Here is a 72,089-nt window from a genome sequence, read left to right on the forward strand (position 1 = left end):
TACTTTACAAGTAGGGCAAGGTATTTTTTGATATGTAGACGACAAGATTACACTCAATGTTTGTCCTTATAAAAATCATTGATTTTATATTCTGAAAATATGTCCCAATAACTTTGTCAACATTAAATAGTTGGAATGTGCTGCATTATGATAAAAACAATATCAATTGGAGTTAAGTGATCGCGTTAAAATCTAAAGGTGCTGGCTTTATCCCAGCAAGATTAAATTTGGGCTTATGTCAATTTTCATCGAGCAATCAATAATGCTACAAGTATTTTATTTTTTGAGTCCATCATTGATAATGAAAATACTTGGGATTTTAATGTTCTCTAATAAAATTAAAACCTTCAAATTAAAAACCGGCATTTTAACATTATTGGTAAATGTTTCAACGAATTCACAATATTTAGTATATAATTCAAATGTATAAACTATTTTATGATTATTTTACTCCGAAATATAATGCATACTACACTTATGTTAACTATGCTAGTATAACATAAATATAGTACATCGTATAACCCAACATAACACCTGGCACATTCATTACAGAGAGATAGAGCGCATAAATAAGAGCTGGTGAATAAGTAACTCATACAAACAACTAGATAGTTCTGATTTACAACCCACCCAACGTTCATCTGGCGAGCCACAAATTAACACGTTAGTGTTGCGAAGCAAGTTAAATTACAGCTGTAGTTATGACAATTATTTAAGTGTTGCTGTTTTGTTTGTTTTTCTTAATACAATTTAAGTAATTAAGTAAATTCTTATTAATTTTATTTGTCTATCCTTTTTTGCAACTAATTTTTACAAGATCTTTTTTTTACAACTTATTGCTTTTACAATGCTTACTGTAAGGAAAACATACTCCATATGCGTGTTTAAATTATTAAGTAGCTTTTTAAAGCCATACACTTTCCGTTCAATTAGTTATAAAAAAATATTCATAACTAATTGTTCAATAAATGAATATTTATCTATCCACTATCCACTCCTACGTTTTGTTCAGCATCCCTTAAATGAAGATTAGTTACGGTATCGTTATCAATAAATAAACATAGCTATACGGTTAGAATTAAATCATTTAAAGGACAACGGGTTTTAGTGTACTGATTAACTCACGTCAAACTCAAACAGGTTGAATTTAGAAAATTCCCTTTTTTAATAATTAAATGATCTTCGGAATATGTTAGGAACAAAAGTCAAATTATTGCTATTCCATTATCTTAAGTCACGCAAATCTTTTTTTTATTATTATAAATTTATTAAATGATTTATCTGTTTTTGTTTCACTTAAGATTGTTGAAGATAACACTACCTACATCTTCAACACTTCAAGAAAGTGACTAGTGTTTGTGCTTTCTTTACAAACCGCTATTGACGAAGTGGTTGTCTGATAGTGGCATCCGTACAAAGATGTTCCCTCCCCCAGTCTGATGTGTCTGTGAGGGATTTTTGAGTGACTTGTGCGACGGATTTCCTCTATCCCCTGGCAGTCTGAATCATATCCTTCCCTCGCAGTCGCTAACACTGCACACGTAATTCTCCTTGGCGCAGATTGTGGGTGTCCTTGGATTAACTTTATCAACTCTATGTAACTGATAAGTTGAGTAGGCCTAACCTCAAAATCGTTTTACTGTTGCTATTTAATTGCCAGTATGTATATGTCATCACAAATAAAAGGTCTCTATTATGTTACTCACTTAAACGCTTTTCGTGATGCAGGAATCTTTTACTCGAAACTATTGTTCATCATAAGGTAAAATTTGTACAATAAGTGTGTTTGTTATCATTGAAATTAGTCAATTATTGTCTCCTTAGGCTACAATAAAGCAACAAATCCCACATTTCCTTCAATCAGTATAATATGTACGGAAACGTTTCTTGGTAGTTTTAATTTATACATGAGTAACATACTTGCTTGTGAAAAAGGTAAATGGGCCATGCAAAGAACTATATTATGTGATGTGACAATCATTTTTGAGCGTATTACTTGGCCATTTAGAGGTATTGTTGTGGACTTTATAAATCCCCGTAGTTACCGTCTCGAACTTTAGTGCGGTGTCGATCCTCAGAGCTCCTATATTCTCCTGCCATTTAACATGATTGACTGTAAAACTAATCCTTGATCCAGCAAAAACTATTTATGACATGTGTTTGAACTGAAAAAGTTTTGAAGAGCTTTGTTGCTTTCAGTTAAAGCTTCTAATGTTTAAAATCAAATAATATTGTTATTTTGATTTCAGTTTTGACAGTTTCTTTGTAGTAGTTAACAAGTCACAAAACTTATGCTTAGCCATCAATCTTTAGTTGAAACTGTAATCTCTTACAGTTTAACGGGATGGGTGACTGATTGTCAAACTAAATCCTCGTTCCAGCAAAAGTTTTTATGTCATGAGTTTTAATCACAAATATTAAAAAAAAAAAATTTGCCTAGAATTACTTATATTAGTTTCAGTATTGAAAGTTTCTTTTGAGCAGTGATAAAACTTACGCTTAACCATAAACCTTTGGTTAAAACTGTAATCTATAGCCATTTAAAGTGATGGTATTGTCAAAATAAATTCTCGATTCAGCAAAAATGTTTTATGTCATGATTTTACCAAGCTCTACAGACTACGGCTTCCCATAGCGTCCCCTGCACCTCTTGCGTTGCTGGCTGTCCCACGTCGCTGGTTGTTGTTTGTTGTAGGTTGATGGGAAGACCCGAAGAACAGCTCCAGTGCACAGTAGCCAATGTAGCAAACACTTATCACTACAATCACACCTCCTATCAGCCTGTCGTCGAAGTCTGGCGAAGCCATTATGGGTCAAGTAATGAACCCATCATAAAAACTGGTAATTTCCTTGAGCGTGGTGTTGTACTTCTTGTTACCGAGGAAACCGTTATTCTAAATTTGACTTTTTATTCACCAAATCGGCTTAAAGATTCGGATATTATTTTATAGGTAAAATCGTAAGCGACAAGGTTATGAAATAAACGTTTCTATTCGAATGTTTCATGTTATGAGGTGTGATTGTAGAGCTTATATCACATAGAGAATAAATTTTAAAAACTGTATGGAGGAATGCTACTTCAACCGTCAATATCCAAACTATATGCATGTATTTTATTCTAATTCCAATTATGTTCAAGTCCACTGTTTAAATCAAGTATATTCTAACCTGAATAAACTTCACAGGGAAGTATTATTTTTTTAGCAAATGAAAAATATATTTAACTCAAATCCCGTAACTACTCTTAAGTTGTAAGTAAAAATATTGTATTTTGAGATAAAGATATTGAGATTAGTTTATGTGTATTTGAATTGTTTGACAATTCACAACTTGCATGACAATTTTTAGTTATCGTTCATGGGAATTAACTTGTCAATTAATATAGTGAGTAATTATTTAAATTAGCTTAAGCTCTGTCCCAATATTATTCTGCTATGATCGTTCTGAATGAAAATCATTCACAACTATGTGTGTGTAACTATGTAGTATATTGAAGTAGATCGACTGAGATGGTTCAATGTATGATGTTTGGACAGACCAACCAATAAATCTTTGCATTTGTAGGATGAAGGTTGTTTTCCTCCTATTTCAGATTTAACACCAGATTGGCACTATATTTTACTGTGTATAGTAACAAATCATTTGAATCACTTAAAAGTCCCAACACAGACTATTCTGAGGTTTACAAATGTGCATGGGACGTTAATAAGCCTTATCAAGAGTGTCGCACTGACCACTGGGCCACAACCCACAAGCTCCTCTTGCTTTATGTGGCTTATCTGGCCTCTGTATGACTACTTTACGAAACGTTCCCACTATTCATTTAAATCATATTTTCAAACGTGATAGCTTTAAATATAAAAGATGTGTAACTAATTAATTTCGCTGGTTAACTTTTTCTTTTTATGGCTCAAAAATAGTTTTTTTTATGATTTAACCAAAATTAAAGAATTGTGTAAGATGTAAACATTAGAAATCGTCACTTCGTTTTTCATATTTGTTTGAAAAACACAATTTGGGGTTGGTTACTGTGTCAAACTGTACTTATTGTAGACATAGGTATGTATATATATAAAATCCAATGTATGTTTGTTTGTATGTATGTATATTTGTTTGTCCTTTATGGACTCCGAAACCGCTCGACAGATTGTAATGAAACTTTCAGGCATTATTAAACATTATTCAAGGATGGTTTGTGTGAAGTTTGGTGCAGATCCGACATAAGGGCTCCGCCCCAGTGGCTCTGGAGTTTCCCATGTTAACCTTATGAGGACTGAATGCAAAAATAGTTATTCATCAGTTGCCAAAAAAAAAAAAAATTAAGTGATTTATATAATGATAGTGATAGTTTAGGAAAGTCAACTTGTGTTGGTATCATAAAATAATTATGCTTAATACTCACATGCAAACATTATTAGCTGTCATTGCTAGGCAATAAAGTTATTAAATCCTACTAATATTATTACCAATATTTGTTTATACTTTATGTTGTTTTGACTTTGTCATCTGTGATAGAATAACGTCAAAGTAAAAAAATCCTAATACAACCGTATTCAATTATTTACTCGTTTGTACATTTATTTTATATCTGGTTAGTAATTTTAATACTTTAATACTTTTCAATGAAATGGCAACCATACAAAGTAGGTATTTTAAGCCAAGTAAGAATGAAGATGAGTGTACGATGAGTGGCGCGATCTTGTAGTCTTGTTAGTGACTAAGGCCGACTTATTCCTTAGGCACAGCTTTTAATGGCAACCTACAGTTTATAGTGGAATCTGAACCACATTTTTGCCTTGGTATATACTAATTGGTCTAATTTTCAGGATAGTACTGCGGACAGTCGTAGTACTCACTCGTGCGGACGTTAATCCACACCAGGGAGTATCGCATCCACAGTGCATGCCTATAAATATCCACTATTCGTAACCTCCTAGTAGCTGGAATACAGGACGACGCCACCCGTTCCAGTATGTTGGTTAAATGTTAAAATCATGAGTAACTTAAAATTAGATTAATCCGTTATGAGGGCTTGATAAAGATACAAAGTAAAATTAAATATATACTTTGGTGCATAGCTATGTATTTTATTATTATTAAAACAAATCATGGATTAGAGGTGAATTAAAAAAGAAATCCATTATACTTTTTATTTGCGGAAAATAAAGATAAATAATCACAAAATCCTTTTAAGCTACGTTAGTCTCAGTTCGCTATTGCGGAAGGCCGAGTCATAAAGACCCTACGAATGACCTAAAGCTTCCTTTCTTTTGTTGGTAACTTTTATCTCCAAAATGGATAAGTTCTGAGATGTTATATTTTTGAAAGCAGCGGAGTTTATTGATTTAAAAGTATTTTTGTCTAAATGCTGAAAAACATTTCAAAATAATGAAGATGTAGGCCTATTATAATATCTTCAGATTAATGTAAAAAATATCAATTTATGATTCACAGTGACCTTTTCAAAACACATAAAACTACTGTATTTAAATTCGGATTCCGAACACATAACCATATGGCAATATTTTGATTACGAACAAAATGTGCATGTATGGTTAAATCTTATTCATATTTTAATTGGAAAACAATATAAAGTTATAGCAATAAAAAATTCATAATTTGATCCTTCAAACCATCAAAAATTACATGTTTTATTGATTAAATATAAGTACTATAGTAAAATTATTTTATAGTAAAAACCTAGTTATTTTATTTATTTTATTTTAGTTAAGTTAATTACTCAGCAACTTAATGAATATTGCGTCTAACTGTTTAATTATTGGACTGTTTATTTAATGTAACTGTTTAACTGTTTAATGGGGGAGCGAGCTGGTCTAGTGGTTAGAGCGCGGGACTCCTGCTCCAGGGGTCCTGGGTTCAAATCCTGCCAAATCGCCAATGGATTTTATCCAAGTGATAAAGCCGTAACCCCTAGGTCTAGCCTAAAGTAATGTGAAAAACAATTCCGGGCTCGTGCCTATCGTCCTGGGACAAAAAACTGTTTTTGTTTGTTACCCTGAGTTCTTGTATTGTATAGCACATTGTAAATAGCAATTCTAAAACTATGTTTGCATTTCGATGTTAAATCATTGACAACCGTTGGAGGAATAGTGTTTTGTTGTTCACGACAAGGTGCTCCAAGTTAAACGAAACACAAAAGTGTCTAGTAGATTGAAGATCCTGCTCCTATAAACAAAGCAACTTGCAGCCGCCTTTCCTATTCACATCCGACAGTCTCCATTGTCTCTGACACGGCCCATCACGTGACATGTGAGCAGCCAATGACAAATCGCCCTGAAGATACTTATAGACCGGGGACATGCAGCGTTAGGTAAATAACAGATAAATAACTTACCTACCCACCATCCACTTAGATGTGGTTGTTTGATATATTTGGTCTCATTTTAACTCAAATTCAGCATACTGATCTCTTGAACTTAAATTTAGGCTGAATTCCTTTTTACAGCTAGTTCAACAACATCAACAACAATATGTAGTAATTTAGTTAGTTGCCACATAGAAATCTTGAATTTTCCTGTAAGAAATTAGTATCTGAGTCTTGACCCCATAGCAAAACATTGATCAATTTGTTTCTCAATTGAATTTGTTTTTTTATTGACTCGTTTTCCTGTATTCAATCATTTTGCATGAAATTTATCGTGTCATTTATTTTTGCTACTAGATTTTATCCTGTTGCTGTTATGTTCTTGTTGCCCATAGTCAATTGTATTGTTATTTTCTGCTAGTTGTTTGGAGAAAATAATTATGTTGAGGTTATTGTTATTATGTCTTGATCTTGTTACTCTTGTTGTCTCCTTTTTTTTACTACTAATGTACTAAATTAGTTATTTGTGACATAGAAATCTTGTATTATCCTATAAAAATTGTATATCCATTTATTCCCATAAACTGCATAAGATGCACGGTATAGTATATTTACATGCAACCGAGTAACAATTTAGGATATTCTGGATCACTCAGTATCAACACAGATATATATTTATTGTTACAAAATCATGGACTCGCATAGTATATAGTATTGTTGTATCCTCTTAGTAATGAAATATTGAATTCTGCCTTCTATAAGTCTCACTATAACAATTATTTAAATAGTAATAATAAAACTACCAAGTTTATAATTTGGAACCACAATACAGCATTGCAATTACTTGTCAAATCACACAGCTAACTGTACTATATTTGTAATGCTTTTATTCATGAACTTTAGGAAACTGGATGTAATAATTATTTTGAAATAAAATTACCGTGGACCCAATTATATAATCTAGACAGATGGTTAGAAAAGCAAATATGAAACTATTTTCTGATGACAAATAATTGTGATTTTTCTCAATATTGTCGAGGGCCTTGCCCCCATTACTTGCAGGGGTGGCTGTCGATGACGGAAATGATTCAGCGAAGGGAAGGAAGCAGGAAATACGGGAGACAGAAGCTAATAAATTGCTTAAGGAGAAGATTCACCTCGGGGGAAAGTGCTAGGAGGTCTTCTTTGTACTTAACCGTGTCTTTAGTGGTTTTCATCAGCTTTCCTTAAAATATACACACTATTTGTAAACCGTTTTTAATTAACGACACACGATTATTTTATGTGTAATATTATGCTAAACACTTGTGTATTCGCCGTTTTCTTGGCTGTTTTGTAAATAAATATTATGATTCATTTCCTGTTCCTTATAGTTTTATAACGTCTGTATTATTTAAAAAAGATAAAGAGTACTGCACAAAGGGTAATCATAATATTATTATCAAAATAACCAACGACTGAGTAGTATTTTAATATGTTAATGACACTAACAATTTTAACACAAAATACACAAACACGCTTTTTGTTTTTTTAAGAAACTTCATTTTGAAACAAAAATAACGATTTATCAAATTCAATTTAATCATGTAATTAGTTTTGGAGTTTCTCTATAGGGATACTATAAACGGCCAGACAAACAACTCTACAAAATCTTCGAACACTTTTAACACTGATAATAACTATATTTTATGAGAATAATTTTGTTCAATTTTTCAAGTTTTATCATCATCTGAACTTATATAAGGAAAATCTACCTGTTCAAGGCAAGACAACATCAATTTTAATTATTAATACACCCATAAAATGGAGGAGAAAATCTACAAATATTTAATAACTGAGAGGCTGAATCTTTGCCGATAAGTTTTTATAAAGAAGGTTCTTATGTCATGAGAATCTTATGTCATGAAGCACTCAAAGCGTAGTCATTTTAATTTGTTTCAAGTACTACTATAATTCTGTTTGGATAACTTTGATAATTTTTTCCCAGTGTTTTTAAATTAGTAAATGGTGTAAACTACCTTTCTAAATATGCCTCCCCTATAACAGGTGGAAATTTGGAATAATCCTATTCCAAGGAATCATTCAAATTAAATCTAAGGTAATACAGTACCACATAAAAATCACTAGTACTGTACTAATTTTAGATTCCGCGTATTCCTGATGACTTCCAAAACTCTTTCAACATTCGTCTTTCCACATCCCTGTAAACTTCGTCCTCTTGGGCTTTCTTATAATGGCTTTCACATGGACAATCTGAATAGGGTATTTCTTCTTCCGTTATTGTAAACTTCTTTTTTACCCCTTCATTGTTTTCTTCCTCTTTTCGTGCCTTCACAGCTCTTTCTCGTTCCCTCTTATCTCTTAAAACTTCATCGTTTTCGTCTTCCTCTTGTTGGATCTGCAAGAGTACACTTCCAACAAAGTCATCCTTCGTAGTTTCCACGGGAAGCACTGGAATTCCCTTCCTCATGTGATATGAAGTAGGAACCTTTTCAATTAAAACTTCTTTGACCCCGCGATAAATTATTTCGTGAAACCTTTGCATCATGATGTCCGGTATGGGATTTTCTAAAACAAAACATAATATAAACAGAATCAGGTATATTCATTGTATTAGAAATTGTCATACTGCCTAACGAAAAGCTGTATAAAGAAATACTACTATTGTTTAAGTAAGCTTATGTTCAAATGTGATGAGGTACTAACAAATCTTTCGATGAAAATCTTATCATTTCAATTCACAATGAAGGCAGACAGGCTAATACTTTTGCCTTCTGAGATATATTTTAATTAGGTTAAATAGAGAAAAATCTCAATAAACTGGCGTTCTTTGAGATGCTTGATCTGAAGGGACTCATGTATTATATTCTGGACTATGCTGGTTATGTATTGGATTCTGTTTATAGGACGCCTATAATGTCTTAGCTTACAATATACGTCATGCTGTCATGCTACACTATGATGTGACTTAACATGCACGCAACTTCCAATAAAGATCCATTTGACATGTAAAGGTTTATGAGCTCTAGAAAGTATTCAACATCAATGAATCAAGAATCGCTAGCCTTTACTACTTCAGTTTATCCTCATGTGCATATCCTTTACTGTTTAGTCTTTTAATACATATAACTAATTAAAGGGTGTACCCTACCGAAATATTCACCGATGAACGCAATGTCCAGTCTCTTCCTCCACACCTGAGTAGCGTTGCTGAGGGACCTAGACGCACTCACTTGCCACCCTCGCCCTTCATACACCCTCCCGTCACCTCCTATAAGGAAACTGCAAATTGTAAATGTCTTCGTGTAAAACTGCGTAGTGAGAAAAGGTTTTATTAGGAACTCACCAAACACAACAAGTCGCTAAAAAATGGAGAAATTTGTCATTTGGAAGAAAATCTAAACATTCTAAATAATACATGAGTTGTTTAGAGTAAAATTGTAAAAAGAAAGTGTTAGCTAAAGTTACAAAGGATTCACAACAGACAAATAACTTTCCTCCCCCCCCCCCCAAATTTAGCAGTTCTTATTAGGTTGCTATTTCCATAATTTTTGTGAAAGTTTAACCAGCTAGACATCAAACTGTAGTTGGAGCTACGGTTTAATACTTTTTAAATCTTTATGACTGTACCTATACATGTTTTCATGGTACATTTTTATTTTATTTTAACTTTAAATGTCAAACCACCATAACGTCAAACTAATTTAATTTATAGCACAAAACAACCATTGTAAATTTATGGTGATTGTTTTAAATTACGTGCTATAAATACAATTCATAATACAGTATAATATCACGGGTAATATACCAGAAACTGTATGGATGGTAACGTTATTTTGTTTATGTTTATGTTCCATATAGGTTTCTGTTCTAATGTTGGCGAGTCTTATTAGCCAATATAATCTATTTTAAAGTGTTTTATAAAATTTAATGTGTTCGATGTATTAATTTTGATGTATTAATCAATGTATCATTTCGATGTTTGTGTCAAAATACTCACTTGAACCTGATGTCGTTGTAGCCTTTGGTCATGTCCTTTTCCTGTATCGTCTGCACAGTTCTCATACAGTCCTCGGCTGTGCTGCAAGGCTCGTTTTCGGTGAAGTGGTCGAACACTAGTTTATAAGGCAGCTTTGGAACATTTAACTTCTCGTCATACACCCGTTCCTTTGCCTGCCATTCTTCCCTTGTGACTAGCTGGAAGTTGTAACTCTGAAATCCTTGTGAAATCTCTCCCTTTGGAGATCCCATGAGTAGCCTTAAACACTGAGAAATTCGTCAACACCGTGATTTAAATAGTTCAATAACACTTGGTTCAACAGACGTTTGTGCTACAAATCAGTGTACATCATTAGATAAAATGCTAACACCAGATAGAAATAACCTACTATCACAAGTATCATGGTTGATATGGTTAGCATCATTTTTTAACGTTGTTTCATTGCGGGTCGAGATATACCATGTTAAGACCTGTTTGAGTGTACCGGAAATGAAAGTTATCCATAGTAAAGGGTGGGGATGTAAAATAATCATATCTGGAATGCAATGAAAAAGTGGCATTTAAGTTTGTGTTGTTTTAACTTTATTTACGATCTGAAAAAAAAATTTACCAAGATAGTTCTTCCTAACAGTCAACTGTCATTTTTGCAAACTGTTTACTTCTCTTCGTTTCAAATATATTTCATAGGTTTATATAACTTCTTTTAACATATTACCAAAAAACTATTCTAATAGTGCTTTTCAATAAATACAGTTGTTCATACTGATCATTACATAACTGTTAACCATTAACAACTAAGTATAAAACTCTTGAAGCTGCCTAAAAAAGTGTAAACATTTGGCAAGAAACACTTGAAAACTGTTTAACTCAAATTGGTTAATTTACGTCATTTTCATACGTTACTATTGCCAAAAATAACCTACTACAATTACAACTGAGAGAACATTAAATTTATAAAAAAGAAAAGGATTAAAGTTGAAGTCATGATTCCAATCAAGTTTTATATAGAACAAAGATTTTCGTCAAATCATCAATTTCCTACATAGTGTGTTGGTTGTAATTGTTCTTATTACAGGAAAAATCTTAAATGCATAAAAATTGTTGTGAACATATTTAGTTTATTTGACAAAACGACCAACAAAAGTGTGATTTATACAAATAGTTTACAATAATGTAAAAACAGATAAATATAGATCCACATAGAGTGGATTTTGATAAAATAATCTTATATCATAGTCAGTCGAATACCTTTATACATATGCTATGTCTAAATTAAGTAGAAAAAGCTTCGGTTTTAAATTCTGAACAGATCTAGGAGAAGCTAAACAGTTCTATGGGCTCTCCACGAATCTTACTTTCCTTATCTACTTTATCAGCTATTTTCCTAAGCTCTTTCTGAGGATCATACTTTTCTTCGTACTCGTTGTCATTATCACCTGATTCTTCCGGTGCCGTAGTTTCTGAAGAATATATTTCTGACTTGGTTACACCTATATCATCAGATGCACTTGAAGAGTCGGATTCACGTTTGGAATCAGATTTACCCGTAGATTCTGATGTTTTCGTAGAATCTGATGTTTCCGTAGAATCAGATGACTCGTACGTTGATGTGAACGGAAGTTCTTCTCTATCCGATGTATCCGGGGAATCTGCAGTGTCTGTATTGAGATCAGTGTTGGAGTGAAATGAAAGATCCGAGGATTCTTTAGGCTTCTTTTTCTTTTTCTTACGAGGTCTCTCTGATCGAGGTGGCTTCTTTCTGGTTGTTCTTCTCACTTCGCATTCAAGAGGAACGTAGTCCATGATATTTTTCCCCACATGCAGTCTGTTGCAAAATATTCTGATCATGTTAAAGTGAACCCCGTACGTAATTATATGTTCGTATCGAGTTTGCATTATGTCAGGTATTTTCTTTTCTGAAACATTTTGCGTTCTATGTACAGAAATAAGGTTGTCTTTAATAATAGCGTAATGTGTACATAAAAATAGCCTAGATATAAAATAGCTATAAAGTAAACAAAACTCTTTACTAGTATAAACCTAGGATGTCTCTTCGTATATTAAACCAGAAATATCAAGAAGATATGCAAAAATTATATTCTTATGCTATACAATACACAAAAGGAACATCTGATCGATTTCTTCTTAAGCGTCTTAATCTGCCTTTTACATTGCTGTTCACATTCAGTATAACATTCAGTACTTCTAGTTCTGCCTTTTCGGGCAGTCTAAATAATTGTACTGGGCTTCCAGCAAGAATCATCTAAAAAAAACTTGTTAATAACTATTTCATATGTGTTTCACTTACCTGTATAGTCGCCGATAAATGCAATGTCCAGCCGCCTTCTCCATAGTTTGACAAAGGTCCGCAGAGCTCTCGACGAGCATTTCCCCCACCCTCGTCCCTCATATACGTTACCATCCCCTCCTATCAGGAAGCTGAAAATTTAACAAAGATTGAAGCTTTTTCAACTATTCTAATTAATTATAAATATTCAGTTACAAAAAGGGACAAAGTTAAAAGTGAATACTTCGAACCGACCGGAAATCTTTTGTATTACCTTGTACACCAATATATGTCTAGGTAAGTGAGGGGTTATGCTTCTTCAATCGCCGTTGTTCAAAGGCAAACTATGGCCCTATCTTTTTATCTACCTAGCTCACATCCCCCAATATGGTAGGAAAGTCAGCCGGTCTATAGGTAGAGCGCAGGACTTCAGGCTTTGAGGATCGGGTTCAAATCCCACCAATGAATTTTATCCATGTGATCCATGTGATATTGAAATCCCTAGGCCTAAAGTAATTTGAAAACAATCCCTGTCTAGTGCATATCTTCCTAGGACAAAACTTAATATACATACTGGTATTTAATATCACTGAACCCCTCATCCATATGTTGTCGCTGCATCTGCTGTACCTCTCGCATACACTGTTGGTAGCTGTAGCAAGGCTCGGTGTACGTGTAGTGGTCCAGTACCAACTTGAAGGGATGCCGAGGTCTGTGTAAGCCCCGAGGTGGCAAGGCTCGCCACTCTTCACGTGTTACATTGTGAAGAATCATGTCGACGTCTCCTGGACCCAACTCACTCTCGTCCAACCACATGGTGAGGACTTCCGGAGAACTGTTGATTCTGAAGAACTTCTGAAACGATAATTGATTGAATTCGATTTATTCTGGATTTACAATGGATGCAGAAGAGAATAGTGTGGTGATTAAACCCCATTTTAGAGAATATGTACATCTATTTATCACTCACATAAAGGGGTTGGAGGGAGACACATGTGAAAATAAGAATTATTTACATGAAAAAGATGTTTACTCGATATTTGAAACGGAGTGACGATACTCCAGAGAATGTTGTTTAGTGTTTCAACCCTGTTTTGGGGAATCTAGAGAGATATTCTCACCCACCTATGATTAGTTACAGGAACATACCTTATTATTATCCTTTTTCGTCCAAATCGATCATCTGTGTGGAAGGGTAATAACTTTATAGATATCTTAGCCAAAGAGACGTGAATGCATACATTTATAAAAAAAAACTTGTTCCAAATAAACAAAAACCGTCACCCAGCATTAATGAGACTTCAGGGAGTCGAAGCCGTTAGCTAGTTGGACTAAAAGAATCACCCGGCATTAGAGTTATGTAATCTACATTTATTGTTTTGACTACAAGTTATTTTGAGGATAAGAGCATGAAGTTTATTCTTTTTATGAACAAATCAAAATATATTTATTCCTGAATAAACATTTTTACATAAATACAAAGTGTGTATACAGGAAAAATAATTACCAAGTGGACTATTAGTCTGTATAACAATCTTTAAATCCAATAATTTAAACGAATGTATCTTCTAGATAATGTTAACAACAACGAATGTTTACAAGATACGAATTGCCGTTTCTCGTAACGTGTAAGAAAGTTAATCAATATAGGCTATACCTCAAGATTACAATGTGTCCTTGTTATGTTTACTTTTTGTATTGTTCAGTTACCATTTGCAAAGCTAGATAAAATAAGCTTACCGTTCACCCTTGTTACCCAATGTTTACAAACTGAAACTGTAATAATATTACTACTGTACTCTGATAAGATAAACTCAATAAGGAAAAGATAGTTATCACAATTTATTCAGTCTTGTATTAATCCGAACTCGGTAAAAAACATTACTTTTCGAAACCCTGTATAGGAATATTCACTTTGATAGGCAATTTGAAATAAAATAACGTATCATTCCGATGACAATTATAATTATAATATTTTTTCTGACCATTTATTGAACCTTGTAACCTGGTCAATTAACCATGTCACATGTTGAACACCTTTGATATATTTTGAGAATCATCATTTTAAAAACTACTTTCTCTTTATATTTAAAATCCGCTGTGTGGAATGGGACATTTGAAAAAGAATCTATAAACGTTAGACAGTATAGCTTGTAAAGGGTTTAGGTTTCTGTTTAACTTTTGCTGTCACAGCAGTGAATACGTGTATATCCATCGGTTAGGCTATAAGTTGCATCTGGGTGTTAATATCGTAGATGGTTTCATTTTTGCTAAGTAGGATGTAAAATCAAAACAGCGAACCTACAACCTAAGTAGATGCTAAGAAGGTTTTCTTCAATCTTTATACACACATTATTAAGTTGACAGTAAATTGTTACGTATTCTGATATAAATAACATGGTTCTTAGTGGGTATACACGTTTTCTAATACAACTAACACTGAAAAAAGTTATTTGTGTACATGTAAGTAACACATATGAGTAAAACAATATGATTAACCGTTTGTAAAAAAAACATCAAAATCTTTGTTAGTATGTAAGGAGGGTTAAGTATTAGTTATACGTTCACATAGATACTGTTTTCGAGATTATAAAAATACAACTTACTTTTAGAATTTGGGTACGGTCTTAAAATAATACCACTGTTTCTATTTGTGGGAAATAATTTTATCTCATTACGATAGTCTGTTCAAAACATTTTGTTGATTTTATGGAAATAAATCCATTTCCTCCACTAGATCCTACCCATAAAACAATACAGCTGAGATTGCCAAAACGTCAATCAGCGGAAACATACACAAGCCGAGAAAAGTAGTGGGAGAACTTCCCCTCAGACTGCCTAAACCTTGTGAGCGGATTAATAGGTCAGCTTTAGTTTACACACATAGGAAAATAAATTGTGTTCAGCGGAGACAATAATGCTCTTTAACTTTATTAACATGTTCTTTTGAAGTTCAATATTTTACAAAGTTTGTTTTGAAGTACAATGAACCAAAATAAATTACCTAACTTACTGGAATAACCATGGGAAATCCCAAACACTGATTTAGATACAGTTTTACCTAGAAAGTTGTAGCAACACACGCCATCTACTATAGTAAAAATCTTAATTTCAAGTTCCTTTCCACGACTTCTTCACCTGCAGGATAGGTGGCAGTTGGAACTCGTCTGGGGGATGGTACTTCTGGTAGAGCCATTCTTCTGCTGTAGGGAACTCCCCAATGCGGCCCTCTCTGACGCGGTTTCTCCAGGTATAAATACGTACAATCTCGTGTCCGTCCAGGAGGTAATTCTCTTCAATACCCAGTCTCTGTATGTTCTGTGAGCCTTCCAACATGTCTAGCGGTGGGTTGTATACAGCTGGGGGATAAATTTGTATCATTTTATATTACGTGTATGTTTATTTGTAGTTTTAAAGTTCGGAAGGATTTTATTAACGAGTTCGTAGGTATTTTAACATAACAACTTATTTTTAGTTTTGTGTACATGCATAAATTAGTTAAGTTTTTCACGATTTTTGCATTGGTATTTTGTTACTATGTAACACACTGGCCAGTTTTAGTGACTCGGTGGCTCAGTCGGTAGCGTCGCGGACTTCGGGCCCAAGGCAGCTATGTCGTGGGTTCGGATCCTGGTCACTGCCACTAAAATTTATCAGTACGGTTCACCTTTGTACTGTACTGGCTCACTCCTTGCTTTGCTGTAAACGATCCACGCACGGGCGCTTAGTCTATGTGGATGGGCAAAATGCAAGGTTAAAGAGGCCGCCAACCTCTCAAAAAAAAGTTATACAGCTTGTAATCATAAATGTATAATAACATATATAGTAGGAAGAGTTTTGAAATACAAGCCCATGATTAAATAGCAATGAGAAGAGCAAAAAGATTAAGTTTAATTTAAGAATATTGCTGTAGTGTATAGCGTTTTAAAACTTGGTAAATATCTAAGGTTAGCAATCTTTGGAACGATTCTTTAATGTTAGGAAATCGTAAGCTGTAAACGTAGTTAGCATGCCAAAGCACTCCCTAGTTAATATTATGACTTTAGAACTTAACAAGTATTTCTTATTATTTGAAGTATTCTAATGTGTTTTTTAACCAACCAAGTTTTTAATTTATCGAAAAAATAATTCGTAAGCATTAACGTGTTTAGCGCAATGAATAGCTAATTTGATCACAATAAAGAACTAATAGATTCTTTTGTATGACTGATTTTATTTTTTAAGTACTATTTAATATTTGCCTTTCAATGTTGATGCTCACGCTAACTGAAGTTCTATGGATTTGTGCCTGAGCCAAAGTTCCAGTGATTTTATTTTGTAATATTCGTTCATAATTTTCTGCCGTATTGTATAGGTCAATCAAGGCATTCAATTGTCAGTATATACATTCATTATGTTCAAACATGTATATTTTCCAAACCTGCTGTGCATTTTCATGTTACTATAAAAATGCAAACTTAACATAGGAAAAATTGATTTCTTTTAAAGAACCTGATGCCACATGAACCATATGTGTCAGACTAATATCATAATCCACATATACTTACATATATTAATAACAACTATACTTACTGTCATAGTCCCCGATGAAGGCAATATCTAGTCTTCGTCCGTATAATGCAGGGTTAAACTTGAGAGACTTTGATGACTTGGTGCTCCATCCTCGACCTTCATACACAGTTCCGTCTCTCCCAACCAGGAAACTATTAAAGCAAATAGTTTAAAAAATTATTTCTCGTGTAGCTATGATGTCCTAAAATTAATTTAAAACGGTAAATAGCCGTGAAAATCTGTAACAGGGTTTTTATTATAGTTCGATATAAATGTTACATTTAGTTGAATCTACAATTTATTTTATACTGTTTAACATGTTTCTTTGAAGTTCAATACTCCACAATGTTAATTTTAAATTACAATGAACCGAAATAATTTACTTTTTTGCATGTGTTAAAGGTAGCTAGTGACATCATCTCAGTCATCAGTGCCAGAGAGATGGGTTCGATTCCCACAACTTCCCCTAAAATGTTTTGGCTTTTCCTTTACTACCGTTTGTGAGCCATGTGAAAATATTATTGGCGTGGTTACTAAAACCGGCAATTAACTCTTTTTGTTGGATAATTCTTTTAACAAAAAACCGCGTTTACATGTTTCTTATTACTATTAAATATCAATAAAAATTTGTTTGATTTGGCCGACGTATGAAAATGTCAATATGTAATAGGATTCGATACAATTTCATAAACATGCGAAATTCTAAATTCAAAGACACATCTTTCTCCAATCTTAAAAAATGTTAAACATTCTTGCTGCTTTGGGCTAATATACAAATTTGAAGCTAAAGTATTTCCACAATAATCATAATAACTTATTACTTACCGGTGTAAGAACATGTGCAATACCTGCGAAAAATTAAGATGCTTTAAAGCCATATTAACAAATCATCATTGTGCATAAACTTCAAACACTTTAGGTGATGATTCTTTTATTGAAACTGAAACAAAAATCATAGAGTTATACAAAATTTAAATCGTTAATTTTTTTTGAAATATTTAAATTATAAAAGTTTTTGCATCTAGAAAATTTCATGCACTGAAAATCGGTTTACACTATAACAATAAAGTTTTCACTATTATAAACAAAATCTTATGTTGAAGCTCCTAGAAAAATCGTTCCTAGAAAATATTGCGTTCTTTATAATCGATCTGATCTTCAAGGCCGTCAAACATGAAAATTCTCACCACATAATGCTCTAAATTTAAAGACTTTCCGTAAATGTGTGTATCCCTACAATGAAACACCCAGACTAGCATCATTGTATTCCCGTTCAAACCATCGGACAACTTTCTGTTTAATATATACTTTTTATATCTGTATCGCTTGTTTACAGTATTGCTTCATAAGGACAACGATTAAGCCCAACCGCCAACCCCATCTAGCGTTAACTTTAGATGTAGACTTTAAAAGTTGCTCTGTTCTATTCAGGTATGTTCTAAGTTCTTTTGGCGTGTTTGAAAACACTTTTAAAATTATAATGGATATGACAATTTGAAAAAGCCTTTTTGTCTATTAGGCCAGATTATGGCAGATTTCACTTCCAAAAATGCATTATTGTCCTGTGGGTACTATTATTAAAGACATTAACCTATAGTTTAAACGTGGAATCCACTTTGGATGCAACAATACTATGAATATGGGTTTAAGAAAATCTTTCATGTTCCCAAAGTTAACTTTAAATGCATAGTTAACCTATACGAGAGCTTTTGAAGGATATGAATCATATGTGTCCTGTTGTACCTTACTTGTAAGCGATGTCTGACATTCCCTCGTTCATGTGTTTCTTCTGTAGTCTTTGCAACACTCCGATACAGTCGGCTCTAGCCAAGCACGTATGTCGCCTCGTGCTCATGGTGTACACCACGTACTTCAGTGGGAACTTGTCATTAGGGATTGGGTCCTTCGGAGGCAGAGCACCCCATTCCTCGCGGGAAACGAAATGGAGAGGTTCCTGATAGTCTCCCTCTGCAAAAAATGAGAATGATTTAGTAAATTATAATATGCAACACAGCATATGTTAAAGGTTTTAATTGTATTCTTTAATTAGTTTTTTTAATGTCCCACCTTCATATCCTAGAACGATAGACTCTACTCCGAAACTGTGTTTACACATTACTCCAGGCAGAGGGTCGTGGTATTATCACATGGATGAAATTAATTGGGGATTGGTGGGATTTGAGCCCGTGACCTCTGAGTCGTAGTCCCGCACCATACCTCCAGACTAGCTCACTCTCCTTATAATATAATAGCAACAACATTTTCTAGTAAACATTTCATTTATATAAGTCACATGTTTACTCCAAAAAATTGAACAACACGAATTAACGACCTACGACCAGGAGCCAGGAGTGTAAATTACAACATAATTACGTTGAATCTAAATAGTAAATGGTGAATATGCTTTATAGAAAAATATATAGGTTAATAATTGTGAATTTGGAGAAGCCAAGATAATAAAAAGAATAAGACAGCGTTCCGTCTCAACAAATATGCTGACTTTGTACATAACTTTAATAAACCATCACCTGGTCCTATTTCTGGCATCTCCTGGAATGGCTGTTCTACATCCTCTGCCTCCTCAATATCCGAGTCAATCTTCTTACGACCCTTGAAAATCATCTCAACATGGGGCATGAACCCATCCTCATCAGGCGAAACAGTTGCATCGGACTCTGACTCCATCCTTGGTGATAAACAACGCGTCAAGCCGGGAACTCACGAGTTGCCATCGAAACCGAAACTAAAGCTCAACCATCAATCAGTTTTGAACTCTGATCATTTATCGAGAAATTACCAGTACTGAGTTGTTGATAACAAAATTAGTGATAAGGCTTAATCGTTTCTTTTACATCTCATATGGTTGCGTTTATTTGAGATGTGTGACTTAAATTATTTTGTAAGTTAGGTCTGAAGCTAAAGTCTGTAGAATTGAATTTAATCAGGGCTTGAAAGTGGTGCCTCAACAAGTAAAAACAGTGTAAACAATAACAAACTTTTTTGAACATATCCTATAATTTAATAGGCAAGCGTGTTTCTTGAAAACTTTTATCCTCCGCTCTTGTGCATCGCTGGGAAATTCCACGAATACTGTTGGAAAGATATTTTCCTATAAATGTGCAGAATCCCTTAATAAATTAAAATAGGCTAAAAAATAATCACAAGATTGAATTTAATTATTAATTTTATTTATTATCTTGGGCCTTATGCGTTGCTATGCTGGTGACGAAATAACGAAACATAAACATAAAATCAAAATAATTGGAAGAAATTTCAATTACATGGTTTATTTACAGCGTGGGGTGAAAGCAGAGTAGTTTGTACGTTAAATATTATTGGTCGAGTTTTCCATCACTGGACGACCTATAGTTATGAATAATAACATCGATAAAACTTACTCGCCCATTAGATTTCTCATCCTTATGGAAAAAACCATGAAATGAATCCTAAAATAATATAGGCCTACACTAAATCTCGTCGACACTAGTGATCAGTGTTACCAGACATGAACTATTTATTTCCAAATACATTGAAATGCACTCAATAAAATAAAACCTTACACACAACTTATTTATTTATGTTCATATTGATCAACAATACAATTTACTACTGAAACTGCAAGTTAGTTACTTTAGATACGTTTTGTTTTTCAAAGGCCCCAGTTACGTTCCATCGCCGTTAAGCCAGGTGTAATCTTCAAACAGCTCGTGCAGTAAGTACGTTCTTTCACCCTCCGCCAACAAAGCGTCCATATTATATACCATGAGGGGTGGAGGGTATGCATCTGAAACAAGTGCAATCAGTCAAATTTGTCCGCCGGACAGGGTGGGTTGTCTTGGTTCGCCCAATCAGGTATTTTCTCCGTCAGCCAAGCGTCCCAATCTCCTTTCCAAGTGTCCCAGTCCGCCTTCCCTTCTCCTTTTAGCACCAAGAGGTCTCTGTCTATCCGGACGGTCTTCAAGAACTCACCGTAGGATACTAGGTCTACCGCCTGCTCCACGTATCTCCACGGGGGGTGAGGAACATCTGGAACAGGTATGGCATGTCAATTATAGTCTGTATGATGGAACTTGTCTAGTGACCCTGTCTAGCTGAAACTGGTACAGGCCTTAATTATGGATAGTCCCCAAATAGACGAACTGTCAGGAGACAGGTTTTCTCATACAGACTATAGGAGGATGTTTGGAGAGTATTGCTCCAAGCAATCCTCAGGGATGATCACTATACGCTAGTGGTATTATTAAACCAACGACAACTAATTGTTCACTAGTGAATTCCGTGGAAATCTACGGTTTCTCTTGAGGCTTTCCGCAAATTCAGCTAACTACTATACAAATATGGTTGTATAATTCGTTGAATACAATGTTTCCGGATCTTTCATTGGCAACTGGTCACCCAAAAGGTATTTGCTGAATCTTACATTTTTTCTTGTTCTAAGCATTGTTCATGAGCCTCTTTCACCATGAGGTAAAAGGCGATGACATGAAATTATTGGAATAATCAATCCTTCATAAAGTACACTGCACCTTAGCGGCTGCAGTATTTAAAAACTGGTTGCTGTACTATGCTCTACGTGTTGTAATGTTAAACTGGGGTGAATTCTCATTAATTCCGTTTAAAAGAATATAGTCCCTCAATTTTGTCGATTTTAACCCTAACCACCTGTAATTTAGTTCACTAAACTTACAAGCTAAACCCTCCTCATATTCCTTCTATGATAAATATCATTTGTGTGGATATTAAACACTTACTTCTGTAGTCTCCAATGAAAGCTATGTCCAGTCTCTCGAGGTAGTGGTGAGGGTTCATCTCCAGGACTTTAGAAGACTTGTTGTACCATCCTCTCCCCTCATATATCGTGGCCTCCTTGTCGCCTCCGATGAGAAAACTGTAACCACAGACTGGATTAACTAATATGTTTGAATATTGGAAACACAATCGGTAGCTACAGTATATTGGCTGCAAAATTCTTAACTCCCTCCCACTACACATGAAAAATTTATCAAGAAAAAACTAAAGAAGAGAACTTTGGAACTGGCTCGTAAATCAATAAGTGAACTTAGTCAAGGATTTTTTTACATAAGCAGATAATTTAAAATTGTAAAGCAAGAAAAATGTTTTATTATTAGTGGATTACATAGTGTATAACCATTTCTGTAAATTACGGTAATGTATTTCTTGAAGAAATTACTTATAAAGATGCTCTTCTTGTCCAAACACCACCATAAAGTTGAAATAGTAGGCGTTGAATCTTACATATGGGGATGTTAACAAATGTAACATATGTATTCAATCAATTTAAAACATTTTTTCATAATGAAAATTTATTGAAGGGTTTCCCATAGTACATTAATTATATCCTTAATTGTGGGGAAAACGATAACAGCATCTCTACGGCAAGGTAAAGTAGCTCACCTCCAATTCGTAATGACCTCTCAAACCTCTAAATTGCAATCATCGACCTAACCATGTGTTTGAATTTCGCACCTTTCATCTTCATAACACATGTTTTAAAAGATACTTACTTCCATTTGATATCCGACAGCCCAAACTCATCCATGTGACGCCGCTGTAGCTCCCTCATGGTTCTCTCGCACTCCTCAGGTGAGGTACAGGGTGGAGTGTCCGTCCAGAGTGTCAGGAACACCCTACGAAGGGGTAGCTTGGTCGGGACCGTCTGCTTGGCTGGGAGTGCTCCCCATTGAGAGCGTGGAACTATCACAGGCTTTGTTCTTTTGACGACCTCTACATACAAGAAATAAGTATTACAATATTTAAAACAGTGACGGTTCCAAGGGGGGCTATAGGTGCTTCACCTTAAAAATTTTTTTAAAATAGTGAATTTTCCGGGAAAGGACTCCGACATCCTCCTGATTTGGAACACTCCCAGTAGGCCCCCTTGACAAGATCCTAGAACATGTTGTTTTAGAGTCATTTAACCTATTGCCTATTACAACTATGCAACCAATTTCGAAGTTTTTCATTTAATTGACACATAACTATTATAGTTCAAATACATCTTGTGCTTGTTGTAGATACATTTAATTTATTGGTTACCTATTCAATTTATACGATAAAGTGTGAATTTTAACAAATGCAACTTAAGTATTTTAGTTTTTCTCCGTGATTGCTATGTGATATTCAATTGTTATGTTGTATTTGAGCGGCTGCAGGAAACGGTGGATATAATTACAGGGTTGAAATATTAAAAAAATAGTAAATTTATTAAAATTTTGCATTGTTGAACATTTTCGACAAGGTAAAGGCTTACAAAATGCGATGGTACTTAAATATGATGATTGGTCTAAAAATCGCTGCTGCATAAGAACAATTTATTTGATGGTGTCTGTTCGTTATACTTAACTAAGTGGTTCACCAATATCAAATCATACTGATGAGAACAATATTAAAGATTTTCTAAATAATCCTAAAACTTTTAGATTTTAATACTACTTTTCAACTTGTAATTGTAAGATAATATTCATTCTCATAAGCTTTGATTATTTGACAATTTAGTTTCAACTGCAACACTAGTTTAATTGGCAAGACGAGTAACTAAGGTGATTAAACTTACCTTGTTCAAAAGGCTTTAAGTCCAATGATGGATCAAACTCAATTTCATCATGTGGGTATGCAGGTTTATAGGTCATATTGAATATGAATAATCAAATAATAGTTTATGAACACAATTCTCAATTTACACAAATTCCCACCAAGTTACATGGTTACATGATGACTAAAAATACGCATTCTCGTGGTTAGAGATTAGCAAATATAACGTTTCAATGTGTATGATAAGGATTAATGCATTAGACATTCGTTTACTTTACATTCGTTTACGTTTACTTATCCATATTCATTAGATATTCGTTTACATTGTTAAACTGGGTACGCTAATTCAATGTTAATTTATTAATGTTGAATTTTCCTTTATACTGTATATAGTAGCCCTATTATTCTATTTTCATATTGTTCATGTGAATATGTTTATATTTCCCCAATTCTTAGTATTATGGTAGGATCAGATGCACAGGTTTTTTTCTTGAAGGCTGTCTTCTTTTCCTAAGAACACACACGTTATTTTACTTCTATAATTGAAGGATAAGAAACGCATTCTGATGAATAATAATATAATTAAACCTTTTCTTTGTATGTTTTTTACAAATTCGCACTAATCCAAATCAGGTTGAATCGCTCTACTGCAAACTATACCTCGAATATATAAAACTATTTCTTCCTTGGTTGGATTCATACATCCATGTGGGATTGCAGAGACAGTAATGCTTAGCACATGTTCCGTGGCTATTCATATTCAAAGGTGTTGAATGCTAAAGAGGGTCAGCTAGGCTTTAAACATGCAGAAAGCCCAGAACATTTATATGTAAACCAATGGTCTGGTCAACCTAGCGTTGCATTTCTAATGGTACTTTTTGCATTTACATAGCTTATTTTTTAGGTATCGACATAGGTTCTATGAACAAAGCATGTAGGTGGCTAAAAATAAATATTTTTTTGGTTGACTTCTTTGGATATCTTAAAAATATATTTTTTTATGTCTATGTTCTTTGTATTATTTGCTTTTTATATCGTCCCTTTTTTACTCTGTATAATGTATATGGCATGCCAGGAGTAAATTATCACAGTTGAAAATACAAACAAATTACATAAAAGTGCGTGTATTGTCAGGATACAAAAGTAGGACAACTAGTCTGTAGTAATAATAATTTGTGAATCAGCTGTAAATGCACTAGCCATGTCAAGACACATAGCTACACAGCCATCTCACAATATTCTACATTCATCCCTCACTCATTTGTGGGTGAAAATGCGCACTTAAGGTGGCGTAACCATCTCATTGATTGATAATTAATATTGCATTATTGATTGACTTGAAAGTTTAAGAATGTATATTAGTTTTTGAAACCATAATTTTCAGAAGGATTCTCAAACATATGAATCATCAAACATTGTTGAAAATGTTCATGGTTTTTTGAAACTACGTCTAAATTTTACTTGTAAACTAGCTTGCAAATACAATGGCTATTACATCTATACAGTGTGATCACATTTATACATGAGGTATATTTTAAAACTATAGTTAGCTCAAATAACGAATGTGGTGGGGAAAGGGGTCAATGAATGCAAAACTTATCATTGGCCGAAGGTACAATCCCCGACCATCTTCGTTATTTGAACTGACTATAGACACGTATTTCAATAGCCAAAATATATCTGAATACTACCATCACACTAACTAAACCTAATTTGTAATCCTATTAACCCATTATTTCCAGTAGTCAAATCAATAACTACTATGCTTTTACAACGATAGTATTATCTCTATTGAAATTATTTTCTCATCAAGTCAAACTGTTATCGGTGTAATCAGAGCCTTCTTGATTAGAGCCGAACAAGATGCAATCAGCTGTGGCACGTGTCGACGTGCATAACTAGCGCTGCACGTGGCGACTAATTGTACCACCAGGGGCGCAAAGTCTATGACTTCACTATTGTCCCTTTCATCCCCGCTGTCATTTTTGATCGCTGATAGTTGAAGTTGACCTCTAAAGGGTTACTGGTACCCGTATGAGAGATTTTTATACATAAAGGGGTTATCCTGGGGGAGATTTTATAGTTTGGGAACTAAATTTTGAATATTTCGTTACCGTGAGAAAAGAGGTTTGGAATTGATCATGGAGTTTATTTGATTTGAAGAAGAATTTAAATTTGTTGGATTTTTCAATTGCCTACCATTAAACCTCTGTACAAATTTAGTTATAAGTTAGTTATAGGTTCTTTCATTTAGTTATGGTTTAAGATTTCGCAAAATCCCCTTTCTGATTGTTTATTTTCTCAAAAGGTCCTAAATGAGGGTGTAAGTAAAATCCGGGAGTGGATTTATGAGCTCGCACTCTTCTCAATAAACATGAGCCTGTTAAAATTGCATAACCTGTTTGTTCATCGATTTTTCTAAATTTTTTATTTTTTATTTAATAACTTTTTAACCCTACCTGACTCCGATATTGGCACACATGGTTATAGCATAAACATCTATGCTGACAATTCAATTGGAGGGAAGAGAGGTAATGATTTGCCCTAGGTTACGCTGCCGGTAATGTAAAAAATAAAAATTAAAAATAAATATCTAGTTTACTTTGTTACCCAATGGATATCTTAAACAAATACATCAAAGTTTCGCTTTAAAGCGAGATTATACTCTTTATGGGGAATTTTTAATAACTATTTCAATGTAGGAAATTGTATTAGATCATTCATTTTATCGCATTACTAATTATAGCTGTTCAAAAACGAAACGTTGCTTTGTGCCATGCTTCTATACCCAATGACTGTTACATATTATTCACCATACAGAAATCTGCTCACATTAGTTATTTAGTTTTTAAGGATACTCGCCAAATACTAGCAACATTTCCACCTGGAGTAAAATAATGGTTGCTTTATGTAAACCGTTAAACGTTTAAGGCGGAAATTTGACACCTAGCACGAATATTAGAACAGAAATGGTGTGGATCATGAACATAAACAAATTACGTCACTGGCTCGAATGTTATAGTAATAACCGAAACATCTGGTTTCTAAGTTAACATGTTTGCTTTCGGGCCTATGACGTCATTTCATCCATATCGTTTCTATTCTAATATTCTTGGCAAGAGAAGGTGTCCGCACTAGTGAGTACTATGACTATCCTCAGTACTATCCTGAAAATTGCACCAATTCGTTAATACCAAGGCAAGAATGTGGTTCGGATTCCACTATAAACTGTAGGTCCCTTAGTTGCCATTAGCTGTTTGGGCTATTAATTAACAGTTGTGTCTAAGGAATGTAGCCTTAGTCACTAACAAGACTACAAGATCGCGCCACTCATCATACATTCATCCTTCACTCATATTTGGGTTAAAATACGTCCCCATCTTAAATAATTGATTGAATTGATATAATTGATGTATCAAAACCGAACAATCCACTATAAAATCAATTAGTAACTATCCAACTAGCGTGTTATGTTTGCCTCCAAGCCCCTATAAAACACTGATTCATATGTACGACCCCAATATGTGTTCCAAACCTCGACTAGACCAACTTCTGACTAACGAGGCCGTATGTCGAGTGCAGTGACGTATCATTGACTTCATTATTTGCCACCAGGGGCGTGGCCGAGTCTAGGATAAAGAGCCCCAACGGTGACACGCGCTAAACCATCACTAATAGCGCTACCCCGGGGCTAGAGCAAGTGCAAGGGGCTACAAGCACCTCCGGGCTTCGACGACTGAAAGAAGCAGAACAGCCCACTGTGGCCAAATTGGAGTTAAATCGTTTAGAACCTAAAGCGTCGCGGGTTTTCTCCCTAATTGACTCATTCGATTGAGCTGCAATTGTACGTTTACTGATTGAAATTATGAGTCATCGCTCGTTGGCGAGTCACTGACGTCATATTTTAATCGAGGTACAGCACTTGCTGGTTCCAAATATGTATGAAAGACGGCTACAAGATATAATTTGAAAAGTTTTTACATAATCCTACTAATACTAGTTTTCATAAACACCTACCTTTCGCATTTCAACCAAAAATAGCAATCAAGCCCGAGAGAGCGATATAAAAAAAATGTCTGAAAAAGTATAAAATTTAATTGTGGCAATAAAATCAATTCAGGCTTGGATCCAAATATATTCAACCCCAAAAGGTTCGCCTCCTCTACAAACGGCCTTTTAAGCTCATATTAGCGAAACAATAAATTCTTTAAGTCCTTAATCTATTCAGAACCATGGATGTTAGGTCGTTCACACTATGTATATTATTAGGTATACTCTTCGACTTCAGTGTAGGCATATAGTTGAAGGAGTTGTAAGGCCTACTAAATCTATTTCTAGTTTTTATCAAAGAATATTCAATAACGAAATGGAATTCCCTCTTATCAGTGGAAGAAAAATTTCATTTCTGTTACAATGAACTGTAATTTTATTCTAAATTTATGGTATGTATTCCACATTTCCACGTTCTGCTCATACAGAAAAATAATATTAATCTGCCTAATTTAATTAGTTGGATAATAAAATCGAAATCCATATTTCACGAGTATAATGCTGGGCGTGTTAAGCTTTAATTAAACTATTCCATCAATCACGGACAAAACCGATCCGACTGTTATCAATGATGTAAAGTTAATTAAGTATGAGTTTATTTTAAACAGTAATACCTCTTGATTCATTTTAATTTGATTAAAACCAGGATCTAACGGTTTTGCCTATATTTGTTCACCTCGGTTAGAACCCCATTATTATTAGTTTAGAGTTTACTTACCTGTTTCATTATAATTTAGGGTTTCCCGTATATCTACTTAATAAGATATCAGTAGGATCTTTTGAATAAGCTCCCGTACTTCAGCATTGATGTTGAGTTACCAAAAACAAAATCACACAGGATGCTTGATTATGCTCGAATGAAAGAAGTGTCAATATTACTGTACATAAGAATATTGAATATCAGTCAGCTTTGAAGATAAACCCAGTGTTCACAAAAGTGTGTATACTTCCCTGTAATATTGATATTGAAAATGAGCTATATTTCCTTAGTCTATTAGAAGCATTGAATATCCAGGTAGTGATCATTATCTTGTCCAGCTTTGACTTTGCCGAAGTTCAAGGATCAGAACCAATGTAAACGACGATCAAGACTAAGCTTGATTATGCCTTCAAGTAATGCTTGGATATTCGTGTTTCTGTTTGAGCTACATAGCTTTGTTGGTATAGTGAATGGTGTTTACATCTTCCCTGTAAACCATTGTTACTTGTAAAAAATACTGGATTCTAGCTATTTGTATGTATTATAATTTTGGTCACTTTACAGAATAAAAATTAAAACGGTTATATGTTTTAGAATAAATAAAAAACAATGAGCAACAACAAATTGTGTGTCTGAGATGTAACTTATTTTATTGCTTTTCCTAAATCATAATAATATATTACCTTTAACTCCTGTATTTTATAGCCTGTTATTTATAGCCTTTATTTATAGCCTTTCATTGCCTGTTATTGATTGTTTTTTGTCTGCATTGACTGTTATTATTGTATGTTGTTTTTCCTTGAATAACATACTTACCCAAAGTTTTTCAAGTTCAGTTTTGTTTGATTATTAATTGCATAAGTAATGTAATGTCGTTGTAAATTATGCCATCTTGTAATTGATTATGCTAACTACTATTGTATAAATGGTGTTACCATGAATAAATAAATAAACTCTCTATTGCCTTCCAACTGTTTAATTTAGGATTAAGTTTATTTGAAATATTTCGTAAATATTCTGAGATTATACATCCGTACTCCTTCTCATAAATAAGCAATTAATTGAAACACTAGAGTAGACCTATTATAAGCTAACAAATTGTAACTTAACTAATAGTAACATTATTTGTATGACATTGTGACGTGTTTTTTATGGGATCGAACTTCTTTCAAGTTCCTTCGTGGAATACAATCATAGTTTTATTTACCATACAAACTAATGTAGTACAATTTGTAGTGAATTTTGTTTGATCTTTTATTTACGAATCTATGCAAGTTTTCTTGTATAAATCATGATGCTATGCATCAAACGAAATTATCTTTTGTACAAGTGAATGTTTCGCTCGATTGAAGATTGACAATAATTTTGCCTCAGATTTGCCAGACATTTGTTTGAAGGTCTCCAATTATTTCTCTAGTGACTAGTTCTCCCCTCTATGATAGACTTGTCCGAGTCCCCAGTTATTATTGGTGTCTAGCACGTGTTACTCTGCGGGTGTCTTCATTAAATGCGTAACCACGCCCCCTCCACCCCTCGCCTGACAAACTACCCCTGCTGCAGCGCTTATCACTGCCATCATTGTGTGGTGACGCAACGATAGAAAATATACTAAACATTTGACTATATGATAGACTAATAACAAATCACATGAAGTATCTTTACAAAAAACTACTGCTGCAGCAGGGATTTATTTAGTAGCAGCAAAGCTTTCTATATGGGTTAAATATGTTTATGTTTAACATTGTACATAATAAATTATTTAGGTAGCCGTGTGGTCATAGTGATCACCATCAAATCTGAAGGTCTCTGGTTCGATTCCAAGTAGTGAGATCGTTTCTAGGCCCAGATACCATTTTATTTATATTATATATATATCTCTCGAATTTGAAGTGTAAATATTCGTTTGTTTTGATCAATTTAAATCCCACGTTTCAGCTGATCAAATAACGTAAACAAACATGTCAATTCTAAATTACTTGCAGAGTGATATAACATAATAGATCGTTAAATAAAACCATAAAAAGAGTTATTTATATATTTTTCCAGTGTAGTGGGTAGAAAAAGCTGTAAAATGACACCTTATTTATAAAAATTGGTGAAGAAATAGGGAAGTTATGGCGTACCTACAAAAAACCAGTTTAGAAATATTATCATAGGGCTAAGAATAAATTATGCTATGCAACAAAAAGGTCGACGTTAGATGGTGTGACTGGTCCATCAGAAGTCATTGTACAATGTTTTAAACTTTTTTCACTATATGACGTAGAGACATAACGAGTACGTTGAGTTGTTCTAGCTTCCGAACTCTGCTGCTGAATACGGATACGGTATAGTGTATTTTGTGCGACCTTTGTTTTTCATAGTATAGCACTTGCCAAACACCGAATTTGCTATCTGGCAAAACAGCTGTGCCTGACCTTTATGCAGTTGTATTCAGCACCGAGTTTGACAATTCGTTTATATACCAAAATTGAATACTGCATTCAGCAACTAAATATACAAAGAAAACTATTAACATGAGGTTTTCAGACGATAATTTCTACTACGTTAGTCCCTCAGATAGCTCGATTGATGTCCCAACTCCAGTTATTGATTATTCAGTACAAGGAAGGTCCAAGTGTCAATGTGTCACCCGTGTCAGTGACAGCCGTGACGCCGCTGACATCCTAGGAGGGGAACTCAGCTAAATGTTGGAGGTCAGCTGGAAAACTGTGCGTCAACGGATAACTTATAATGGGGGAAACTGTCTTTCAACGCTTGCAGTGATCGTGACACTTTATCATCAGAGGTTTGTGGTATCATAGTAATAAGAGTTGCGCGAATTACGTTATATAAAGTGACTCTTTAATATGATTTTTTTCGTATGGGGTATTGAATATGAAATATGATCCTATAATGTACAGCCACAGCGTAAACGGAAATTGTAAGTAGATTTGCACGGTTAAGTGTGAATAAGATCGGGTCTGATAATGATGGCCCAATCGTAATGAAACAAAATATTTTATGTGTTTACCGTCTTGTGAAAAACAGTGTAATTGTAAATATATGTTTTAAGTTTTAGTAGACAATTTTATTTACTTTTCGTGAGCTTGCTTGATTTATGTGTTTATAAATCAATTTTGAAAACTAACTGGTGATATATAAAAACATTTAACAATACTGTTTCATAAATATTTAAAGTTAAAATTTAACAATCAATACAAAACTAAAGCTACATATATAAAGTCTAAGTAATTCTAGAATATAGTTTTTTTTTGTTTTTTTTTAGTTGTTACGTTCACATTTTAGTTCTTTGTGGCTGATCGTAGTCGTAATATCTTTAAGTGTTGCCAACTTATTTTTAAGCGTACACGTATTAAGTGCCTAATAAAAACACCCTGTTTTGTGTTGTTTGTTTGGAATACTGGTGTGCGGCAAAGGTAAAAAGTGTGCAGCAAAAGTAAGTAGATGCAGCAATTAGCAACTTTCTGTGCTATAATCAGTGCAAGGAAGGCCACATTGTCAGCAAAAAAAAATATATTGCTGTAGGAAAAATATATTTTTTATTTATCACGTTTTGTATTTTACTTATCTGCTCACAATAATATACCATCAACATCCAGACCTAGCCTCTTGACAAATTACCAACCTTCCTCCTGACATTATAATATCATTAGCAAGTAATGAATCTCATCGCTTATGAAAAACTTGGTAATCGCCGTTGCTAACACACGGGTACAATATACGGCGATTTTTCACGATGTCCTCGCCACGAAAAGGAGCTTTGTAATTTCACAAGCCATTAGCTCCAGAAAAATATCGCACAATTACTACAACAGCTGGCTGTAAAAAGAGTAATTGAATTGTCGCGGCCCCAGCGGTGCTTGATTTGTAGCACAATTAATGTTGGACCTATTACATGTAGTGTTCGCTTGGTTGGTAACAGTTTCTACCTTAGAAATTCAACCATAAGGTTTATTATTTATATTAATATATGAGAGTTTTGATGTTTAAGTTGAAGATGATATACGGTACTTCAAACATGAATAATATGCATATGATTTAACGATAATTGTTTAAAGATACATTACCAGTTTTACAAGGTCTTAGCTCGAAAGAAGCACCGGATAAAGAGCTGCTGTAAGACACCGTTGTTTACACAAAAATCATCCTATAAAACTGAAAGTGTAACATCCTGTTACGAACGTGTCTTTAATCTTAACGTCTTCATCATACATTATAGAATGAATGTCATCCGTTGTACGAGTTTTTGTATGAAATCTATATCTATATTGTACAAGTTCAGCATCGGCTGTATATATGAATTTGATACTTCAATTGATTTCAAATTTTCTTATGCTATGATAGGCCACCAAACTTATAAAGTTAAGAGAATATAAAATGCAAACCTATACGACTTCCGCTTACAATATTTTTACTTTTATATTAAACATTAACAATATACATTCGGTAGAGTTTATGCCACAAAGTTAGTGTAGTCCTTGCTCTCTACGTAGTCGAAAGTGTCGTTGATATGTTTGTTTTCGATTCCATAACGGATCAACTCGCTCACCGCTCCAATCATCTCTGGCGTCACGTCCTTCTCTGTAACAGGTCATTTATATTTTCACAATTGGTCCATAGAGTTCAGCTAGTTTCACAATGAGTTGATGGAATGTTTTAGAAAATGATCTATTTAGGCTATCATTATCATTGTGGGATGGGGACCTCACCTAGGTGCGTATTTTAACCCACATATGAGTGAAGGATGAGTGTAGAATGTTGTTCGATGATCTGTGTAGCTTTGTTTGATCAGGATCATTTATTGAAGGCCAAATGATCAGGGACAGCTGGGTTTCGATGGTTTTGATGGACGAACAGAATGGTTTCGAACCATAAAAAAGCTACTGACTTCAGCATCGAACCGGCAACCTTTTCATTGTTAGGCCAGCACTTCTTGTATCTATAAATATATGTAGATCTTTGGAGGGGTTTCAAATGGTGTTCCTTTTTTTGTAATAAAAGTGTAGGCATAGACTACCAAACAAATAGGGAGTATGTTTAATCATTGGTTTTTGGTAGTATAGCCTACTTGTTTTTAAAACCACATATCACACATTTATATTCATTATTTTAAATATATCAGACAATTTTCAATTGTATGATTTACTAAGAGCTATACTTGAAGCTGATTGAAAAACTAATCATTCACATGTAACGAAAGAATTCTCGTTCCCAATGGGTTTACTTGTATATACATGATCAGGAAGTATTTTACATGTATCTACAGGTGTAAGTGGACAAATTACGATCATAACATGTTACACTTTATAAATAAAGTTTTTCCCAGGCATAAAGATTATCCAGTTAAATAAGTTGAGATATTCTACCTGTATTCTACTCTCTACTGTATTCTATTCTGTATTCTGTTTGTATAATACAAACATCATATGAACTCTATAACGTTTTATAACATAATGTACAAGCCATAAAATGGGATCGAGAGAGCTCTAATGTTTACCAAATGCTGTCATGGATATATCCCGCTATAAGAGAAGAAATTACTGCTCATACAGAATCCAAAGTAATACCTACTTAAATGTTCAAAACAAATTTAAATTCCTCAATTCTTAACACAATCAACCAAATGAGGTATGATTACAGTATACTACCTTTAGTTCTGCCTATATATGCTATGTCCAGCGACTTGAAGTCAAGAGGTGTGTGTTCGGGCTCCTTGGTAGCGTTAGTGTTCCATCCTCTGCCTTCAAACACTGAACCGTTGGCTCCGATCATGAAACTGAACAGATAAATAAATGTCTCCACATCTCCACTGTCTGTTTACATTTTCATTCAATTGTACTTTATGATTGTTGTATGATTGAAAATTAATTTCCCTTGCCCAAAAAGCAACTTTTCTTAATAATACTTTTTTATCAGTGTAACAAATCACAATTAGGCTCGCGATTTTAGTCCAATGAAAAGTTATCTTTCTTTGATTCATAATTTACCAAATGTTTACAGAATAAAAAGTCTGATACAAATTTGTTGTAATAATCATTCGCAAAGTATATATATTTCTTGTTTTTTATTGCTGCAGTTACCTAGAATAAAAAATTATTAAAAAAATATAGACCAACCTGGCTTTGTGACTTCTATAGGTGGTGTAAGTATTTGGCCTTGATTTTTATGTGATATACATATATAAAATTAGTAACTTAAGTTGAGATAAAAGTAGGGTAAAAGAAGGACGTAGTAATGAAGGTTTGGAAGGAATTGGGGGGATAAACGGACTTAGAGGTAGTGTATGTAGAGACAGAAATTAAGGAAGCCGTGAAGGTAGAGATAGAGGTAAAGTAAGAAGTAGCGGTAGGGATGGAGCAAAATGAATAGGTATAGAGGTGATGGTTGAGGCCGATCTTTATATGCACATAGAGGAAATAATATGATGTAGACCTGGATATAGAGGTTTAAATTTAAATTGAGGAGTAGAGGAAATGGACGTAGTGGTAGACGGCAGACGTAATGGTGGCGAAGGATGTAGATAGAGGTTTAATTTCAAATGGAGGAAAAGAGGATGTAGTGGTAAAGGTACAGTGATAGGTTTAAATTAAAATGGAGGAAAACACAGGAGGAAGGCACAGCTCCTGTTACCCCCACATTTTAAACTCACTTCCACTGGATGTCTGGCATACTCTGTTCTTCCATCTGTTTCTTCTGGATGTCCCTGAGCAGTTTCTTACAGTCGTCCTCGGAGGTGCAAGGATCTGTGCTTGTGTAGGTGAGTAACACACTCTCCACTGGGGTAAGCAGAGGCAGTTTACTGGTAGGCACCTCAGCCTGCCAGTCCGCTCGGGGAATGATATCCAAAGGCATCTTTGCTAAAGGCACATATTAAATAGTATAATCCCCTTATTAATCGGAATTTCAAATATTTTCACTGTGTTTTCCTCTATGTTCACCCTAATATGAGTTTTGCTAAACTCGTCAGTCTAGAATAGTTCCTTTGTCATTACAAATATTTCCTCACGTTAGCATCCATGCAATAGGGGTTTGTGAAGATTTTATAGGGGTCAGACAAAAATGGTGTTTAAAAGATACTTTGAGGATACTTGAATTCGGAGATGATCACATTAAGTTTTTGAATTGAGAGATAATGAACCAAATTATTCGGATGATATTGATGTTTAAAAATATATTTTTGGTTGTTGAAAAAATCGTATTTTTGTCTAATTTGGTTTTGAATTTGGAAGTGTTAGCTGTCTATTGATTGCAATTTAAAAAAAAAGTATGAATGAACCGTTTCAGAGCAATATTTTGAAAAAAATGTGTTCAGTTTGTATGACAAAGACTTACTTAGCATATTGCCTTCTCATACAGTGTTCAAAAATATTTATCTAAGTAGAATTCGACCAAAATTTTGTTTTCTAAAGTTTGAATATTGGTTTTGTTCAAAGGAAGCCTTTAGGAATTACACTGTTGATAAATATGCTGACGTAAACAAGGTATACAAACGATCACATGAGAGCAGAAGATATCCAAGATGGTGAGTATGTAGTAGAAAAAATATACGTAAAATTATAAAATTACTATCGTAAAATTATGCGTATGATCAAGGAAGTATTTCAAATCAAATTAAAAATTCTATTGTAAAATGTGGTAACTAATTTTACCACTTCTGGATCTGTGGGACCGTACTAACTAAAGCTATTAAACTGATTGTTACTGAATTTAAAATTCCCATTGATACATGAAGGAACGAAAATACTTCTCATTCATGAAACATTCATGCTTCAAGAATTTATTTTTTTTACACAATAATACTGAATACACAATAAATAATTGAATTGAATTACCTTATACAGTTTTCGTAGTCTTTACTTCCCAAACAGCACCCCGTAGAAGATTTTACTACAAATAGTTCAAATAGTTTCTATTATCAGTAAGATTATAATTGTTAGTTTTGACGTTATCTTTGGATGGTTAGTTATTACAAACACTTTATTATCTCACACCAGACCAATAGTTGTGTAACTTTTGTTTTAAAATAAATATGTCTTGGATTTACTAAAACATTAAGCTTTTCACATTTAACTTTCAAACTCAGAAAAGTAACGTTTCTTAAACACTGTTTTATTTTACTATCAAACCACTGATAGTCTAGCAGTACAGTGATAGATAACTTCTGTTTTGGAGGTCCTCTATATATAATCAAATCCTACAATGCCATGGCTTATTTTGGCAAGATAACCTTAATATATCTGGATTAGTGGACTTCTAAAACTACGTCCACAACGACTGAAACGCAATACATGTTATAATATGCCCCTCCTATTGGATGAAAATTTAAATATTCGTGCACTCATCACGCAGCGCATTGGCCATAGCACGACCGTGTTAACATAAAATGACAAAAAGTGGCCTTTTCCATATAATTGGAAAAGTATAGCCTCTGTGTGTTGGAGAACCCGTTTCTTAGCTAAGGCGTATTACTTAGCCAAAATATTGTTATAACTTACACTCACCTTTACATACAGTATGTACAAAAAGCGCTCATTAAACAATAGTTTCGATTTCGCGAGCAATAATAAATAAAAACATCTAAATTCCAAAATTAATTATTGAAATTATCTTAAATTTGCAAGCGTCTATATTACGTCTAAATATCTTAAATACAAACGGTCTGGTACTATAATACCTACTAAACATTTTCATAACGCCACGGTAGTTTTTTTCGTTTACATGCATTCTAAACAAATACGATTCCAAATTTAATAAAATCAAATTGGTAAGATGGCAGACCCCTAACAAAAAAAAACTCTTAGAGGAAACTAGACTTATAAGTGAGAAATAAATAACGAATGATGGGCCTATACACGGGTTTGTTGTATAAAAACCAAGGCTATTGTGAATCCACGTTTACAAATGTTAAAGGTCATAAACAGTAATTGCTGAAAGTGGCAATACTGACCAAACGGTAATAAGGATAAATTGACGCAATTCATTATTTAAGTTGGGATTCCAAAGGTCTAATTGGCAATTAGAATTGAGGGTGGGAGAATTGCTTCGACCATTCATTGTTGTAACATATGTTAAAACATATCTTCGTATGTTTGTAAAGATGTATCGTATAAAATATTTGCATTCTGATAGCTCTTTAAATTTTATATATATGAAAAAGTAATTTAAAATGTGGTTGTTTTTATTGTTTGCTAGTATTTAATATTTCCGAATATCTTTATGACAATTCAGGTAGAGTAGGGCACTTTTAGTTGAATTTAACACTTTATTGACATTTACCATTAACACAGGGTAGATTAGGCAATGTTTTTACGCGTTCGAACATGTAAGTTTCGATAATTGAACTTTTCTATTTCGATCCACTCGGCATAGCTCTTTAAAATTAACTGAGATCAAATTTTTATTGGTCAAACAGTTGTACCCTCTTTGATTTGTATCCTGTAAACTATTTAAATCTGAGAAGAACGATGAAAGTAGACATTTGATTAGCCCCTTCAACTCTCAAACGCTATATGTGTATCACATTCGTTGTTAGGATAGTATGTAACACTTCGAAGAGACCAAATTGTTTAAACTAATTGCATTTTTAATTTAGTGTTAATTGTTTACTGAATGTGTAACAAATACCTTCCTAATATATCTTTAATATTGACGTGCGTCGTAAATATGCACAAACTACTTTATAATACTCAAAATTACATTTTTATATCCTAGTGTTGTAAGTTTCAATACTGTAAGCATTCTTCATAATGGGTTAAAACATTTTTTTCAATTAGTTTTTCCCTCAAGAACATATTTGATTATTCTTCCTCTTTTACGTAAAAACCAATACCAAACAAGGAAAAATTTGAATTATTTTTTTTTTACGGCTGAACCAAAATGCAATCGCGAATGTGAATTTGAGCTTTATTAAACTTTAAATTACTTGGCTATAAAACCTAAATACTTTAAATGCAAAATGCTAGAGACTCAACCTTTAATATAATAGTTAAAATCTTTTATACCCAGGCTTTGGCCAAGCAACATTTCTAAGCTCTTAGAATACAAAATACTGTGAACTTCTAAGTCAGTCTCTTGCAGCTTCGTTCTTTATCACTTTCTGACAACTATGTTGAGGTTTAAAACTTTCTGGGAAGATTCTGTATATTTTCTTTTTTTCTTGAGAATCGCTTTAAACTGTTTAATGAGTAGAAAAAACGCCTGTCGTGTAAACTATTTTACTTCCTAAATATTTTTTTTAAGTACGGTATTTATCAAAGTAAAAATAGGCTTGTTTTTATTTTATTTTTTATTATTACTTATATTTTATTGCTGTTTGTAGAATAAATTCAGATTCTCAATAGGCTATATTTTAAATTTTATTTTTGATTCATTTGCTAACTGATCCTTTTTACTATGTAGGGCTATTTGTTTATTTTTTACTAGAAATCAGTTTATTTAATGAATTATAGTTTGTGATTTATGGACTCTTTTTAAAGTGTTTTAAAATATTGTAAAATCAGTATGTCAACCACAAAACAGACGGTCTTTGACCATTGTTCTTTGTGCTTATGTAAAAACACTGTATTGATATTTTATTTCAATAAACACTTTTTCTTCTTCTTCTTCTTCTTCTTCTTCTTCTTCTTCTTCTTCTTCTTCTTTTTCTTCTTCTTCTTCTTCTATTTTTTGAAGGCAAGTACATGTTTAAGCAAAATGTCCTAAATTTTGCATGTTTAACAATTTAAAACTATGCTTAAAATACCAACAGTTTGACTAATCAAGCAAGTTTTATATCATTGTTAAATTTCAAATATACATTAATTTAATTGTCTTTTTTTTTTGTATGTTAATCTTGGATTTAAAACAAGGAAGTATAGATACGATACAATAACATAGAGGAAAAAACGTCATGGCAAATGAAACTTATTTACTAGTGTTTACCGCCATTCATTGGCCATTACTTTGCACAAAAGTGAATATTTAAATCCTATTCCTATATTACTTCATATATTTGATTACAAATTCACAAAAAACTGTGTGGCAGTTTTATTAAGCAATTTAATTTTATAATAATATTATGAATCAAGTTTAAGACGATGAATTGAACAATATTGGTAAGTAAATATAGTACTTTGGGTAATTTTATTTCAACTAGAGCAATACACTCGAAACAATATAAACAATAGTTTTGCAATTTATTGATAGGAATTGCATATCTTAGTATTTATGAAAAATTCTATGTTATAGAGTAGAATAAATCATGCGCAATCTGAAATGCCATTTTTCTAGCTTTAAAATCAGTGGCCATTGCGTGCTAACGAAAAATTAATTTTAAACATGATACATTATTAAGAAGTTTTAATTTTTTTTATCGTAAATTTTTTTTCATCAGACTGCAGCAAATTTAAAGCATGCATTGTGGGTCTAAAGTGGCATTTTTACTCTGTAGTGAGTAAAAATCGGTTTTAGCCCCTAGGGAGTAAAAATCAGCTCATGTCAAATCAGTTGTAAGATTTCTATTGTAAACAATCGCACGTAATGAAAGTATGTATTGATTCTTGAGTTGATTGTAGTTATAAAAGAAACATTTATAACACAGGTAAATATATTATTTTACCGCAATGTTAACAAGTAAATCCTAATATTAATGCGTTTAAAATCAATCACTGAAAGATATACGCGTGTAGTATTATTTTTTAGAAAAGAATTCCTTATTGGAATCATTTGTCAGAGTTTTTCGCAATAAAATGCGTTAAATACAATGTACAGTACAATGACAATGGCACGATGAGACTGAGGCTGTACGGTGTGTTAGTCAAAGGAAAGAAACGGATTAGAGAACGATTTCCCGCCTGTGAGACCGCTTCCCGCCAAATTTATCGTGCGTTTATTGTCCCTTTAGCCGTAAAATGGCTTTTCTAATGCCTCAAAACGGACAACCTTTCGCTTTTCACAATAATTTGGGACATTTACAAAAAGTCGTCTTTAGTAAATTAAAACAACCGATAAATTATCTAAAGCTCTACAAATATTTTACAGTTAACCGTTATTATTTCCTGTCTACAAGTAAGACATAGCTAAGTATAGTTTTATTACGAGTTTCTGTAATATAGTAAAAAAAGCTCATGCAAAATTCTATATAGAGTTATGGAAGGATCTAAAATAGATGTTTATAATTTTATTATTTTGAGAAAATATCTATTTTAGATGACTGATGTTATCTAAAAGGGAAAAACGTTCAGCTGACTTTCCCTTACCCTGAATTTACCTTACCTTGCTGTCAATTTCTCCATTTGCACACATATATGCTACTAAAAAATCTAGTTTAATGATTTTTTCGTTAACAGTTAGTACGAACCAACACTGAAGCATTGTATATGGTTAACTCTAGTGATAATAGTTAAATGCGAAAATTATACTGCTTAAAGTATGGCTCCAAATAAAGTTTTCTTCTCTCAGTGCTAAAGTCAAATACAGTTTCCAAGATTTTGGAATGCAGAACAAGTTGTAAAGCCTCTAAAAACTTGGTTCTTTCTAACACTCTGGCGACGACAGTTTTATTGGTGTTGGTTTTCTTATCCTCCGTCTTTATCATAGGGAATATCATTCTTTCATATATTCGAAAAATGTTTAAACTTTAAAGGTTTTATGCAGTTTTGTCTTGTAAATTTGTTATTAGTTTCTTGGTTAATAGTTAGTAACTTTTGATGATAATAGTTGATGGTTACTTAATAGTGACTGTTAAATGGTTATATTTGCTTAGTATTCATGTTCATTACATTAAATTTATGGTTCCCTTTTAACTAATGAAAGTACTATTTTTCCCAAAAATAATTACAACTCAAATTTTAAAAAAATGAGCTGAGTACAATTGTTTGGATTCACATTCAAATAGCTTTCGTTAAATCCCTCTAAGATGTATTTTGTATTTAAATGCTGCTAGTTTAGCTTAAGCTTGAAATTGTTTGCTGAAATTCAGCGTAAATTTAGTGAAGAAAATTTATGCACTTGTCCTATACTACCACTTGAGTTGGGGACGCCACCTAGGTAGGTACGTATTTTATACAAAATATGAGTAAAGGATGAGTGTAGAATAAAGTGAGATGTTCTTATATTTTTTGTTACTGACTAAGTCCAACTGTTTTATTAGCCAGTGCGAGTATACAAAGATGTTATCTACCATTTCACTAATGAGAGGCCATTGTGTCATTCATGTTAAACGTATCTGAGATTTTTGACTCATGTTTTTAAGCAGATACATATTCAAAACCATAATAAATGCTAATTTTAAATACTGTATATATTTTTTTAATAACTTACTTTTTTAATTTTACCCTCCATTTCTTGACCCGGGAGATAAATACAACAACGCATTTCAAAATCCTATACTATAACCCACACATTGCCTGATTAATCAGGTAAACACAATTATTGGTTAGTTACAATTTATCAGTTAAAATTTTAATACTGGGAAATTTAAGTTAACTTTAATTTACTAAACAGCTATTTCAGCATTTAATGTACATAATGACATACATAATTTTTTTATGTTTCTTAATTTTGTTACCTCAAATAAATATACTTAAAGCGATAAAATAGTAAAGAACATGTGGATGTAGGACAGACTGCTAGTCAAAGCATATTCTATAGGAAAAGATGAAACTTAAATCTCCTGATTAAGAATCCCGGTGACTTAAATAATAACATCGCTTTTAGCAAGATTGTGATTGGCCAAATCACGTTAAAAGCTTGCTTCTGAAATTGAAAGTAACGTTTTGAGAGAGGCTGGAGATGTGATGGAAGAAACTGAATGGGTTTATTTTATAACCAGGAAATCAGCAACTGTTAGTAAATCATTATAGTAAAATATATTTTTATTAATTTATTTCCTTACTTGTTAAATTGTCAATAGATTAAATTAAACAACAAATGTCATACTGCAAATAAGAACTGAAGAATCACAGTTCCACAAATATTTTTTGTTAATTCTTGTAATTTATTAAATTTAATTCTGTTCTAAATTTATTAATAAAGTTGGGCAAGAAAAACCAGAAATGTATTTCTTATATATTTTATATATATTAAAAAATATTATACTAGATGCATTCTCTTGCTTACAACTGAGAAAACCCAAATGTTTTAAATATGTGCCATAATATACTTTTAACCCTTTTAAATTTTGTGTGTGATTTTACAGTGAAGGTAAACTCTTAACGTAGTTTAAAACATGTGTCGTAAAATTGTCGAAGTTATTTGGTTTAAATATCGTAATTACTGTTTATTTGAATTGGTGCTATGGATGTAAATAATTATGGTTCCGACATGGGTGTAAAATCTATCTAATGTAGATTCATAACAGTGAATCTACATTGCTGACATATCTGACCAGCTCTATAGTCATTAAAAAGCTCTTTTAAACTAAATAAAAACTCCATAAATATTTGCAAGGGTCGATTTATACTTTCAAATAACTAGGCAATGTCAGCTTTGCCCATGGTCAACGAATTGACCATAGCTTCCTATATGCCCTAAGATCTGAGATTCTATAAATACAAAACAAATGCTAACAACACATTTTTCCGTCGGAGGTGTTATAGCTTCATAGATAATAGTTTAACAATTCTATTAACATAGTCAATGTCCAAACTTCGTCGGTACACTGGTCTCGAGTCTGGGTTTTCAAATCATCCTAAAAGCTTAGGACACTAAACAAGCGATAACTGGGGTTCGAAAATAAAAATACAATAAAACGATCCAGACTCCATAAACGAGTTGGGGAGACGCCCCAAATGGAGTTTTAAACCAACCGGAGGTGCGCTTCAAGTTGAAAACTATTTTGTAAACATCATTCCTCCAAACGTGTCTAGCTTTCTATTATCCCATTAATGTTTCGGGACCGTGTATTGTGTGTGTAGCAGTTTGCTAACGCAATTACTTTAACCTCAAAAATTAGAAATAAGTTAGGGAAATCAAATTAGATAATCTTATATACGTTGCTTATTTACCTAATTTGTAAAATTATTTACTTATGTACGTTGTTTTTTCCACTATAAATTGAGTAGAATTATTTTTATTTGATATTCCCGTTATTGTCCACCTTATATAAATTTTTTCACAGTTAGAAAATGCACATCTATATTTTTAATAAACTCTGTCAGGTTTCTGATAAGGTTATAATGCTTACTATCTATTATGCTTACTAAAAAAACACTTGAATTTTAATATCAGGTTCAAATGGGATTTTGTTTGTTTAAAAATGTCACTTTTTACAAAAAGGTAGTTGTGATCTTGAAATACTTCTTATTCAATGTTTACTATTTTAAGGAATTCTTTAAAATTAAATACTAATAATTGTATCCTTGAAACAGGTCATTATGAAATTCAAAAGCAAGACACAATCATTGTCCGGAAAAGGAAAAGCTTTGTAGGGCGCAAGCTTTGTTGTGTCTTTGGACTTGGAAAATGATTTCCGGTCAGCGGAAACATTTGCGCAAATCTATTTCGTGTTCTGTTGTATTTGTGGTTGGAAAAGTATTTCACCAATTAGACAGATGAAAAAATAATAAATGTTTAAAAAGTATTGAACACTTGGTGGTGTTTTTAGACTATTGCAACCCGTACTAATTGATCTGGGATACATAAAACTATGAAAACATTTGCTTTCGCTCATTACTTATTTCTTTAATTACTTCTATGAAGTTGGTCACACCTCTAGGAAAAAGATAAACTTATGCTTTGTTTCCTTCACTTAAGTTCAATTACCAAGCCATATAATGCTATAATTGAATTATATCTCGAAGGTAACCGATTTGTCGAACCATAAATATTTTCAAAACAAACAGCCGAAGCTAATCAGCAATCATAGTATATTAATTGAAGGTAATTATGTAACATCCATCGATCCATCAATAGTAATAATAAAGATCTGCAGTGTATTCGTTTTAATTATAAGACTACTGTAGTTATTTTTAACTCCACGAATGAAGCCAACAGGTAACCAAACTGTACCTTCGTAATTGCCAATTAGGAAGGGCTAAGCTCCATAATAAATTACCTCAATTTGTTGATATTGTGGTATATTTGGACTAACATTCTAGCTGCAGGCACGTTCATGCGTGTTAGGTTATTACTGATTGTTTATCCGTACGGTTTCGGCCCGTAAGTAAATACGATAAGCAATATTGTATTTAACTGTAGAACCTATGATATCATTGAACCAAGGATAATATGTGGTTTTTGGTAGTTTGCAAGACTGTTTTCGTCCTCAAGTATTTTATTTTCATTACCAAATTTACCTAGCATACAAGTACATACCGGTAATGAATTTACAGGATTAAAGTAAAATATGTACAGTACAGTATTATTTATGTAATGACATAAAGCTAATGAGGATAAAAACGCAGTGCTAATTTATATACATTTCTTCAGAATTGTTATAAAACTGATTTTGAAATTACGTTTTTCTTCTGTCGTGGGAAAAGGTTACACACTACTGTAGAGTTAAAACAGTTATAACCAAAACAGTTACCTTTGAAATAGACTTTTCAATTTTTTTCTAGAAATTGCCGTTTTTTTTTTGTTTTTTTTTAACTAACTTACATAATTGACAACATAACCATTATAGGTGGAGTGCATATTCTGAAAACTTACAAACTAACCCATTATATTCGTTTCTTTGTTGTAATTAACCTTTATGGAAATTCAGACGTTTAGTTTACATTGTGTGAAATTTAAATGCAGATAGTTTTTGAAACTCTAAAAGCACGAAGGTTTTACCTTCCGACTGTTATGAAAAATTACATAAGCGAGCTAGAAAATTTGCGTTTTCATAGCAATTGAGAACAAAACAAAGTATTTTAGATATTATCATAGATAAAAGGACACCTTTTATCTATGATACTATTCTGTAGAGCTCCAGATTTAAGAGTCTAAACTTATCACCCGGCAGTAATGGATTACACGTAGCAAAATAATATCCTCCTTAAACAAGATTGACTTTAATATTTTTGTTCACAAACAAAACAAGAATATGACTACAATAGACATTGTTTCTGTAGCTTTTTCAGTACAATAAAGTTTTAATACAACTTAGCACGCGTCACATTAAGTTTCATTACACGCTAAAGTCCCTTAGAGTGACAGCCAATATCCCTCACTCCCCTCCTTAACTCTCTCTCTCTCTCTCTCTCTCTCTCTCTCTCACATAATTGCCAATTAGGATGTTCAAGTCCAAGGTGAATAATGAATCGGACTATTTATCCTCGTTACCGTTGTCTCCAAGTAACACTTCTTACCGGGGATCACAGTTAACACCGTCTAACATGGTTCTTGTGGAGGAAACTGCAAATCAAGAGTATCTAGACCGATGTATATTAAAAATAAAATATTCATGCCTAAGGTAAATAATATACATCTAATTAATTTGGATAGTTAAATTTCAGGAGAATATTTAGTAATTTGTAGTGACAGTTGTACCATTCCCAGAAGCTTTGACCTTAGGCAAATAGAATTAAATATTAAACTCTTAACTGTCGAAAAATGCTAATCAAACATCTTAAATAGTTTTCTATGTTTGATTGAATATCTGATTCATGATAGATAGCTATATGCTTTAAAGTCCGGTAAGAGAAATTTTCATCTATAATAGTCAGATTAATAAATTATATTAATTTTTGTTGATTCGCATGAAATTTAATATTTATTCATATATGTTATACTGAAACATTCAATTCCATTAGTTTGCCACTCAATGATTGGTTAAATATTGTTTCATTGTTGATGAAGCCGCGAAGCTAATTGCGTCTGCAATTATATGGATCACCTAATACCAGGTATTTAAACGTTTACAATATATTTTTGCTGAAAGATTTACGTTAATATCTACTAGTCATATTTTCGTAGTGTGAGTTAAATTTGTATACGTGAAATTATAGTTTCAATGAGATTCGATTATAAATTGAGATAATAAATTAAGGATCATTATTTTATATTTTCATAACACTTCTAAAATTAAGTTCCTGGTATGAGTACATAAACAAAGGAATAAACTGAAAGCAACAAAGATTTAGACACTTATTCATAAAGTGAAGAAGTTGGAGACAGTAAAGTTTATACTTTTGTTTTTATATTTTCACTGTTGTTGATATAATCCAAAGTGAGACCATCCTTTGGTTCATTTATTTTGTTTTCAGAATGTCTCACCCCGAAAAAGTGTTATAATCGAAGAAAACATGTTTATTTTTAAATCAAACTATAAATCATCGAATACAGTAGCTAATATGAAACTAATCCACATAAAGTTAACGTCTTTCTAACCTTTGGAAACAAACCTTAAATTGGGATTGTATGTACCTATAATATAAATACTAAATGAAATAGTTAAATACAATATTTTACATCTCTTTTGAACAAAATTATTCTTGTAAAAATAGCATCAATAATAAAACAAAGACTTAATAAATCAAATGTTTAAGTCATAATATGCGACCTTCCTGTTCTTAATAAACTGTATGAAGGATTATGTTTTGCAATTAATTTTAAAGAAAATATAGCAATAATTTTAATATAGAAAAATCACACACCATAAGATCAGGAGATCTAGGGGGCCATTTGAGAAGGGTCAAGTCATTATCGTCAAACTGATTATTGAACAGCTGAATATAAAACTTGGAAACATGCTTTTTAAGCACATGTTTCAAATATTAATGTGGGGAAAGAATTGGGTGAGGTACATGCCAATAAAACCTAATGATTCTTTTATAAACGCCCTGTATAATGTAAAGAACTTATTTATATTTACAACTTTATGCTAAAAATGAAAACATTAAAATTTTTCCTTTAAAACCACATCTATTCATTCAAGATAATTACTACTAGGAAAGGCAAAATCTACAGTTGATCACCTAATAACACACAAGAAACCTTATTACAATATCCCAGCTAAATGAATCTCTTTAAGAATTGCCATTTTAAATTAAACAGAGTTTTTCCTCAATTCAATTCCTTTTTCCAATTATTTAACTCCCTCAAATGTGAAATTTCTCATTTTCACAATTCAATCGGTCGTTGGACAAAGAGCCGTAACTAAATCGTCCATCTTTCAACATGATCAATTCTTTCCACCCCAGTTTAAGAAAACACTTTAAGGGAAGAAAATATTTTCACTTCGTCTGCATTTAAATTGCTATGCTTAACTTTCATTTAGATATTTTCATCGAGAGTAGAGAATCCTGTATATTTGCCAGTGACATATGAAGCACAGGCTTTAAAAATACTGCCTGGAAACGCCAACGAAACGTACATCCTTGTTACGCGTATTTATTTATTTATAGAATCTCAAGGCAGATCATTTTTATCTATTTAATAGTACAGTATTGTTTAGTAAAATAAAACAATCTAGTACCAAAATTATGAAGATTATCTTGTAATTTATCATAGCAGTTAATTGTAGTGATCTGCTTTGCAAATGATCGAATAATTTTTCAACACGTTGTAGAATTTTATTTTTTATCAGTTTGTTAAAGATTCGTCCAGGGAGCGACGATAATATGATTTTTTGAACATTCCATAGTACCTTTTTACTGCACCAGTCTATAGTAGCAATTTAATCGCTTTAAAATCTTACCATATCCACTACAAAATTTAATAAATTTTAGTTTTAATAATTTGATTTATTTCCTCACTATTTTTTTACAAATTTCAAATACTATGGAGAATGTTCATTTAGGGCTTACTAGTTGCAACTATATTATCAAGTATATTACTTCGCAAAGTTATATGTAGCAAGTACATTACTTTTTTTTGGTACTTTCCTGTTAAAGGGAACATTCATTATTATCGATGATTTTTTTTGCGATATATCGATATTTTTGTTTACCGATCCATTACATATTGACAACTGATCTTGTTTAGGCTAAAACAGTCTATTATATGGATTAAGAAATGAAAGTGTTCTAAGCTAACCTAACATAACCAACCAAACCTGCTGGAAATTTAAAAATTCCTTTTTATAAAAGAAAAGGCAATTTAAGCATGGAATGTTACACAGCAAGTTTGGTTAGTTATGTTAGGTTATTTTTTTTAGTTTCATTTATTTTATTGTTTGTTGATACTGAACAATATTTATCGCAGTTGTCAGCTGATATGTTTCAATTTGTCAATATCGATATATCGAGAAAAAAATCATCGATAATAAGGAATGTTCCCTTTAACAGGAAAGTACAATTTTTTTCTTTAACTACCGGTAACATAGTGATTTTTTATTAATTATTTAATTTGTATGGTGATAACAAATTTAATTTTATGGTGTGCATCGTACACATTTTATAAGTCTAACAAACGTACAAGATGCATAATAGATGTATGAAGTTTATCTGATTTCCATTTACTGCTTCGCACCAAATACTGTATATGGCTTAAACAATTAGTTAACTTGCTAAACTGTTTTAAGCTTGATCATTCATTAAATAAGCATGATGCTATTTCGTATAACTCTATTTTTCCAAGAAATAATATTGAATTCAAACCAACAAATAGATTTTGTTTGCATGACTTACTCTTTGATATAAATAAGAAGTTTTGTTAACAATAAACTTTAGACAAGCAACACTTTTGCAAAAGAATATTTTCGAGTTTAACTGATAATCAGATTTACTATAAAAACGTGGAAACCCCGTTACTGTGTACTGCACTTAGTATGGAAGAAACAATGCAACGGTCATTTCAACTTTATTGTTTACTTTAGTCTTTAAAGACTGTCGACTCAAGTAGAAGGCTACAAAGCCGTTTCCTCACTCCTAGAGCTTGTTTATTGAGTCTGGCCCGTTTACTGTATTTTTACTTCTCGTCGACATTTTATTGTTAAAGCTTTTAAAATGATTTGCTGCACAGGTTTCCTCTGCCTCTACAACACAATAGTTATGTGTTTTCTTTTGTAATGAAGTATTCAATTATTTTCAATGATGTTTAACGGAAACAATACCAAATATTCCATAACTTCCTAATTTATTAATTGAATTTCCTTGAGTTCTTTCTTCAATAAAGGTTTTGTGCTGGGGACAATGGACATTGTCTCAATTTGTTGAAAGGACAGATAAAATTATAATGTTCAAAAGTTCGTGAATGGCTTGAACTTTCAGATGTAGATCTATTGTCTCAAAGGTCAAACTGTGATTACTTAAAACTTATCAATATAACATTTTCTTGAAGTTCGTTGAATACTTTTCATCTACATTTGTGAGTTTTCTGTTGTGGAATTATGTATTACTATGAGATGAGTCTGCTTATGCAAAAGTTATGCAAGATTTATGTTAGAGAAATATATTTTCAAAGCAAAGAGTTCTTCTACTCTTGCATCTACTTAGATATGCTATGAAAACACTTAATTTGGGTTCAAAATTAAATTTTTTTGTAGCATATAATAGTGTCTCATAGCAGGATTTTGGACATATGTGTATTTCTTAATATATTGATAGATATTAATTAGTGATGTATTTTTTATTTTAAGAAATAAAGTGGAATAGAGCGATTGACTCTCGTTCACAGTTTTAAAATAGTCCAAATGTGTTGAGCTATATAAAGTTGAGAATTTATGGTAAAATAATTACGAGTTTGTTACGAAACATGAATTTTTATTGTTCTCGAGAACTTTAAAAACGTGATCCTGACCAAAGAAACAGTAGATATAGAAAGTCCCTTAAAATATTTAGGTTAAGCCACACTATTAGGCCCCGGGTACGATACGAGCGGCGAGCGGCATGAGCGGCGCCGCTCTGACATCGGGTCTCATTTAGTTGCGTGTAAATTTGTTGAGGGTGGCCACGATAAGTCTGAGCGGCGAGCGGCGGTAAGCGGCACCGCTCAGCGCCGCTCATGGTTCCAAGTCAAAACCGATTTTCGCGAAAACGCCGCTCGCCGCTCAGGTGAGTCATGCTTCAGTTCGGCCTAAAATGACAGGGAAACAGCAGCAAACATGCGATACGGGTCGATACGTGAAGTGCAGTCCAGGGAATGTTTGTGGAATGACCAGCACGGAAGTTTTAAAACACTTCAGTCACCAAAAAAGTATGAGAAAAAGTTATGGTTAAGATTTTTTTCCAAAACTAAGTTTTTCTTTAAAGGCAAACAATTGTCAAATAGCAACAATAGTTGCAATACGTCTTGCAGGTAAGCATAGTTTACCATTTTCGACTAAACTGACTCATAGAACTGGGGAAATTTGATGAGCGTTATAAATGTGCCGCTTGTATCGTAGCCACCACTGCCGCTCACGTGCCGCTCAGGTTGCCGCTCGCCGCTTGCCGCTCACCGCTCGCCGCTCGTATCGTACCCGAGGCCTTATTGGAGAAGGAAGATAGTGTTTTTAATTTATATTGTGTATTTTGTAAGTCTCCTTTAGCTTCACAGAGGGTCATAACATCTAAAAGCCGAGTTTGGGAAGTAATGCAGAAGGTTTGATTGATATTGTGCTTGGACCCCTACAAATGGATATCTGTTGTCTCTGTTAGTGCAAATCGCAAACACATCCATCATCGCTCTCCGTCTTACTTGTCGATATCTTCCCCTCAATCCCCCCCCCCCCTCATCACAATGACCTGGAGGAGTTGTGTATGTCTTTAATTGAATCTATAGTTTTCATCTATGTTGAATCACTGCATATAAATTATTTGGTAGCTATAAAAAACATGTTCGAACTTACTATGTCACACTATGTGTGAAGTTGTCACAATTACTATTTAGCCGTGTTATTTCTAGTTGATGTAATGAAATTTGTTGGTTTTGATAATTAATTTTTGTAAAATAATTTCCGCTATTGAACCAAAAAGCTGTTGAGACTTATTCTTATAGGTTTTCATAACTGCATAAACATGAAAACTTAACACAATGGAAGACTGAAAGGGCTGTTAAATATGCTTATCAAAAATTAATAAAATGTGTATTTTGTTTCTTATTTTACGTTTACTATTTTTCAGATTGAATTACTGACATTCATTATTTAAATAGTACTGAATGAGGGTTTATTTTTGTACACATAATATGACTAAAAAAACAATAATAATAATTCCGTGTTACAAAACAGTAAATTAATGAGCTATATTATGCAAACAATTATGACGACTGGTTTTGCAAATGATGAAGTCTTGCTTTACGATCATTCCTTAACGTAATGGAAACGCACGTAAGTAATTGCGTACAAATTAATAAAAATTTCAATAGTAAAATCTTAATTCGATCACATAATCGTCTAATTTCTATTAGGAACAGTTTTCCAATTAATAGAAAGTGCTCCCTGCTTGCATGGGCACCCTTCTTATTGTTATTGATAGGGAACTGCTGCTTTATGTAAGCTATAAACATGTGAAAACTTACTGTATCGGTACTGAACACGCTTTATATTCAATAATTAATCTTTATTATTAAAACAGCATTTTGTCACCGTCAATATGAGCTACGTTTGATTAAGACTACAATTAATTAGCCAATCCTGAATATTCATTGGCCCTATTACCATTTCAACAGGAGCAACCGCATAGCTAGAACATTACATTATCATATGCGGTAGATAACATTGATGTACGCGTATGTTGATGCGTGTAGTAGCTCTCAACAATGAGTTACAGGATAACAGGTTGCAACTGTGATATTTCATGTAAAATCACTGTTTCGTTACTTTTCTGATTACATGATACAAATAAGAATTATTTTGTTCTTATGTTTGTATTTAACTGGCTGGAAAATATTATATGTTTAATATGTTTTAAATTATATCCACTGAAATTTTTACATGATTGCAATATCCATTAGGTTTTTATTGATTAATCATAAATGTAATAGGAAATCAGGTAATTATTATATGATCAAATTCGTCAATCTGATATGATGAAAATAATGGAATCACATTATTTTCTATTATTCTATTATTTGGGTTCAGTTTAAGAGCAAATTTATTTTTAAAAAATTTTAAGGGTAATGTTTCAAACTTTTATAACTTTGTAAAAACCAATAATTAGTGTAGTTGTCTTTTGATGACAAAATGTATTATTTACGTTTTTAGTAGGATTCATGAAAATAAACGAAATTTCCAAACACTATAGACTCATGGTAACTGCCAAACGCTACACGGGCTCAAATTTTCGAAATAAAAGATATTATTTCCATGATACTCATTACACGGCGCTGTTATAAAGCAGTGAGTTAGAATGAAAGACTCGTATTTTAAAACGATATCTGACACAAAAACAAAATTGTATTGTAAATATCCTAGGTTATTCTTTAGTATTAACGGTAGCCGATCTTCTTTGGTTCTATTTCCACCAAAAATAATATATATTTTTTATTTCCCACCCACTTTAAAGATCAACAACACAAAGTAAAAAGGCAAAATATATTATCTTTCACCAAAACTCGACTTACCGGTATCAATAATGTAGATTTAATTTAAACCAAAACACTTTTTGTTGTTTTAAAAGCAACAAGCTATTGATTGTTGTGTTGACTTGTCCATGATCCATTCAAAAATAAGTATTATTTTTGTGGAAGATAGACAAGTTACTTGATCATCTTGATATTACGATTCTAGCTTGTATTTAATATCACTTTTAGAATAGCTAAAACTACCCAAGACATTTTGATAATACTTTATATACAATTTATCAAACATAATTTACAGTTTGATTACACCCTGAAGCATGTAAAAGATAGGAATAACTGTGACATATGTTGCTGCCCTTCACAACAACTCTACATTACATAGAACTGCTCCATGGGCAATGCTTCCTTGGGCCCTTCACCCTCAGAGTCTGAAGGGTCGCTCTTCTTTCTTCTGATACAATCCTCCAGTGTTGTGCCGACTATTCCCGTTATCAGGCCCTTTATGTGATGATGGTACCGAATATATTCCCGTTTCATTCCATAACCTATCAGGTCATTTCCAGAAATCATCATGTCGTCCGATGGACCGTCCTCTGAAAATATTAAAGATACAAGAAGTACATAACATAATTTTCCCTAGAGTTACCTGACAAAGCGGGCTTTCTTGTAATGATTATGGCACGAAAAGTACATAATTGCTCCATTTACTTACATTTGCCGCACCGAATGTTTTGCCTCACTCCCGTATTCCAACCAAACACACAAAACCGTGTGCTTTTAATATGCACGTAATACGAGCACACTTGAAAATATGTTGGCACCACTTAAAGATACTGAGACTATGAGCTGGTGCAGTGTTTCTCATTTCGTTCAACACTTAAATTTAATCTAACCTAAAATCGTGTTGTATAGTGTTTGAAAGACTAGTTATTACTTGGATTTATAGTAACTGTATGAGAAAAATATGTGTAACACGAGCGCAAAGTGTCTTTGCTGCACTTGAGAAACTTTCCACACCTCTAGTTACACAAATAACTATTTAAATGTGACTTTTCGGGTGGAGTTAACTAATACATAGCCTACAACAAAAGGCTGACTTCAACTCTAGAAGGACTATTACATACATAGATAATTGTCATTGTTGATTTTGGTCTCAAAGAATTTATAATCTATAATTATAGAGGATGTGCAATTTCAAGCAAGTAGCGAGTGAAACATTGACTCCTTATCATGTATTTAAAACTAAGCCTAAAACTAAATCCACAATTTTCATTTGAATCCAACCAACGTGTATACTCTTACCCGCTATCTCGCCAACGTATCCAATGTAAATGGAGTTCAGGTTGGCAGTAATGTCACCAGGATTGTGTGACGGCTTCCTAAACCAACCTCGTCCCTCGTAGATGGTTCCGTTTTCGTCTATCATGAAACTGTCATGTTGTTATTGGTATATTATGAAGCTACTTTTATGTTTTGTAGCCATTCTTAATTTTAATTTCTTTTATATACGTTCAAGAAATTTACTTAGCATGCTAGGTTAAACGGTTACTATGCTGGGGATGTACATAGTTTAGATGAACACGTTAAGTATTACAAATATAAAGGCAGATCACAGTATAATATTGTGCAATTATTTTACCCTACTGGCTGTGATATTTTATGACGCCAATAAAAAATTTAATAAACAAATTCGGTTAATCAGATAATTCAATGCTTATAAGTATATAGTGATAGACAGGTGCAATAGAGACAATCAAAATGTCATTGAGCTAGGAAAACAATAACAATATAACGATGGATTTGACTCACTTGTACTGTATATCAGGCATGTATCTCTGGTACATGTGGAACTGTTGAAGTTCCCTCAATGCTTTGTAAGACGCTTTTTTGTCTTCCAATGGGAACTTGAAGTCCTGTGTTGCCATGAAGACTACCAGAGATACAGGCAGGCTGATAGGGTCTTCGTGGAAAGGCGCTTTGGCACCCCACGTCTTCCTGGAAACTATGTTGATAGGTTTGTCCTCCAACTCTGTGATAAATACAACTTGTAGTGATAATCACAGTGTATCATATACGTACAATCAAAACAGTTGATTTGACTGTCTAACCTAGTGATCCAAGGAAATGTTCGTTATTCTAACATTGAAGATACCTTGCTTGAAAAAACTTAAATGTCAATTTCATTGCTTTGTAGCTTGATGACACCTCTCAAGAATTCATTCAATTATTAACTATCTGTTACCCGCGGGCTTCTCCCCGTTTGACTTCATAAGTATTAATAAAACTATTGATTACCGCTCCGGTTTGGTTGGCTTTTCGAAATGCTTGTCATGGTTACTTTAAAGATCATGTCCTTTAGGCCTGTGGTTATATTGGCCCTACTTGTGGAAAAAATCTGATCAATTGGTCAAGTAGTTTCCACATTATTGACATACTGCAAACATGCTTATCTACAATATTAGTTCCTTCCATCAAAGTCTTTGGCTTCATTAGTAAAATAAACTAGGAAATAAATTAGAGTCTCACTCATTTACATTTTGAATGCAATGACGATTATTTAGGTCATTAGGCGCACTAAGATAAGTAACTGATCAGTAGCACCGTGAACTAACTTTCCACTGAAAATTTCAGAAAGACGGCTTGAAATAATCAAACTGATGTAAAAACAACGAAAATAAAATAAATATGATTTTATTTGATTTAAATCAATTTTATTTGACCCTAACTAGTTGTGGAACAGTCTCTATAGGAATTTGTTAAGTTTCTATCAAAATTATGCATTATTATGGTAATATATCCGCTAATATTAATTATTGGCGTAGTTAACATGAGTAAATAACTACTTACAAAATATTAAAGACAAATTTGCTGCTTACTTGCGTTATTTGCACCCATCTTCTTCTAGCTTAACTTTGTCAAGGCATCTTAAAACAATTGACAGTTGGCCACATATGTCAAAACATAACCCAAACAATCTTCAAGTAGAATTGCTCATTTACAAATCCGCTAAGTACAATCTAAATATTAAAATTAGAATTGTAAAACAACAGAACACCACTAAAACTGTTCCACTAACATACACCAGCAACAGCTATGCAGTGCTTCGCGTCTAATGTGTTCTATATCTTTCATAGCTAGCGTTCAGTAACTACAATTGATAACGAATCTATTACATTTGCCAAGTCTTATCATGGCGGGAGCTAGTTTCTCTTGATGTAGATAGGTTTTACTGATTGTGATTAATTCTGATGAATTATTTCACCGTATCCGTGATGTAGGCCTACAGTATACATAACAAAAAGACAAAATATTAATTTTGCATTTGAATGGGAAAAGTTACATTTTTGACGCATTAGTTACTAAATATAGCCCCAGTACCCAAGTATCTTTAATCCCTTCAAGAGGAAGACAGTTTCTTAAAGGTTAGGGAACGAAATTTCCTACACTCCTTGTACAATTAGGATAAATGTACAAGGACTATGGGAATAAATGTACAAGGAGTATGGAGATTCAAGACTTTTCTGAACTTTCTTTTTTTTAGACAAGAATTGTATCGTGTCAATTGGGTCTGACGATTATTGGAGTGTCCCATTATCATTCCTATATTTTTTGTTCATTTAAAATCTTGTAAGTTTAAAAAAGTTAGTTAAAAAATTTTTAAGTTTTAAAAGCTTTATCGATCAAAATTCTCACTTATGTATTGTGCCTTTGATGTAAAAAAATCCTATTCAATAAAGAACATGTTTTTACAATGTAAATAGGGTTTGACATTTATGTAAGTAACTATCATCGAAAAAAATTTGTAAAACTATACAAAAGGATGTTTACTATACTGTCTACGAAAATACTTGAGCTATCTAGGACCCTTAAAAACTGTTATTTCAAGGTATATTAAGCATCTTTTTGTATAGTTTTGACAAAAAACGTCAAACCCTATTTACATTGTAAAAAATATTTACTTATTAAATAAGATATTTTAACATCAAAGGCACAACACAATAAGTGAAAATTTTGATCGATAAAGCTTTTAGACGTAAGTCTAAGCGAGATTTGATTAATGGATGAGAAATTTACACTGTTTTGAAAGTGAGTGGGTCATATATTTTTCTTTTAATATTTTTTTATTCAGAGTTGAACAAAGTTGTAATGAAGGACTCCTGTTTATGTTTGAATAGTTTACTGTAGATTATACCAAATATATGTTATTTATTGATCTATTTGATCAAGTTTCGTATTTTGACATAAATATATTCTAACCCTTCTGATAATGATCCAAGGAAGGCAGGAATCACAGCTGACAGGGTGTACCTGGTAATTGTAGCTGTACAATGTACATATGATGGGTGATCACGCAAGTGCATTATCTTGCATTATTAAGTCAATGATCCATTATGCTGATATCTACACCTCTCCGATAGCTAAACCGTGTACACGTACAGTGTCAAACTATCACTATATCAGCTTTGAGTTTAATTTGTTTGATTAATTTTGCTTCAAAAACATTTTTCTAAAAATTTGTTTCACAACATTGATTAATGAACCCCTAAGTAGAATAGTCTTATATTAAACGTATGTGTTGGGCGATATTTACTATGATCAATAAAAAAGTACGCAAAGATTAAAAGTAACCCAATCTATTTATTACAATTTTAATTTAAGTATCCATAACAGTATTTTAGCACCAATTTTTTTCTTTATTACTACAGGAAGTTATCATGACTAAAAATCATGTTTAGGTACTAAATCAAACATGCTATAAATATAGTGCTTAAATTTATAAAAATGAAAATTAATAAATTAAAACTTGTATAGCCTTTATCAAGTAAAGCAAGCGTATTATGAATTAAATGAAAGCTCAGTCTCAAAACAATGTATCATGGTTTTTAAGTTGTTTTGGGATTTCGTGTAATTTTATCTACACTCGTGTTTTCAAGATTTGTACATAAAATTATAAATTTCGTGTTATGCATAAATAAACCTAGATCATGAAAATAACGGTATATTCTACATAATAGGTAATGATAATTATAACATGTTTTATTAGTAACGCTTATTACAGTAGTACATAATACATTTCACTTAACATCTTTGTTGTTGATCACCAGCTAAGTTTTAAATGTAAAATTAATTTTAAGAAATTTACCTAACTTAAGATTCTTTCCAGGTGTTTTATAAAGTTTTAACGATACAAACCGTTTCTACGAATTTGTGATCGATTATTTAACTGTCAAGGCTTGTTTAAGTTTGGATATAATTTACTTTGGTCGTCATTATGAATGTTATAAAACTCTGTTCATTATAGGCTAAACTTGTGCCGACTCAATTGGTTGCGTATAAAATAAATATGTCAAATTGTAATTATTTTTCATAGCATTGTAAGACGAACGTTTAATTTTTTTATTGTAAAAATTTAAATAAATAATAATAAATGATAATTTATATATAAATTAAATGAGTGAACTTGTTTGCCAGGTTAATCTATGTAAGTCGAAATGATTTATATCTGCAATTCTATGGCTAAATATTCTAACACTTATGTAACAAAATACATTCTTTCGTCTAAATTATATTCTAGATACTTTCTAGAGATATATCCGTAAGCCAAGTGGAACTCAATGAATTCTCTGTCCGTTTCAACCATCTCGTCTGGGCAATAAAGTTCTAAAAAACAACACACATTTAAATTTCAGTTAATTATTGGTTTCAAACAAAGTAATGTTGCGTTTAGTTAAATTTTTTTGTCATGAAAGGATAAAGTACAGTATTTTTAATTGGATAAAATAAATTTTGGATATATTAAAGTATCTGTATTTGTTTTTACTTGCGTTAATTTTCTATTAAATACATAATATTACTATTGATGTCATAGAATACATGTTTTACCAAAAAATCTTGTCGAATTTGAAGCTAAATATGACAAATACTTACTATTGAATGTTCCCACAAACCCAATATAGATACTTGTAGCTGCTAGATGCCGGTACTTGGGTGGTAAATGGGGCTGAAACTTCCATCCCCTTCCTTCATACACCTTTCCGTCACCCCCTACCAAAAAACTGGAGGTTAGTTCTACAGGAAACTACTTTACCTATGTGTTCAAACATGATAGGTCATTCATTTATAACTCTACAATGAGCTTTTAATGAGTAATGCTAAAGTAATCACTTAAGTGTTTCCGAATATTGGTTTTGTAAATAATTCAGAAGATTTAATTAACTAGACTTGTCAATGTGTGTCAATTTAGTACATTATGTTAGAGAGATCCTCAAAAATTTCGAAAACCCTCGGCACTACTTGAACTTAACATAATTGTGAGTATAAATTAAGACAACTGAAATTGTATCAGTTATACTTATTTACGTCCTTCTTGCTTTTTATTCAAACCAACTGTACTGCACTATTACTAGCTTACTAATATCGCTTGAGGGTGATATCGAATACAGTAATATAGGTAAGCTTCCAAAAAGTACAAAGATGTTTGTGGTTTATCAAACAATTTTGGAGTGAGATTTATAAATACATTGATTGTAGAAAGGATATAATTTTTTGATATATTTAATATTATATTTTTATCCTTTCAGGTTTTCGGGACACCAAAGTATAATAATAACTGTGAGTAAAATTAGAATCGTTGCTTTACTTTCTAATAAATTGTTTGACAACAATGTACGTCATAAGCCCTTGTCAGTAATTATAGAAATTTCCCCCTGTAATTCAGATTCTGATAAGTCTTGGAACCTACCTCAGCATATTTCCACTCCATCTAAAGTTTCCTTTGAATTAAGGGCGTATAGTGATTGATTATTTTAGGTCATAAAAATGCTACACTCCTTTATATTTAAGGCTGTTCGTTTCACCTATTTGTTCTAAAATGCCGCACGCAAATCTTACTCCTATATTTCAATAATTTGTTGTTTTACTTGGCATTGGTTGAGACCAAAATCTGAATAGTGACAATCAATCACCTGCAAAATACCTCCACATTTAACTTTAGTTGTACCCTCCTACTTCATAGCAGCTCTTCTCTTACTTGTATCTGATCTCGCCGATTTTGTGTTGCATGATGGCCCGAACCTGCAGATCGTTCAAGGCTAGTTTACAGTCTCCCTTGAACACACACGGGTCAGTACTGGTGCAGGAGTAGAACAGCTGGGACACTGGTAGGGTGAGAGGAAGCCCGCCAAAGTCCACCTCGGAGGCCCGCCACAGCTCCCGCGTTACAACCGTCAGTGTCATGGCGGCTGGAAATTAAAATTGTACTATAATATTAAAACTTGTCCGAAATGGAATTATCTTCAGTGTACAAGATAGATTTCTTATCAATATTAGGTTATAACACAGCTCCAATGTCACTATCATCGTCATGACGGCAACTGGAAATACAAATTAATATCAGTGCATGTTTAATCAAAAAGGAGTATATGCCTGGTGTACAGAAACCATAACTAATGGCAAAAGCTTGCATTTAGTAAACCTACACGGCTCTTAAAACCTTTGTGAATAAAACTGAGGAGTATATGAAAAATTTCTATAAACCCTGGGTCAGGTTTTGACTTGGTTTCCGCCTTAGGACAGGTTGTCATCTGGACGTAAAGACTAGTCGACGTTTTTATTCATCGATTCGGGCATACTTGTAAAAATAAACTACATTAAATTCCAAATACAAAGTCAACCCTAATACATTGACATCCCAAATTAGGTTTGGACCATTATGTATCTTAAGTTAAATATGCAATTGAATTTGTATCATGATTGAATTGCACGGAGGACTTCAATCGTTAAATTTAGTTCATTCGTAGCCCATTAAGGCATGTTTGACCAATTTATAGCCTTTAAGCTAAAATCGTTAACACCATGCCAATTCACAGTGTAAATTTGTTCTAAACGAACTGCCAAACACAATGTACTTGTGTTGACACCAACAACTATGCTATCTATTATAAAGCTCTACAACGCGACTACATGCTGTGTTACTATCAATAATTCAGCCACAACTCAGCCAGATGTCAACATATTGTGAATAATGTATTCTGAATATACATAACTGCTGTCATGGTAGAATTGATATACTGCAACAGCGAACTTGTACACTACTCTGGGAATATTACTTATTCAAGTGCCAAACATGATTTGATCAGCATTGCCAACTGTTATGGCTTTAATATAAAGATTTGAATTTGATCACATGATTGGATAGCCCAGTAATGATTCGTTTTGGCTTGTATCTTGTAAGAGAAGTTTAAGAGAACTTTTTTACTAAAACAATTTACGTTGAAAAATTCCGTGACAAATGCTGTGTATTTTTTATAAAGTTGATTTCCACCTATTTGAGAATCGCCTTTGGAGATTTTTAAAAGACCTAAAACCCCTAAGCCTAATTAATTACGTAAGGAAACTCCTCCCGTTCTAAAAGTGACTGAACCTAAATTTACCTACACACCCTATCGACGAGCTAGTCCCTCGTACTAATAGTTACAATTGTAGTTTCAGTTTCATTTTGTTTTTGTATGTGGAGTTTTAGACTATGTAATGTATAAAATGTAATCAATTTGAAGGGGGAAGCTTGTGAAGGTTTGGTTAGATAGGGTGCTTAGATAATTATAGATTAAATATGTCAAAGGAGGGGGAGTTTCTTTAATTCCTGAAACGTAGTTTTGGTAAATCACTAAGTGCAGGAAAAGTCCATACACTAAAATTTAAAAAAGTTATCTTTCACTATTATGAACTGTAAAAACATATTAACAGCTTTAGAGAGGAATGTGTAGAAAGCTGTGGAAATAAAATAATGTACATCTTTATTTTATTTCCATTAATCCATCAAAATCCCATCTTTATTTAATGTACATTATTTTATTTCCACAGCTTTCTACACACTACTCTCCAAAGCTGTTAGTATGTTTTTAAACTGCTCAAGATCAACAATAATAAAGATAGAGAAGAGCGATTAAGCAATAATCCAGGGCGCATATTAGAATGTTGCCAAAAGAGTGCCATTAATGACGCTCTTTACCATAATTATTATATTTTAACCCCAATGAAAACTATTACCCAAAAAATAGGTTACGGCGGATTTCTAAGGTCTAATGTTATATGTTTAAAAATACTTTTATCCATAAACAGAAGTTTTACTTAACAATGTTTACCAAGAATCATCTAATCCCAGATTACAGAGATTTAAGCTACTTTAAAAACCCCAACGCCAAACAAAGTAGCTTTCTTTGTTTCCTAATGCTTTTCTGCTGACGTGCACATGTCGAAAATAACCTTTACATCTCATTTTATCTATATTTTCCTACTTACGACAACGTTTGATCATTTTTTTCTTTGAATTTGTTTCGGGTTTATGGGTTATTGTATACTTTTGAAATTTGGATGAACCAATTCGTATTTTCCTAGGTTCTTAGCACTAATAAAAAAAGTTGTTTAAGGATCGTACATTACTATGTTCACAGTTCAGTAATATTATTTTATGGTGAGTTAACTGTAAAACATAAATAGTTGGAAACATTATTTCTATTTATAGTTTATCGATTATCTTAGTTTTAAGATTGAATTAGTTTAATTGTTTGAAGTTTTTTTGGCAATTGTAATTTCGTGTTTTTTTTATTATTAACGTGGAGATTTTCTATTATTATTATACAAATTGTGTAATGATGGAAAATGTCCGCAATAATAATATCGTAAGTAACACCGTTTACTTTTTGTACTGACCTAAGCAATGTATTACAGAATGTTATATTAAACTTAACAACTTGATTAGTGTTCATACCACATTTGTAATGTCACAAACACCTCCCCAAAAGCAAACAGATCAATATGTGGCCAAACATTATTTTGAATAATGAGTTTGTTAAGGGCCGTCAATTAACCCATTCAGCCCCATCCCTAATGGCTTCTTGTTTGTAATGGTAATTTATCATCTGAAGCACAATCGCTGTTGATTGCCCTATAGCTTTAATTTCCATGCTTATTTCGTATTTTTCCACTTTTAAATTAAATTAAATTCATGTGTTTTTTACATAATTATTATTTAATTTAGTTAACGATGTGAACAATAAGTCTGCGGTTGAACTTACATCACTGAAACCCCTCTAATATTTTATAATTTATTTATTTATCACCCACGGCATACTCCATTTTACAATGATTAAGTGTTACAACTAGCCAAGGTGTGCAAAAATTGAAAAGCTGTCAACTACAGAGATGAAATTTAATGTGATATTTTCAATGTTATTAGAAGAGTAGATAACAGTGCAAAACATAGTGGGCATTTTTATCATACATCGTTGACCGAGGAAATAATTAATTTACCAACAAAAGTACAATACCAAGTAGGACCAGAATCGATCCTTTTAGAATTTACTTGTAACCCTAACAAAATTAAAATCCCAAAATATAAACTAAAAAAGTTTAAATAAAAAGTTTATTAATCCACAGTAGATAGAAATATTTTAGTAGAACAAAGTTAACTTTCCACCCCTACAAACTCTTCAATTCTCAATAATAATTGAATTTCTTAAACGTGACTGCATTTTTTGTGTTTACAAATATACTACAGTAAACACGATTCCAGCGCTGATTTAGTGTGCTCTAGTTAAAAGGTCAGTTTGTAAATTAATACCAGTTTACATGGAGATCGGGTAGCAGCTAAAGTTTAAACGATTATAAATAGTAGTTCTGACAGGTGTACAGTACTGTGCCATTATTGGACACGTTTAAACGTTGACGGTAAGAAAATACAACGGTTAACAACTTTACCTACGGCCGTTTTTTTAGATTAGCCATTTCAGTTCAGATCTTAGAATTGAAAAGTTTCACTTAACAGCTGTTTACTTTTATAACAGCATAGTTTTTCTCATAACAACACGGTAACGGACCAATGAAGTTCAAGGATTCAGAGAAAAAAAGTAAAATTGTAACGCCTCAAACGTCAACTAATCAGCTGATCAGCTGATCAGTTGACAATTTTAATTGTTGATCCGACTTTTTCCTGTTAATACTCGCGTATTCTTAACCTAAGTTGGTAAACTACTATAACGACTGACACAGGTTCGCTGTTATTCCTTTAAGCCAATGAGATTACAGGATGAGCCATATAATAATAAAACATATAATAATAATATAATATAATAATATATAATAAGCCATATAAATCTTCTAAAACTAGTTTAATACTTGAAAACTTACATTGAATTTAAAAGACATAGTACATTTTACATATTCAAAAAAAATTTACTTTTAATCTACACACATCGTCATAATAAACAGAAATAAGGATAGGATGAAACAATCGGTTTTAATTGTTATTTACCATATCCAATTTAAACAAACCGTTGATAAATCGTTTAAATTTCTATTAAGTTCGTTGTCAGTTCAATAGTCTTGTAACGAAATCGTTGATGATTATTTTTCGCCATGTCATTCCCCACAGCCCTGTTTACAGTTTTTTATATGAGTGAAACATAATATGTTTAGCTGCTTCAAATAATCGTTTCACTACGTTGATGCCAATGCACGATTTAACATTTAGCAAAGGGGTGGTGAGAATTTATAGGTGTTTTGTAAAGTTATGTATTTAGTGATTAGAAACATTATATTTGGAAGTGATCTGATCAAGGTTTTTCTGGTAGTATTTTTTGTTATTTGTTTGCACATTTTCTTATTGAAATGTAACCAACAATAAAGTAACACACATAGAGTGCTATACACCATGATGTAGACAGTCAGAATCACCCCCTTGGCTTGAAATAAACACAACAATGGAAATCGCTTACAAATCATCTGCAAACGTTCCATTACGCACTTAACAATGAGCTGTATTGTCATTTTATGGCATGGAAAATCGGTTTCACTGAGAAATTGATTGATGCATTTGAAAGCACTTTTTATGCGTCGAATTGGAAATAATATTGTTTTTTTTCCTAGTTCCTATTATGTGTATGTTGTCATTGATTTTAAATAATACATGAACAAATACAAAAAGGCTATGTTTATTTAAAAAAAAAAAAACAGATTAATAAAAAAACATTATTATTCTTAAGCGTTTTTCCTTTTTAAGTGCGCCGAATATTTAAATAATTTGTTTCTTAATATCTGTGTGTCAAGAAGACATTGTTCAACTCGAGTTGTTGTAACTAATATTTATTACATAACTTTTTGATAACAATATAATTCTTTTTTAATTATCAGCTTAATTTCAAGAATATGTATACTCTTTGTAATAACTGAAATATTTTTTTCTCATTGGTCGATAATCTTCATAAATTCACCGTAACAGTAACATGTTTTCTTTTTTTTTATAAACATTAATTTGTATTCATGAAAACTGCAGTAACAATCAAGACTAAAAATTACGAAACCATATTTAATAGTTAACTAAATTGGCTTTCCTATCTTGGATTGTTTTTAGAATTGAAAATAGATTGAATAACTTGTCCATAACATAATTGAACAATGTCTTCAATGGTCCTGTCCCGTCCATCGATGTATAAAACTAACTATGTCGATGGTCCCGTCAGAAGCCCAAGTTTCTATTCATTCTCTTTGGTAGGCCTACTTTGGTGAACTAAGCTTCTTACCATCTCCTTCCCTGTTCCAATCAGTGCTTCTGCCACAGTGTCTTGACGAAAATGTTGATTTCGTGTTTATTTAACGGTCGAATTTCCAAGCTTTGCAACAACGAAATTCATAACAATTATTATACTTTGAGTGCAAGATTTTGTTTAATGCATTCTGATAAAAATCCATATATGTTAAAAATTGTAGAAATAACCGGCATTTCTATTAAAACTAGTTCTGAGCGTTGGAAGTCTACGCTTAATATTAATCATGATAATTCATGGTAGTTTTAACATCTTCGCGCCACTGTTGAAGCACATAGAGAGTACGTCGGTTTCATAGATGAAAATACACAGTGATTTTTAGTATATGTTTGAAGCTTTTAGAACAACCAATCCTTAAATGCTGACAGTGTTCAACTATTTGTGAGATCGAAGACTTATTAATAAGCGCAACTTTGTTAGTATCGGCATAGTAACAACAATAGCAATCTGTCTAAATATATATTAACCTCATATATCACAAATAAGGTGAAGTAAACATTTTTTGTATTAATCGGTGTTATTAACACTACTCAGTAAAAACAATTTCCCCCGAACAATTGTGCAATTAACAAGTAAATCTGTAACTGTCAAAGTTTGTCGGAAAGCTGAGGACCCTCGAACCTAAATTACCCCAATCAGTTGACGAGTTCTGGAGTGTTGTCCGTAGGGACCCGGAAAACATGAGGGCTTCAAATCGCCTTTCAATGTACTAGGTCATAAAATAATAAGAAGTTTTGTTATAGAACAAAAGTGCTTAAATAAAATAATTAATTATGGTCAAAAACTACACTCAAGTCAAATTTCTTGTTAAGTCACAAAATAAGTTACTTCACAAAGTATATGCAATTCATACAAATGGGGAAAATAAATAATTCGGATCAACCATGTGTTTAATATTGGATAGTTGCTTGAACGTCGCCAATAAAATAAAATAAAATACTATAGGGTCTAAAAACTCGGTCTCGCTTGTTATAAGGTGAAGTAATAGAATGACTAACTTAGTTTTTGAGTTCTTTTAAATTATATGCTAGCCTTAGCTTATGGTAATAGGAAAAGCCTCATCTAAAGTATTTTGTACCCACCGTGACATTGGGAAAAGAATCTACCTGAAAAGAGGAAACCCAAATGAGGACAGGTTCGAAATAATTCACCTTACAGTTTTAGTACGACCTTCTACGACCGTTTGGAGTTTGTTTGAGTTTGTTTACGAAGCTTCATAAAATGAACGATTTCCCTATACGGGGTTTACAAGTTAGAATAGTATGTCTCCACAATACATATTGAGCTGGACTGACTTGCACTTGAGAACTAGATTTAGTTTTGTAATTAAAGGACCTAACCTTCTACAAAGTGTCTCAGCGTTTGGTAGATATTTAAGATGACGATTGGTAACTGCTACCAACTTAAATTTATTCCGTTTGGTAAATACTCCCATTAAAATATAATAAGCCTACTGTATCTATAAATAGAGTTGCATGTAAAAATCTGTAATTATTTAGATAGCCTACTTTTATTAGTTTTAGCCTTTTTTTTTCTACATGAAATCTTTTAATTTAAAAGGGTTGGTAGGATTAAATAATATTTTTCCAAGATACGAAATGAAGTACGAAAATGAGCTGTACGTTTGTCCCCTCATTTAAGCAATGTTAAGATTTATTTAAATGAAAATATTTTGAAATCATTGTCATTTTCCGAGAGCTTTACAACCGTTAAACCTTAATAGTTTCACAAATGTTTTAAACAACTTTCAAATAAGCAACATGTCAATTTACACCCAAGCAATGTGTAACTTAGCTTTACAGCATTTCCCTTTTTACCTCAATACATAACTTCGTAAGTTAATTCAAAAGTCAAAGTTTTGTTTTGTTCCTGTACCAAAGCGCCCCAAAGTTGGGTCGGATGCCTAGTAATGGGTTACCCCTGTACCGTGTCCGGTCTTCAATACATCTTCATCAAACCTTTGTTTTATCTTACTCTAAAGTTAGTTTTAGCTTGTTTACCTGGTCTCCTAATAACAAAGTTTTTGAAGAATCTATTAACCATATTGATAAAATAAAATATCCATAGTCATATAAAAATATAGTCATATATGTATTGTGGTAATTGGGGTTATTTTATTTGATGATGAAGTTCAATGAAAAAATTCTTAAAATGGATTTGAATGATTAAATCTATATGAAAGTTTCCGTAGCGCCTTTCAAGATAGGCAATTGCACTGCTAAGTAAATTCAAAATTTACTCATAACTTTAAATTTATGTTCGTGTAATAAGAAAGAGTTTCGGTTCTGTTAGAACTAAACAGCCCTCCTCAACAGAGGGTCAAGAGCTTGAGATTTGTTTGTCAAGAGGGCCAAAGTGTCTGTAAGCTACTTACAGACCTCATTGATCCTCATTGCTTATGAACTTTCTAAGTACTTGTAAGAACATTGACAAACACTCTCTACTTGAAAATTATTTGACAACCAGTTTGAAATTTCTTGTTTTATACATTTTGCAAATAATACATTTCGCTGTATATTCGTATTCTATTTATATTTCCCACTTTATTTGTACTTTCTTGACTAAAAATGCGATATTTATTTGTTCTATCAACCTAAACAGTAGCTGAGGAAAGATAATTGAACAATACAAATACCGTTATATTTATTTCTTTACCTATGATCCTAGAAATTTATAATTGCTGTAGTGCTCTATATTTTCTGCAGTAGCAATTGTGTCTTTGATATTCCTAGTACGCAAATTTTCAGGTGTATTGAACACAATTAAATACTATGACATTTTGAGTTCATCTCCACCTTCCCTTCCCACATAACCACATTCGTTATTATACAATTGCCACCACCTTATCTGAAATCTAAAACTTAAAATCTATCATTAATGGTAGATGTAAATCGATTAAAAATATCATTCAAATAATAAAAAGGTTAGTTAAAAAAATGCAATTGTTTATAACATATTGAGTAACAAATTTATCTTCAGTGCTACCATCTGTAATAGGAAAATTGTCCATTTTTTACACCACATAGACAGATCGATGAAAACCACCCAATTTATAAAAGTGTTTATTAAATGTTATCACAAAAAAAAATTAAGACTCTAAATTATTGACAGTGAATTAAGGATAGTAGAAAAGTATTCAAAATTCAGAATACGTTTTTTTTCTATTACAATCTCAGTAAACGTGTTGATAATCGGCGCCTCGTCTACACGATGAAGTCAGTTCACACAGACGGTAATCTTTGCATTCGTTACCTAAAGAAGCGCACGTAGAGCAAAGGTTCGTTGAATTCCATGCTTTGTAATGAAATAGCATATTTGTATGCAGCCTTCAATTCCATAATTGAAATCCGGAAATTTCCACAGTTTTTAAAAGGGTAACTAAAGTAATGAATCCAGAGAGTAAAGTTAACGATGTTAAAGCAATGAGATTTGTTAAATACAGTCTCTTTACACGTATGTTTTGATTATCACAAGATATTAACTTGTCCGACTAAATGATGATTTTAACTTCAGCTAGAATTTATAGAATGCATTATTTAGACACATACTCATTATCACCTTTTGAAATGAAGTTCATTCTAAACTAAGCTAATATATGAAACCCCGTAAGATATATTATGACAGATCAATGCAATCGCCATAAGTTTATAGTAACACAATCATTACAACCATTAGAATTAGGTCACCAGGGAAGCATTTCATCTATAAAACTTAATGTAAAAAATCTTTAATTCAAATTTAACAGTAGTAGCCACCTCAGAATGAGCTACTGTCAAAAATACATTTTCCATTCAGGTTCCAACACTATGATGTGGGTTCTTTTTATATGGTATTGCAGGTACAATAGGTTTGCACCAAATTCACCCTGTATATATAGGTGTAGAATTTCCAGTTATATCCATATTCAAAGTTCTAACTTAACAGATGTCCGAGATTTTGAGTAATGGTCTGAAGCAATCTAAATTAATCACGTTGTGAAGTGACAAGAGGTTTTGTCTTGTCAGTTCTCTAAGCAGCTTAGATTCTCTTTTGTGTTGAAGACTGAATCTTATAAGTTCCAAGTTGAAAGTTAACTTTAATTTTTAAGTTTATGAGAGTTATTTAAGTTATATTTTTATTGTTTGGCCGTGATTAGATTATGAAACCTTACTTATCAAGCGTTACAATGATTTTGTTGAATTAGATACTGATTTGAAGACTGCGTTCCTTGTTTTCACTAAACACCGATGTTTTAATTTTTCTTATCTAATAATGTGAAAGAAACATGTACAAACAAATACATATCCTCATAACTTATTAAATTAAGGGGAATTTCGTAGGGATTTCAAAAGATTTGTCTCCTTAAACACCGTAGTCTATCATTCCTAAAGAGCCACTTTGAAATACTAAAACCACAATGACAGAACACTTGCTCGGCAAAGTGATAGACCAGTGCTTTTAAAGGAGTTACACGAGAATGCTCTTATTTTAAGCGGTTTAGAGTGGTTACAACGCCTTAAAGTGATGTTTGTGGAGCGATTCAAACTTAAAACCAACACGAGTACTTGTCTCCAATTATGTTTATAGCCATACAACTTGGTGATGGTTAAAAGTACTTTTAAGTTTTGGTTGAATTAGTTTCAATTGATCAAAAAGTTCAAATCAAACTGTACATGTTAATAGTCCCTCGAGGCTTAGATAGCATCAATACGTTTTTAAGTTTATATAGGCCACAATTTAATATTCGAATGCAAAAATAATGAATTTTTATTTATGTTCCACATTTGTTATAACTCTCTCACCAAATTGTGTACGAGACTACACAAAACATATTTTAAATGCTGATATTTAGACTTATATTCTTTCACAATATAATAATGGTAACTCCGATTGACCAACTGGAAATAAGACAAATTATGTCCGTACAAAACTTACATATGCAAAATAAAAGAAATGTTTTTTGACAAACCTTTCTCAATCCGAATAGAAGGACAAAGTAACAGTATACTTCCCGTTTTGCTCTATACCTTCCAAGAAAATTATTAGATGCAACAAATACATTTATAGCAATTCAGGTCCCTCAACAAAATTTGGCTAAACCCTTCCAAACAAATTTGTACAAACAAAGTGCAACAACAGATTACCGTTACCTTTAAAAATAAAGCACTCTTTTTTATTGAAGTTGACTTCCAGTACAACTGTAAACTTTTATTGTTCAATAACAAACCGAAATCATCAGAATCTCGCAGTTAAGCTTAACGTCATCCGAAATTGCCAATAGGATGCTTTGATTGTTGAGGACCATTCAAGTTAATGACACATCGGTGATTTGTCTGATGGTGGTAACTACTTTCGACCAACCAAATTTTAGTTTGGGGACGTTCAGAGTTTTCAACATCAGTCTAATTTCGAACCGCTTGCGTCATTATGGCTACGATATTACTGAAACTGAAAAACAAGTCATTGTATCAAAAACTGAGTATTGCAATTCATTGGATGTTGCATTTACTTAATGCTGTTTTTGGTAAAGGTACATGTTAACATTGGAGCGCTAAAATACTAATTTAAATGTTTTGTTGTATTACAAACAGTAAAATCAGCTGAAATCTTTATTAACGTGTGGTTCGTAAACTTAACTAACTGTCACAAGCATTCTATTTAGCTACCGGCTCTGCATTATCAACAAAACCACTAAACATCTAAACCAAATTATAAAAATACCTTTTATAAAAATAATACCATTATTATTTTTACAAAATTTGTCTCGGTTTTAAAAATGTTTTCCATATTGTTTTGTTTTCTCATTAGCACTATTATGCATTGCAGATTGTATAGCTACTTAATCAAAAGAAGGTCTACAAGAATAGCAATTTGATTCCCTTTATATATTTTTAACAGGTCTAACCACAGATAATTATTTTCATTACTTCAGACTATGCCTAGGAGTCGTTGAATTATTAGGTAAAATCCATTGTAGATTGGGGGATTTAAATCCAGGACCTCAGGGTTCGAAGTCCATCACTATATTTCAGCTCGCTCCCCATTCCCTTCAAATTAGAGTCCCCCCTTTTACTTATCACGTACAACCCAATGTTACAAATAATTTTGGTTAGAGTGCAGCAGTTTTTCTCTGTTCCCGGTTTATTGTAAAAACTAAAAGTAACATAATTCATTTGCTACTAAAATTTTAACTATTATCAATTTTAATTGGCTTATGAGAAAATCCTGATTATGAAATTAATAGTTAATCGTATGCACACCTGAGTAGTCCATTAAATTCCGATACGTTTGCAAACGGTTCTAGTCACCGTGTTAAGCAGTATTGAGTTTGTCAACTTGTTCCGTGTTTCCCCGTGTATCGTTAGCGGATATTGTTGTTATTTGTGTGAAGTTCTTCGACAATTCGAGCTTCCCTCATCTCACGGGACCAAAGCCACGATTCTGAATAGCGACTGATTCTCACCATCGCTTTGGGGCTGATTGCCGACTATTGGCGGGTTTGCGAACTTGGTTGCCTCATTACCCAATAGAAACTTGATAACTGCCTCTAAGGATGAACGTTGGAACTTAACTCATGTAAACAAACCATGAGTAATTGAGTTATTAAGTAATTGATTTGTTATTGTTGTTGAGAAGAATATAGTAAATCTACAAGAATGTGTGTGACAATACCACAAATATTTGCATAGCTA

The 72,089-nt window shown here is 32.7% G+C and overlaps 6 protein-coding genes across 7 annotated transcripts; all 6 read right to left on the reverse strand.

The window, feature by feature from the left end:
* Positions 1–11,629: 11,629 nt before the first annotated feature.
* On the reverse strand, positions 11,630–15,637 carry LOC128985216 (uncharacterized). Its single transcript, XM_054404603.1, has 4 exons — positions 15,626–15,637; positions 13,187–13,467; positions 12,634–12,764; positions 11,630–12,241 (listed from the first exon to the last, which is right to left on the reverse strand). The coding sequence occupies exons 1-4, from the start codon at positions 15,635–15,637 to the stop codon at positions 11,637–11,639; spliced, it is 1,029 nt and encodes a 342-aa protein (XP_054260578.1). The 3' UTR covers positions 11,630–11,636.
* On the reverse strand, positions 15,559–18,041 carry LOC128985217 (peptidoglycan-recognition protein 3-like). The gene is made up of 3 exons (XM_054404604.1): positions 17,989–18,041; positions 17,185–17,315; positions 15,559–15,971 (listed from the first exon to the last, which is right to left on the reverse strand). The coding sequence occupies exons 1-3, from the start codon at positions 18,039–18,041 to the stop codon at positions 15,724–15,726; spliced, it is 432 nt and encodes a 143-aa protein (XP_054260579.1). The 3' UTR covers positions 15,559–15,723.
* A 37-nt stretch (positions 18,042–18,078) lies between these two features.
* Positions 18,079–19,848, reverse strand: LOC128985218 (uncharacterized). Its single transcript, XM_054404605.1, has 3 exons — positions 19,692–19,848; positions 18,912–19,131; positions 18,079–18,103 (listed from the first exon to the last, which is right to left on the reverse strand). Exons 1-3 carry the CDS (start codon positions 19,846–19,848, stop codon positions 18,079–18,081), a joined length of 402 nt encoding a protein of 133 aa, XP_054260580.1.
* Positions 19,849–20,816: 968 nt separating this feature from the next.
* On the reverse strand, positions 20,817–23,930 carry LOC128987749 (peptidoglycan-recognition protein 1-like). Of its 2 annotated transcripts, none has more exons than XM_054408757.1 (4): positions 23,738–23,930; positions 22,689–22,908; positions 21,915–22,051; positions 20,817–20,947 (listed from the first exon to the last, which is right to left on the reverse strand). In XM_054408757.1, the coding sequence occupies exons 1-4, from the start codon at positions 23,811–23,813 to the stop codon at positions 20,826–20,828; spliced, it is 555 nt and encodes a 184-aa protein (XP_054264732.1). In that variant the 5' UTR covers positions 23,814–23,930; the 3' UTR covers positions 20,817–20,825. The 2 variants fall into 2 exon arrangements, with proteins under 2 accessions (XP_054264732.1, XP_054264731.1); XM_054408756.1 differs by having other exon boundaries at positions 20,817–21,189.
* Positions 23,931–32,862: 8,932 nt separating this feature from the next.
* On the reverse strand, positions 32,863–35,321 carry LOC128988187 (peptidoglycan-recognition protein 2-like). The gene is made up of 3 exons (XM_054409435.1): positions 35,118–35,321; positions 34,117–34,244; positions 32,863–33,049 (listed from the first exon to the last, which is right to left on the reverse strand). Exons 1-3 carry the CDS (start codon positions 35,318–35,320, stop codon positions 32,922–32,924), a joined length of 459 nt encoding a protein of 152 aa, XP_054265410.1. The 5' UTR covers position 35,321; the 3' UTR covers positions 32,863–32,921.
* A 17,864-nt stretch (positions 35,322–53,185) lies between these two features.
* Positions 53,186–55,924, reverse strand: LOC128985219 (peptidoglycan recognition protein-like). Its single transcript, XM_054404606.1, has 4 exons — positions 55,693–55,924; positions 54,626–54,845; positions 54,119–54,246; positions 53,186–53,409 (listed from the first exon to the last, which is right to left on the reverse strand). The coding sequence occupies exons 1-4, from the start codon at positions 55,709–55,711 to the stop codon at positions 53,186–53,188; spliced, it is 591 nt and encodes a 196-aa protein (XP_054260581.1). The 5' UTR covers positions 55,712–55,924.
* Positions 55,925–72,089: the final 16,165 nt, after the last annotated feature.

This window comes from Macrosteles quadrilineatus, unplaced genomic scaffold (assembly GCF_028750875.1).
Source record: "Macrosteles quadrilineatus isolate MER2022 unplaced genomic scaffold, UCM_ALF_1.0 Scaffold_2__2_contigs__length_208266976, whole genome shotgun sequence".
Classification (NCBI taxonomy): Eukaryota; Metazoa; Arthropoda; class Insecta; order Hemiptera; family Cicadellidae; genus Macrosteles; species Macrosteles quadrilineatus.

Coding starts and splice junctions, on each gene's coding strand:
- LOC128985218 (XM_054404605.1), bottom strand. CDS start 19,848: ATGGAGTCAGAGTCCGATGCAACTGTTTCGCCTGATGAGGATGGGTTC. Junction 19,132..19,691: donor GATGCCAGAAATAGGACCAG/GTGATGGTTTAT, acceptor CATTTTTTGCAG/AGGGAGACTATCAGGAACCT. Junction 18,104..18,911: donor ATGTCAGACATCGCTTACAA/GTAAGGTACAAC, acceptor TTTTTGTTTCAG/TTTCAATAAAAGAATCATCA.
- LOC128988187 (XM_054409435.1), bottom strand. CDS start 35,320: ATGCCTTTGGATATCATTCCCCGAGCGGACTGGCAGGCTGAGGTGCCT. Junction 34,245..35,117: donor ATGCCAGACATCCAGTGGAA/GTGAGTTTAAAA, acceptor TTATCTGTTCAG/TTTCATGATCGGAGCCAACG. Junction 33,050..34,116: donor ATATATAGGCAGAACTAAAG/GTAGTATACTGT, acceptor GACCTGTTACAG/AGAAGGACGTGACGCCAGAG.
- LOC128985217 (XM_054404604.1), bottom strand. CDS start 18,041: ATGGCTTTAAAGCATCTTAATTTTTCGCAGGTATTGCACATGTTCTTA. Junction 17,316..17,988: donor TTGCACATGTTCTTACACCG/GTAAGTAATAAG, acceptor TTGCTTTAATAG/TTTCCTGGTTGGGAGAGACG. Junction 15,972..17,184: donor CTTCATCGGGGACTATGACA/GTAAGTATAGTT, acceptor TTTATCCCCCAG/CTGTATACAACCCACCGCTA.
- LOC128985216 (XM_054404603.1), bottom strand. Junction 12,765..13,186: donor TTCAGTGATATTAAATACCA/GTATGTATATTA, acceptor TTAAATTTTCAG/CTTCCTGATAGGAGGGGATG. Junction 12,242..12,633: donor ATTTATCGGCGACTATACAG/GTAAGTGAAACA, acceptor AAAATGTTTCAG/AAAAGAAAATACCTGACATA.
- LOC128987749 (XM_054408756.1), bottom strand. CDS start 23,813: ATGACCTATAAACCTGCATACCCACATGATGAAATTGAGTTTGATCCA. Junction 22,052..22,688: donor CTGTCGGATATCAAATGGAA/GTAAGTATCTTT, acceptor CTGTGGTTACAG/TTTTCTCATCGGAGGCGACA. Junction 21,190..21,914: donor TTTCATTGGAGACTACAGAA/GTAAGTGTTTAA, acceptor TACCTGTTCCAG/ATGTTCCTCACCCCCCGTGG.
- LOC128985219 (XM_054404606.1), bottom strand. Junction 54,247..54,625: donor ATGCCTGATATACAGTACAA/GTGAGTCAAATC, acceptor ACAACATGACAG/TTTCATGATAGACGAAAACG. Junction 53,410..54,118: donor ATACGTTGGCGAGATAGCGG/GTAAGAGTATAC, acceptor TAATATTTTCAG/AGGACGGTCCATCGGACGAC.